General features: G+C 39.1%; 1 protein-coding gene across 1 annotated transcript; it reads left to right on the plus strand.

The window, feature by feature from the left end:
• The first annotated feature begins 48791 nt into the window (after window positions 1-48791).
• On the plus strand, window positions 48792-57822 carry ADAMTS1 (ADAM metallopeptidase with thrombospondin type 1 motif 1). The gene is made up of 9 exons (XM_072740892.1): window positions 48792-49925; window positions 51508-51854; window positions 52221-52353; window positions 52749-52916; window positions 53352-53638; window positions 53868-54054; window positions 54145-54320; window positions 55228-55403; window positions 55781-57822. The coding sequence occupies exons 1-9, from the start codon at window positions 49259-49261 to the stop codon at window positions 56478-56480; spliced, it is 2841 nt and encodes a 946-aa protein (XP_072596993.1). The 5' UTR covers window positions 48792-49258; the 3' UTR covers window positions 56481-57822.
• Window positions 57823-72089: the final 14267 nt, after the last annotated feature.

A 72089-nucleotide genomic window follows, 5' to 3' on the forward strand; every position in this document is an offset into this window, starting at 1 on the left:
AGAGACTGGATAGTAAAAGATGAATGAATTTGAAGTGGGAATGCAAACTAAGTGCTAAGGAGAAAAAAATTGCAAATGAATAAACAGAACCTCAGTTATCTGTGGAACAGTTTAACTGCCAGGAAGAAAAAGGATGTTAAAAGGCAAATTAAAAGAATAAGAAAGAATGGTCAACTTTTCTCCATAAAGCTGCAGTAATCAAGGCAGGGTTTTATTTCCAAATGTACAAATGTATCACTCAAGGGAATACAATAAAAATCTCAGAAATAGTTCCACACATACAATAAAAATCTCAGAAATAGTTCCACACATACATGATCATTTGATTTTAAACGTATGTGCTAAATATAATGGGTAAAGGAGTTTGTTCAACAAATGGTGTTGGAACAACTGGATATCTATGTAGTGAAAAGGAATGTCAACACTTAATACCATAGAGACTGTTTCCTCAAAATGGATCATCAACGTAAAGGTAAAATCTAAAGCTACAAACCTTTCAAAAGGAAACATAAGGAAAAGCCTTTAAGAAGTTGAAGGTGTTTTAAGATAGAAACAAATTGTTGTGTGCCTATGCAATGGACTCAGCAACAGAAAGCAGTGAATTTACATGAAGCACACAACATAGTTGAATGTCAAAAAATATTCCCTTAAGTTTCAGAAGGTACATACTATATATTGGGGACTGGTGCATGACACATGGATGCACAACCTACATTTGTCCATTCAGGAAAATCCACTGGTCTTCAAATTTGGAGCTTATCAGATAGGGAAACAGAGATGGTAGGGAATCTTTTCTTTAAAAAAAAATGATTTTATTTATTTATTCATGAGAGACACAGAGACATAGGCAGAGAGAGAGGCAGGCTCCATGCAGGGAGCCCGATGCAGCACCCAATCCCAGGACCCCAGGACCACGCCCTGGGCCGAAGCCAGACACTAAAACGCTGAGCCATCCAGAGAGATCCCCCTAAGGAACCCTTTCTAATGCTGGTTGCAGTCACATCTATTTTCCAAAGAACCAGTAGCTGTGGTGCCTATGGTGGTATCCAGAGATCAGACCTGGAAGGGGAGGTTGTATAAGCTGAGACACCACTAAGCTTGTCTGTGCAGTTATGGCTGTCTCCCAGCTTCCTTTGCTCATGACAATTTCCTGAGCCTCATTCTTAGCCTTTCTGGCAATTCTGTGAGCTACTCAACAACCATTCAATATTCTTTTTTTCTTGAAGTGATCCCTGTTAGTTTTTGTTGTTTGCTACCATGAACTCTGATTTATACAAATGTGTAAAATACCATGCGTAAAGTGATGATTTGAAATTTTATTTCCTTAGCTTTGATTCCATCTGTAGACACAAAAACACCCCCTTGAAATCTCTCTTGGATACAAACTGAACATCTATAAAACAGAAACAGAATTCTCGATTTCCTCCTCCCCATGAAGCAGTGACTGGCCAAAGTATAGTATTTTCTTTCTATGGTACATCAATTAGCAGCAACCAAACAGGTCCATTTTCTTTTAATTATCATAGCTATCGAATTATAGAGATGTCATACAATCTAGTGCATCCTTTTCCACTCATTTCCCACTCCAGTTCGCCATGAGTAAAAATATCAACAGAATCTAACCAGCAGGCCACAGATTACTATCACTCTTTGACTTTATCACAAACAGAAACATCTGCCATTGCGTGATCCAATTCTTGACTCTCATTCTGAGTCAGCTTCCCAGAACCACTTCCAGTACCTAGGATTACCAGCATAAGGTTGGATTCCCTAAAGCCAAATACCTTAGTATAAGGGTATTTGAGGAAGTGATGCATTTCAAATATGTCTAGCTTATAAGTAAAAGAGTAAGAACGTGGGGCCGAAAGAGGAAGCAGGACAAAAAACAATGGGGTAGCAGCAAATCCCCACAGACTGTAACTTAAGTTCAATAATTCAAAACCATCCTGCACTCCATGGAGGTCTTACCTCAGATTGTCCTCTTTGGGGGACAGAGTATGTATATTCCCTTATACATCAGCCTTTGGCTAAGACCTGTTTCTAAGGAAAACAAAAGCCTCAGGCACTTCCCCGCTCGCTCTGTGCTTGCAGGCAAGGTGGGTTCCAGCAGCCCAGTGCAAAACCTGAAAGTGATTGTGCCTCTCCCATGAGTCTGTGGGTCACAGAAGGTCACAAGCCAAGTCGTCCTGTACAGTGCTGTATCAGTACCTAGCATGGTGTAAAACAGCAACCATATCTTTGCCTCCAGCCTGGCACTGACTGGTCTGGGCCCTAGGAGTTGGGGTGTGAAATTGGGAAGATACTACTTAAGGAGCAGTATTCTGAGGAAAGCCATGGGAAGCCATTTAGATCAGGATTAACAAGTGCATCTGGAATGTGACAAGGAGAGAAAGCACAGGTTTAAGGCCAAGTTCAGAAATCTGCAGGAACCAGCATATCAGCAGGACTGAAGCAGACAGAATTAAGAGATCCTGAAGGCATTAGCAGACCCAACATATAAGCAAAAAATATATATATAAACAAACAAAAAAAAAAGCGTTTTTAATGCCATGCTCATGGCTATTGGCATGCTAGCCTGGAGAATTGAGGGGGCCAAAGAAGAAAGACACTGTGGAATACCAAGTGACTTTGTTTATCTGATAACAGTGCTCAGAAAAGACAAGATACTCTCCACAGGCCTGGGAAATCACATAGAAGAATCAGAGTCATTTCTCTTTAAAATAGCTATTAGATCAACTAATAAAAAACAGATACAGAGCTATCATCTTTTGGGGAAAAACAGGGAGAGATTATGCATTTAAGTAATTTAGACATCTTTGAGCCACTACTGAATACGAGGCAAAACTGGGCTTCCAATAGAAACAATCCAAACCACAAAGTAATTTTAATTTTTTGGTAGTTGCATTAACAGAAAAGTATAAAATAATGAGTAATATTGTTGATAGTAATATGCTGTATTTAATTCAATATATCATAAAGTGATCGTCCTCACATACAGGCAATATAAAAATATTAGTGAGATATTTTATATTCAACTTTTAAATTCAAAGATATTAAAATCCAATTAAATTGAGAATTCAGTTCTTCTCACTAGTTATGTTCCAAGTGTTCAATGATCACATGCAGCTAAAGGCTACTATATTAGACAAAGTGGTCCTAGAACCAAATATAATGACAATGTGAGACTGTCTGAAAAACACTAAATTTCATAATTATCTTTATCTATTGCTTACATCAATAAAACTCTTACTCCTCTCTCAGGAGGGCAGATTTTTAGAAAATGCACCTATTGAAAGCTTCTTAGGGGCAGATTATCAGTGAGGCTACTGCAAAAGCCAAAACAATCATCACTTACTGAAGAGCATTGTGAGTTAAGCTGCTTTTATTTAGAATGTGGGGCTCTCTGAAATGATCCATGACTTTAACTTGACCTTGCCACTCAGTTTCCAGATGTGTTGTATATTGATCATGTGCTTACCATGATCAACCCATGAGAAGAATGTAGAGAGTTCTAAGTAGTTCTGATGTATCACTGAAAATTTTAGTGTAAACTTAAACTCCACATAAATATTATTGGTATTATCTTACCCAAATCAAGACACAGCAACATAGGAAACGTAAATTAAAAAATATGGCCAAATTTTAAAATTTATCTTATTTTGTTTTCAAATATTTATTTATTTATATGAGGTGAGGAAAGGGCAGAGGGAAAGAATCAGACTCCCCATTGAGTGGCGAGCCCAATGCAAGGCTCTCTTAGGACTCAAGAGAGCATGACCTGAGCTGAAACCAAGATTTGGACTCTCAACTGACTGAGCTGCCCAAGTGCCCCTAAAAAATCTATTATAATAACTTATTATGATTTCTTCCCCCACTTCCCCTCTCACTCCTCCTTTCACCCCAGGGATATGGGGGAAAGAATCATGCAAAGCCAACTTACTGCATACTGGAACACAGCTGGATCGGAAAACTTTGTAGATGGGAATTTATTTTTATATTGTAAAATCAAGGACACCTCCTATCCATGAAAAATGATCAGGAAATACAATCATAAATGCAATGCAGTTTTGTAGACATTTCTCAGAGAATACAATTCTTTATCTCAATAGACAGCTCAAAATGGCTTCAGGTTGAGTAACTTCCATTTCAAACCTCTCTTGAGATAATCTCCCAAATGAATGGACAGTCTCACAATTTTGTTGCCAATAGTAGTCTAAATTAATTTAGTATAAGGAATTTCTCCAAATAATCACACATGTTTCATCGCTGTCAATAAATGATGACCTGAAAGGAGGGTGGAGATCACTAAGGAAACTCTGGGAAGAATTTGACCAAGATTTACTGGGTTTTCATCAGCAACCTGCGCCTCCATATTCCACATCAGAAGCCATCTTTATTGCCACTTATGGGACAATATCTCAACATTCTCATCAATCATACTCTCCCTCCCAGATTGAAAAGGAGCTCACAAGACAAATAAGGATCTATCTTGGATTCCACTTGATCTCTACCTACCTTCATAACTCACCTGTATTATAAAAAAGTAGACTGTGCTAGACAAAGAAGCTGGTGCAAAGTAGTTTAACCCTCCTCTAACCATATTCCACATGAATTGGGTTGGAAAAGCAGTATTACAATAATCAATCAAGTGTTCCTCTTAGGATAGTTTGGTGGTATCGAGATCATTAACTGATCTTCATCAGAGCTGTCAGTTTTTTATTAGTGAAACATATATAAAATTCATTGAATACATATTTACATGAACATATAACATGCATATATGTATATATCATATATCATCATACATATATGTATGCACACAGAAACACTGTGGCACACACACTCATTTAACTCTCTCCAGAGTAATCAAATGTAAAAGCAACTGATAAGGTGAAATTTCCAGGATTTTCTGCATCAACTATCATGTATAGGTGTAGTTCTACAAAAGGCCACTTGTTTGTAACTTATGGATGGTAGCTGATTCCATAGTTGAGAGCTGACATTCAGATCCAAGCAATCTGGATCACATCCTTGACCATAAGAACAAAAATACTCATTTTTGGAATTTAAGGGGCTACCTTGTCCAACTCACAAATCAATGTTTAATGTGTTCACTATCATCCCTGGCAGTGTATTAATAATTCACTAATTTTAGCAGTAAAGATAGGAAAACATTTCTGAGGCAGAAGGGGTATGTCAGGTTTTGTTTGTTTGTTTCCCTGTGTGACAAATTAAAATAATTTAATTATTCCTTAGGCAGTTCTGCTCTCTGATTTCCAAATTTTGAAGAATTACACCTTCCCCTCTGCTGCTTAATAATCATCTTTTTTATTATGATTTAAAGAAAAGAAAAAAATCACATCCATGAGAAGTAAAATAAAAAATGTAGGGCAGCCCAGGTGGCTCAGCGGTTTAGCGCTGCCTTCAGCCCAGAGTGTGAACCTGGGGTCCCAGGGTCAAGTCCCACATCGGGGTCCCTGCATGGAGCCTACTTCTCTCTCTGCCTATGTCTCTGCCTCTCTCTCTGTGTGTGTCTCTTATGAATAAATAAATAAAATCTTTTTTAAAAATGTAAATAAATAAACTACCATTCCTTATATATTTTCTAAGACCTCTCTGTAGCTTGAGGGAAAACAAAACAAAAACAAAACAAAACAAAAAGTACTAGAGTGAGTTATAACATTAACTATGTAGACTTACTAAGCCCGTCTATATAACATGTCTAATATGGCCACATTGCTCTCAGAAAATGCTAATTAGGTTTTCAAAAGTACTTTTCACACATTATGACTCATGTGTCATCTCCATTTTACCCTATAAAGGAATCTGCAGAAAGAGAACAATGGTTGTTATCTAAAAGAATATATTAGAAATGAAAGAAAATACAAACATCATCGAAATTGTGGTTTCAAATACAGACCAACTTGAAATCCTTCCATAGTTTTCAGGACCAACCATAAAAGCAGATCTAGCAACAAAAGAGATGGGGTTAGGCATTTCATAGTGACCTCGAAGCAAAACTTCCAATGGGACTATGGCCACGCTTCCCACTTTTACATAAACAACCTTCATGGTGGTTCGACGGCAGCCCCAGGACTATCTGGTATACCCAACAAAGCCATAGTTGGCACAGGTAGCTCCCTAGCTCTGGAGTGAGATTAGAGATGGAAGAAGTATCAACATCCCCCAAGGCCAGTGGAAGCAAATTTAAACTCTCTCTTACCACCAAACAACCACAGCCGCGTCTTAAAAGCCACCATCAGGATGATGGTTTGGGCCCCACACCCCTGAAGTGGCTTCTTCCATATCTGAGTCCTGTAATTAGTGGCGGGTGTTTCCTCCAGACACTCAAGAGTTAGAGATTTGGTTTGAATGTTGTTCTTAAGTTTATCCAAATCAGGCTGGATTTTTCTTCTGCGGGAGTCCCTCCCTTCCCTCCCGTGTTTTCTTTCCCACCCCACCCCCTACCTATTCAATTTTCTCCTGAATGGTCCATGTATTTCCTTCGAAGTCTAGAATTTTCTATTGTGTCTCATGATTTTAGTGCTTCTATTTTATTTTTCTAAATGTTCTTTTTAATTTTCACAGGCTAAAGAGCAGTTTAAATTTGTTGTCAAAGAGCGTGGCCACATTGAAAAAGCTCCAAGCTCCTTTTAGCCAGAAGAATTACTCATGCCCATACGTCACGAGCTTCATTTTTGTTTTTGAAATTTGTTTCAAAACTGAAAACAATAAAGGTGAGGATCAGCGTTGTCATTATTTGCCTGGCTAACCATCCTCTCTTCTGAAGAACACCATAGTTTCCAAATGTTAGAGGAATTACCCTCTTCTCCTTGTGGGACATAATTAGGAACCCAAATCTCTTGTAGGTAAGCAATGGAGATGTTCCTCAAGGTGGGCAAAAATTCAGAGCCCTCTGGAATTGGAATCTTGAGCACAGGGACAAAGGGCCTGAATGTCGTTGTGGTTCAACTGTTTCCACGGGGGTTTCCTGACTAGATCCTTCATGTTAGAAAACACTTCCTGGGGTTCTTGCTGGGTTCTCTGCATCTGCTTTTCTTCCTGCCTATTGCACATTAGAGCCAGTTTCTACTGCCTGTGACCAATGAATCTCAAGTGGTATTCAGTTAAGACCTGTCACTCATTCTTACATGGATAACACATATACTGGATTCATTGAATTATGGCCACACTTGGTGTACTCAGGACTGTTCTTAGTGCTGGAAAAATCACAAGAGAAAAGGAAGACACTGACTTACTCTCAGATGGTTTGCTGTATAGTTAAGATTATTCTCCAGGCACAAGTTACCATTCACAGGCACACACAGACCTCAGGGGAATGTGTTCATTATCCCAGCAATGACTTTTCTTGTCACCCACTTAGTTTCACAAGCCTAAACCTGTAATTCATCCTTGACTTCTCCCTCCTCCTCACTCTACACATCTAATTAGTCACCATTCATTCAGTGAGAAAATATTTATTAGCAAACTATGTTGATTGTGCTGATTTTATGTCTCCTACTTCTTTCCATGGGCAAAGCCTCTGCTTTAATTCAACACCTCATTTCCCACGTGACTAACTTCAACTTGGTGGCTCCTCTGCCTCTGTCTTTGTTCCTTACAGTCCCTTCTTTTCTGAAAAGACAGTGTTTTCTTCCTAAAGTGCAAATTTTATGTTGCTCTCCTGAGGCTTGCCATCTTAGGAAAAGCTCCTGGTATTCACAGCCCTTCCAGGCACTTGAAAATTCTCCTGGAACAAAAGGAATTGTAACTAAACAAACAATTGAAAAGGAAGGTTATCATGACGTGGCTCTACTTCTCTTTCCAGTTTCATCCTTCATCACTCCCTGCTGCAAGCATATTGAGCTACTTACAAGTCCTTCCAGAACAATCAACTCATCTCCTGGCTTGGGCACCAGCTACTCCTCTCTCTACCTGGAATGCCCTTCCTGCCCTTCCTGCCCTCATGTCACCTAACTGACTCCCACTCTCCCCCTTCCGGGCCCAGGAGAGCTATGCCTCCTTCATTGCCACATTTGTCACTCTGTGCACACCTCCCACATACTGTATGTCTCTATAAGATCGTATACACACTGGTGCTCTATATTATAATGTTCTATTCCAGCATGTGTCTTTCTTTCTAGAAGGCAGATTCTATTCTTTGAGTTTGGAAACACTGTCTGATTCATCTTTGTATTCTATGTGCTTAAACACCTAACACATGAAAGCATTTAATAAATGTTTCTTGACTGACTAGATACACATCAAATATTTTCAGAAATGCCTGGAGAACCTTTTTTATGAACCCAAATAAAAGACCTAGAGAGTATACATTTTCAGCATTATATTTATAAACACTAGGAAATATCCTAATGCCTAGATGTTGTAGTTTCAAGATTCTCTGAAAATGCCAACCCTGAATTATAACAAATGTATTACCTCAACAAACAAGCTTTCAAGATTTATGTGAAGTTCGCATTGACTTCAGTGCTCCATAAACTCTCACAAACACATCTTAAAAACTATGGATTTTCATAAAGCTCTGGTTTTTGTGGGAGAACACTTTATATAGTGATGCATCGAGAATACTTGGAAGCACAGGCCAGTCCAGCAGATTGGTTTTATAGAAGAAAACAGATGAATTAAGCCAACCTTTTACAGTCAAAGAGGAAATATGCAACTTTTTTTGGCAATACTCTCTGATTAAATGAGTTAAGACAAAAAGAATGGAAAGTGAACAGGAGACAAGAAACAAGAAGGCTGCTATCATGATAGATACTCTGGTAGGATGAAGTCAAAGAAGTTGCAAAACATAAACATGGTTTCAGAAGCATTTGTAGCAACAACAAAAAAGGCAACATGCATATGGTAGCACATGGCTATGCTGGTCACAAAAGATACTGGATGTGGTCCTTTAAGAGCTGTCCTCCTCCTTCTACCATGAACAGGTCCAGTCATCAGCCTTTTGCCCCTCCTTCAGGAAGATGATCCTCTCTTCCTATAATTACTAGCTCAGGCCATTAATCATCACCACTAAGCATTAATCCCAAATATGTACTCCTGTTCTGGCTTCTAATTCAGTTCTTATGTACAACTGTCCTTTATACACCACTGTCCCATGGGCTTGCCCTTATCACAAATAAAATGCATTCAGTCATTTTGTACCTAATGTCAGAGCCTCTTTCCATCATCTACTTCTGCAGATACTGTCAATCTTCCAATATCATGTCATTTGCAACTCCTTTTTCATCCTTTGTATCAGAACTCTCTCTCCCTGTGTGCATGCATGTGTGTGTGTGTCTGTGTCTGTCTGTCTGTCTGTCTGTCTCTGTCTGCCATCGAGTGCTCCAGAAAATCAGTTAATGTAGTTGTAAAATATCCTTCACATGCCAAATTTTTCTGACACTAGCTAATTCAGTGGAACATCATCTTATCTACATACTGTGAGCCTCATTGCCTACATCATGTCCCTGAACCCCTGCCTACTGCTTTATCTTGCCACTTCTGCTCCTCATCTTTCTCAAAGACATTCTATGGATTCCCAGACTGTCTTTTCACTCTAGAATCATCATACCTGCGGAAATTCATTTTGTGTCATGTTAGAATGTAAGCTCTTTCTTCTATCTAAGCCAATTATCCTGTATGATAAACATTTCCTTTCCCACCTTTGGTCAGATCCCCTACTCAATATGCCCTCATGTCTCTCTCAACTTATCCCAAATTCTTTTCTTTTCCTTTTAAAGATTTTATTTATTTATTTGAGATAGAGAGCAAGTGAGAGAGAGAGAGAGATAGAGAGAATGAGCAGGGGGGAGGGGGGAAGGAGAGGGAGAAGCAGGCTCCCCACTGAGCAGAGAGCCCAATGTGGAGCTTGATCCCAGGACCATGGTATCATGGCCCGAGCTGAAGTCAGATGCTTAACTGACTTGAGCCACCCGGGTGCCCCTTATCTCAAATTCTACCTGTCTTCTAAAAGCTTGCTCTAATGTCATGAAGATTTGCACAATTCCACAACTAAATCCCTTCTGATAATATAATAGTACCTCTAGTGACACATGCAAAAGAAACTTGAATTCTTTCTATACACAAAAGCTCTGGATAACTGTATTAGTCAAGATAGGCTCGTTTATACTGTACTAACAAACAATCCCTGAATTTCAGTGACTTAACAGAAGTTTCTCGCTTATACTGTATGTCCCATGAGAGTCATTGGAGAGCTCTACTGAGTGATCATTCAGGTATCCCAGCAAATAGAGACTCTAATATTTGGGATTGTGTTATCCTCAGTTGCCATGGCAGGGAAAGAAAGAAACTAGAGAATGATGCAGAGGATTTTCTTTGCCTCTGATCAGAAGTGACATAATTCATTTCAGCTCACATGGTCTCACCAAACCACAAGTGGGCCATGAATGTAGAGGAAGAACAGAATACTCAGTGAGCTTTGCTATTTCATCACAATAAATTTGTATTCATAATCTCAGCTGAGCTCATGTAGAAAGAGAAGGTCTCAACTCAAGCATTGCCACATTTCACATTGGAACATTACTATCTGCAGGAAAATAATTGAAGACTATGACTATCTCTTCTGGCAGACCCCTTATGTCTCCTGCTGTCAGAGACTAAACAGAAAGCAGCACAGATAAGAGTATAATCTTAAAATCTTAAGCCCAACAGCCCAGGCTCATTAGCAGCTTCCTACTCAAAGCAGCTCCCGCAGAGGACTGCTGTTTACTGATGTTGAGCTAAGCTGACCAACAAAGACGGTCTTGAACATATCTGATATGATACAGCCAAATTACCTTGAGCTTACAGAAAAATATGAAAGATGGGAGCTAGCAATTGTTTTGTTTCACTGTTTCACTGCTTCAAGTGTCTATGTGGTCTCCATAACTAGAGACAATTCTGAAACAGCAATTGCTTAAGATAAATTTTCCCTTGTGCTTCAGCACTCTATTATCAAGAAATACTCAGGACTGTTATATAGTGGACAGGAGCTGCTTCATTAGAAAGACCATGTGAGGAGGGGCAGGAAAGTTTCTTCAGTCCTAGTCTCTCCTTCTGTGTGGAGAGTGTTCCATGGCTGACATACCTTCAGTTCCCCTTACCTTCCCACTCCTCCCCATATAGCTTATCTAACTGGGCAGTTTGGAAAGAGAACCCAGGCTAGTAAAACCAGCATCTTCTCTTTTTCTTTTGTGAAACAGCTGCCCATATGTTCTACGTTACTTCTCTATGGGCCAGCTGTATTTTTGTAGGTAGTGCTCAGTCAAGCACTCCCATGACAAGGTAAGACTATATATAACTCTATATAGTTCCATATATGGAAGCCTACATCCTCCCAGATGCAAAACACATTCTCCAATTTCAGTTTCAACTGTAATAATGGTGATATTTTGGTTCTCCATATGGTGGCTCATTTATTGTATTTCTTAATCGATAAAATATTTGAGTGGGAAGTAAGGTACAATTTATTATATCCCCCAAATAACCTCTAAAGTTAGCATATTGTTTTATGTTATTTATTTATTTAAATACATTTATCATCAATATTTATCATAGGCTTTTTTCCACTGTTAACATTCTACAATGACTACTTTGGTATTCAGTGATAATAATGCATTTTTGTCAGGTATTAGAATGTGCAGCTATCACTAATTTTTCATAGAAATGTTTAATTGTATTGTCACTTAGTTACATAGAAGCAAAAAAAGAAGTAAATAATAAAAATCAGCTTTAACAAAACATTTTTACTGGCATTTTCCGTAACCCATAGATGTAAAAATATATTCATTTAGACTCAGATAAGAGCATCTATTCATTCAAAGTTTACGGTAGAGGCATAACTTCAGAGAAAAATCAAATATGCTTACAAATGCCAATGTTTTCTGGTGACAAAAAAAAAGGCGACTGGTCTTAAAAGCTAAAAGATATTAAACACAGCTACAATTCGAATCAATTTCAAATGCCTCATGTTGGACTGAGATTAGAAATCATTTATTTGATATGTATAGTCTACAAGCTGCTAAGAAGAGAATGCATACACTGAAACATAAAATAAAATTGAAGTTTGTCAGCCATCTCTCTCTTTTTTCTTTTCCCCTCATTAAATTACATTTACTGCAAGGTCACATAATGACTATCTGCTTTTTAGTGCCACCTTTTGGGGGGTCTTGTTATTACATAACATCAAAACTGAAAACCTAAACATTTGTGTGTGTTAAACTCTAGCGTATTATGTTTATACTTTTAATTTTTCTCATTAACTGTAAAGTTTATCGATATAAGCAGCTATACAGCCTAATGAATGTCTACACACTTACATTCTGTAACAAGACAGGAATTGAAAAGTCCCCTTAAAATTTTCTGACTCATGATATTCAACCCCTATCTATTCCTGAAAACAAACCCCAGCATTCTCATCCTTATACACTCCTTTCTGAACTATGTCTACTCTTCCCTCTGTAGGAAACTTAAAATTCAGTGGACAAGCATGGCCACTGAGAAGGACTGTGTCATTGACACAACCTGAGAAAACTCTATGGCTTTTCTAACACCTCACAATTTGCAGTCAGTGGAGCTAAAATCAAACCCAAGTCCATCACTATAGTTCTGTGAATTACATTTACTCACTTCAAAGAAAATTTTGGCTCTACCAAACATCTTCTGGTGTTCCTGTCCTGGTGGGTTGGTTTGTATTCAAAGGAAGATGAGAAACCTGCTCTCAAAATTTCACAACAAAAGGACAGAATTTTTCTCTCATATCTGGTATTTTTAAAATCATGGTTCTGAATTTGACCAATAACAAAGATTGCTATGCTCCAACTTGAAGATGGGAAACATCACTGACTGACCCAGCAGCACCTGCCACTGACTCAGAGAATCCTTTCACTAAAGAGTCTATTTGGCATATTGCTCACCCATTCATCTAGACTCTCAGAGTTCTATTCCTATAATGAATTAGATCACTGAAAAATAAGAAACCTAAAAGATATTAACTTAGTTGACATAGAAAATATTTCATAGATTTATAGTATGATCTTCAGCTTTCAGGTCAGTAAAAACATCATCTTTTTAGACATGATTTTAAGTGTGTTATAAAATCATAGTCATTTGCCACTGTAATTTAATGTTCCTTACATAAGTACTTCTTTTACATTTGACTCTTGAAAAAAAAAACTGTTGCAAGTGAATTTGTATCATTTAAATTATTATGACTAGAAAAACAAAATTAGCCTAAATCTCTTTGCTTCCAGGCAAATCAAACTTTCTGCTCAATTATGGTAATTAGATCATCTTCAAGTACTTGATCACATTTACTTTTCCACTCTTTGCTGTTGACCTCTGTTCTCCTTTGTTTTCATTCCAAATTGTTCTACCTTATGCTTATGCTATGTTGACTTTTACAAATTTTCTTAAAGTTTGTTGGATGTAGCTCAAGTGCCAATATGTAAGGTGTTAATTCAGGAATTCCAGCAAGGATGTGTGGTTACCAGACTTAGTATCGTATAGGAGCAATATGGAAGAACCAGCTGCTCATGAGCTTTCCAAGATTTCACGGGTCTTAGCTGAGGTCATCAATAATCAATGCCAGGGGAGGGGTAAAGCAAAAGAAAATGACAGCAAATGCAAGCAAGTACAGGAGAGGTAGGGATGAAACATGCTGTATACCATGTTTGGGTATAGGCAAGAAGAATAGGCAAGAAGTCTTGCAATCGGTTTAAACAGAGCTAAAGATTTTTAAGAGAAAGCTTATGAAGCCCCCTGGGTCTGAAGGAAAAGCTGGGTTGGCAAAAGTTAATTTACCAATAAGAAGTCAGGGTGTCTTACTGGAAGCAACACCGCTGTGGTCAGGTATTTCAGAGTTCAGGACAGTGATCTACAGAAGCAGAGGTAGCATTTGAGAAAAGAGTTCAGTGCTCCCTCCTGGATCTATCCATTCAGAAAAACACTACCTTCATGTGAGAAATGAGGAATAGGAGCAAAGGTACAGTACAAATCAATCAATTGTATAAATGAATGCATTCCATACAGGAAAGAGTACAGAAGTGCATCCTGTTCATTGGTTTTACTAATCTTCGGGACTATTTTCCGTATGTCACATGGTGTGATGAAACACAAATTTGTGTCTAAGTCTTTGTCCTGTGGAGGTGGAGGTTGTCCACCTCGGGTTTGTACATTGACCAAAATCAAAGCCAATCAATGCTGTACTATACATTTCACCAATGGAGAAAAGCTTCGTTTAGGAATCAACATAAATGTCCACAAACAGAAAAAACTCACCTTTTTAGATTCTTATTTGCTTTAAATTCGAGGTAGTATTTAAAAAATTAACTCATTAAACCCCATGCAAATCTCATTGTCATCTCTTTATTTTATTAGTATAGCAAGAAACTATTATTTTTAATAGTAGAGAATAAATACAGCATCTGTGACAAAGTATTTTTTCTGTTTACAAATTCTACAAATCAGTTAATTATTGTTTACTTACATAGAATTCTCACATAGTACTTAAGCACTCAATAGATTTCTCTTTGTGATATTTGAGAATTTCAATATATTGTTTGTTCCTCTTTCACAAATTTCAAGCCTCAGAAATTACTTGATTTTTATCAAGCTCATTCAGACTTGACCTGCTCATTGAACTCTAGGAAATTGCTAATTTAATGCTGCTTTTGTATTTTACATATTTATACGTTAAAACCCTAAAGAAGGTCCACAGTTATCTGTTCTGCCTATTTGGCTCCCAATAGAAGATCTAGTTGATACTTAGAGATCTTTATCTGAAATTTATACCTGTATTCATCTAAAATAAATGTTTTCTAAGGTGAGTTTATATGTTTTATATTGCTCAAATAAGAAATATTTATGTTATATGACTTCTAATTACAAAATTGTATTAAATGTAACCCAATTATCAGAAAACACAGTTTTATTTTTTATTTTTTTAAAGATTTTATTTATTTATTCATGAAAGACACAGAAAGAGAGAGAGAGAGAGAGGCAGAGACACAGGTAGAGGGAGAAGCAGGCTCCATGGAGGGAGCCCGACCTGGGACTCGATCCCTGGTCTCCAGGATCACATCCTGGGCTGAAGGTGGGGCTAAACCGCTGAGCCACCCGGGCTGCCCAGAAACACAGTTTTAAAGCATTAGTTCAAAACTAAAAATAATATTCATTATTGTATACTATATAGGATAAGTTTACATGCTAGAAAACAACTCTAGATAAAGACTACCATTAATATATAAAATCCATAATATTAACTAATACACGTAGAAACTAAATTTATAAGTTCTTTTTCTTAGAGGGAGAGAGGGAGAGGGTGGAGGAAGGGTGGAAAGAGAGAGAGAGAGAGAAAATCTTAAGCAGGCTCCCCTCCCAGTGTGAAGCCTAACCTGGGGCTCCATCTCACATGTCCTGAGCCAACACCAAGAGATAGACACTTAATGGACTGAGCTACCCAGGTCCCCCTAAATTTCTAGGTTCTTATGTAATTTCTCCTTTAAAAAAAACTTCAGAAAATTTGGTATATTAATTAAAAGGAATAAATTTTTTTCTTAAAAATTACATACATTATTTTCAGAAAACTTTATTTTTAATAATTCCAGATTTATAGAAAAGTTGCAAAGAAAAAATACAGGGAAGTCCTATATGCTCTACATTCAGATTTTCCTAATGTCACCTCTTACATAACCACGGTTTACTTGTTAAAATTAATTAATTAACATTGAGACATTGGTTAATTAAGCTACAAACTTCATTCAGATTTTACCAGTTTTTGCAATAATCCTTTTCCATTTCAGGATCCAACCCGGGATACTACACTGTGTTTCACTACATTATTTCTAATAAAAACATGTTTATATTTATTTTGGATAAAGACAATAAATATTATTTGAATTTTTAAAATACTGTAGTATGGGCGGCTGGGTGGCTCAGCTGATTAAGTGTCTGCCTTTGGCTCAGGTCGTGATTCCAGGGTCCTGGGATCAAGCCCATATTGGGCTCCCTCCTCAGCGAGGAGCCTGCTTCTCCCTCTCCCTCTGCAGCTCCTCCTGTTTGCCCGTTCTCTCTCTCTCTCACATATATATATATGAATAAAATCTTTAAAATAAAATAAAATAGGGATCCCTGGGTGGCGCAGCGGTTTGGCGCCTGCCTTTGGCCCAGGGCGCAATCCTGGAGATCCGGGATCGAATCCCACGTCAGGCTCCCGGTGCATGGAGCCTGCTTCTCCCTCTGCCTGTGTCTCTGCCTCTCTCTCACTGTATTCCTATCATAAAAAAAAAAAAAAAAAATTAAAATAAAATAAAATAAAATACTGTAGTATTTAGTATAAATAGAAATACTGTAGTATTGTAGTATAAATAGAAATCTAATACACTTATTGGCCAGAAGGTTTTTTTTTAAACTTAGGAAAAAAATTTAAACTGTATCTCTGATTTTAATTCCTTTAATATCTCTAGTGTGATTATTCTCATTTGTTCTCAATTATTATTAATTTACATGAACCTATTGTAGAAGCATAAAATTATATGAAAATATTTAAATGATAAATTCACATATGCTCTGAAAAAGTGGAATTTATATGTTCACGTGTTTATTATAGTATTATCTGCACAGCATATACAAAGAGGTAGGGGGATGGGGTAACTGGGTGACGGGCATTAAGGAGGGCACTTGATGGAACGAGCAGTGGGTGTTATATGCAACTAATGCATCGCTGAACTCTACCTCTGAAACTAATAATACCCTAAATGTCCATTAACTAAATTATAAAATAAAATAAAATAAAATAAAATAAAATAAAATAAAATAATAAAATAAATAGGTTTCCGTGACCACAAACTATCTGGATTAAAAAAAAAAAGGATAATTTACGTAGAGATGATAGATGACATATCTGAGAAAGTAGAGAGAGAGACTTCAGTCATATCAGCCTTGGGTGTAGCTGAAGAATTGTGAATAGAGACATACCTTATTAAAGACTTTGGAAATTGAATCTGGAACCACTACATATGGATTTGTGACTGATGTCCATAAGGAGCATGGGGGGAATCAAGAGGTCATCAATCCATTATACTCAGGAGTTGTCAGTTATACTGAAAGAGGTTTTCAAGCCAAAAAAATAAGGAAAACTCAGAGAAGACCAGAAGAATCATGCAAATATGGTTAAATGATTAGAGAACACTATTGTTAAGACATGGAATTATTTACTCTAGAGAAAGAAAGCTAAAATCAATCTTCAATTTGAAGCTTGGCTACTACCCAGAGGACGCAAGTACATCCACTGAACCCAGAACAGATGGAATTAATTGTAACAATGGAAAGATGTATGTGAGATAAAGAAAGAAAAACTCTGCCTGATTGCGGAAGTTATTAAACTGTTGAAAGTTCAACAGTGTTTTTGTTCTTAGCAAATAAAATGAAATAGCAATTTGAACAGAACTGCATGTTTATCATGTCCCTGATTTTCTTTAGATTCTCACCACATACGTTTCCATCCGTCAACAATATCCCCATGTCTGGGTGGTTCTAAACTTCATATAAATAGAATGATACTGTATATATTCTGCAATATACCTTTGTTTGTTCAAAATTATATTTATATAATTAACCCACGTTAGGGTTGTGGGTTTGGGGGTTTGGGTTTTTTTTATAAATTTATTTTTTATTGGTGTTCAATTTGCCAACATATATAATAACACCCAGTGCTCATCCCACCAAGTGCCCACCTCAGTGCCCATCACCCAGTCATCCCCACCCCCTGCCCACCTTCCCTTCCACCACCCCTAGTTCGTTTCCCAGAGTTAGGAGTTTTTCATGTTCTGTCTCCCTTTCTGATATTTCCCACTTATTTTTTCTCCTTTCCCCTTTATTCCCTTTCACTATTTTTTATATTCCCCAAATGAATGAGACCATATAATTTTTGTCCTTCTCCGATTGACTTATTTCACTCAGCATAATACCCCCCAGTTCCATCCACGTCAAAGCAAATGGTGGGTATTTGTCATTTCTAATGGCTAAGTAATATCCCATTGTATACATAAACCACATCTTCTTCATCCATTCATCTTTTGATGGACACCGAGAGTCTCTTCAATAAATGGTGCTGGAAAAATTGGACATCTACATGCAGAAGAATGAAACTAGACCACTCTCTTGCACCATACACAAAGATAAACTCAAAATGGATGAAAGATCTTAATGTGAGACAAGATTCCATCAAAATCCAGAGGAGAACACAGGCAACACCCTTTTTGAACTTGGCCACAGTAACTTCTTGCAAGATACATCCATGAAGGCAAGGGAAACAAAAGCAAAAATGAACTATTGGGACTTCATCAACATAAGAAGCTTTTGCACAGCAAAGGATACAGTCAATAAAACTAAAAGACAACCTACAGAATGGGAGAAGATATTTGCAAATGACCTATCAGATAAAGGGCTAGTTTCCAAGATCTATAAAGAACTTATTAAACTCAAAAGCAAAGAAACAAACAATCCAATCATGAAATGGGCAAAAGACATGAACAGAAATCCCACAGAGGAAGACATAGACATGGCCATCAAGCACATGAGGAAATGCTCTGCATCATTGCCATCAGGGAAATACAAATCAAAACCACAATGAGATACCACCTCACACCAGTGAGAATGGGGGAAATTAACAAAGCAGGAAACCACAAATGTTGGAGAGGATGTGGAGAAAGGGGAACCCTCCTGCACTGTTGGTGGGAATGTGAACTGGTGCAGCCACATGGGAAAACTGTGTGGAGGTTCCTCAAAGAGTTAAAAATAGATCTGCCCTATGACCCAGCAATTGCACTGCTGGGGATTTACCCCAAAGATACAGATGCAGTGAAACACCGGGACACCTGCACCCCGATGTTTATAGCAGCAATGTCCACAATAGCCAAAGTGTGAAAGGGGTTTGGGTTTTGATTTTTTGAGAACTATCTTATTTTCTGACACCATAAGGTATTCCAAGCAAATCGTCTATTTCCTTTTCCCCGCCAACTACTTCATAAGGAGCCCTGGTTCTTTCCAAAGAAGAAGGATGTTTAGGAATCCACATCTGGACTCCAGGCACACCTGGGTGGCTCAGCCATTGAGCTTCTGCCTCTAGCTCATGGCATGATCCCGTGTTCCAGGATTGAGCCCCCCATCTTTCTCCACTCAAGGAGCCTATTTCTCTCTCTGCCTGTGTCTCTGCCTCTCTCTGTGTCTCTCATGAATAAATAAAATATTTTAAAAAAAGATTTGGGCTCCAAGTGTGCCTATTTCCACTGGGTTGCCATTGCTTTTAGACCTCCTCAGCACGTAGAATGCAAAGATATGTATATATATATACTAACCAATGTATGTGTACTCATTATATTTATTACTGTATCTATTTATTTGTGTGTTGAAAACATAAGTAAATATTTTGTAGAAAGTGAGATGCAAGTATATATATAGAAAATATTAACCACTAAATATTCAATTATATATCACAAGTTTACACAGATATTCCTAACTCCCATCCAATATCATAGGATTCCCTCTTGCCTTTCCCCCTTTGCCTGTTTGTAAGGTTTTCCTCAGACAATAAGAAAAAAAAATGGCTCCCATTTTCTACAATTTTCTACAATTTATTTATTTATTTTTTATTTATTCAATCATAATGTAAATCATACTACATAAAGTGATTTCATGATTAATAACCCATACCTCTACGAGAAACAAATTTACTCACTATAATGCATTATTTGTGCAATACATTTTTTGTATTTGGCTTTAGATTATCCACTTATTCTTTGTGGTGTACAGTTTTCCTGGTTTAAAAAAATGCAAAAAGTCATGTATTCACTGTTATTGTTGTGATACCAAACCGTTTCATCTCCCCCCCAAATCTTCTCATGCTGACCCTTTGTTGGCAACATCTCCCCTCACTTCTTACCCTAGCAACTATGGATCTGTTTTCCATCCCTATAATTTTGCTTTTTCCATAATAGCATGTAAGCGGAATCAAGCAATATATAGTCTTTGTGCAGTTGGCTTCTTCTACTTAACAAAATATGTATTTAAGATTTATCTATATGGTATAAACCAGTAGCTCTTTCCCTTACATTGCTAAATAAATATTCTATTTTATGATTGTACAACAGTGTGTTTACTCATTCACTGGTTAAAGGACACCTGAGTTGCTTCTAGGTTTGAGCAATTAGGAATAAAATCGCTGTAAACATTTGTGGAAAAGTTTTTCTGTTAATATAGGTTTTATTTGTTGTATGAAAATACTGAGGAAAAAAGATTGTTGAGTCATGTGGTAAGTATATGTTTAATTTTAGAAGAATAGAATAAAGAGTTCAGCGATATTCATTTAAATTATTAACATGATGCTAATGTAATTCGATGGGGGAAAGAATGGTCTTATCAGTATGATGTAGTGGTAGAGTAAGGATGGCCACAAATTTGTAGATACCCCTTCCACTGAGACATGGTCAGTCTCCCTTCCTTTGAATCAGAGCTTTTTTGTGACTTCTCTTCCCAAAAGTGTATAAAGAAATAGACACAATACCAATTTTAGACATAAGTGGGCTAGCAGCTTCCACCTTGTTCTCTTGACACCATGACTTGCTACGTAAGTAGTCCAAAACTCTGAGATCACCAGACAATGAGAATCCCAAGGCACATTGAGAAGCCCTCATTGAGGATGAGCATGTAAGATAGAGAGCAAGAGAGAATGGTCAAGGAGACTGATCACCACACATTTGAGCAAAGAAGCCATTATGGAATTAGATTCATCAGCTCCAGGTGCCCCAGCTGATAGCATAGATCAGAAATAAACCATCTTACCAAGTCCTTCCAGAATTCCTGATCCAAAAAGTTATTATAGGAGAAAAATATAAAAGTTCATTTCATGTACTCAAACATTGATTTGAAATGAATCATGACTAGGTGTAAAAGGCAAAATTATAAAATATCTAGGTAAGACATTGGAGAAAATCTTTCTGACCTAGGATTAGGCAAAATTTCTTAAACAAGATTTTAAGATTTAAATCAAGCACAAAAGCAAAAATTGATAAATGATACATCATTAAAATTAGGGGTGCCTGGGTGGCTCAATCAGATAAGCATCCACCTTCAGCTCAGGTCATGATCTCGCAGTCCCAGGATCAAGCCCCACATCTGGCTTTCTGCTCAGCAGGGAGTCTGCTTCTCCCATTCTCTTTGCTCCTCCCCCATCACTTGTGTGCACCAAGTTCTCACTTGCTCTCTCTCTCTCTCTCAAATAAATAAATAAAATCTTTTTTTAAAAAAATAAAGCTTCTGTTTTTATTTTGGTGTGGTATTTCTGTACCATTTAGAATTTCAAAAAGTTTGCCCACAGGTTGGCACAAGATACTTAGAACACATACATTTTTTCAAAGTTTTCATTGAATATCTTTTTCCAATCTTCATTTTCAATCTCTATATATTTTATGCTTCTTAGTTAAGACATAAAAATTATGGTGGTTCTTTTTATTATTGTTTTAATCTGACAGTCTTTGTCTTTTAACTGAAATATTTAGTATACTTGAATTTAACGTATCTACTCATATAGTTCCTTTGTTTTCTATTTCTTCCATGTTGCTATTCGCTTTTTAATATATGAGCTATATATCCATAGCTCTCTAAGGTATTTCAAAAAACATATTATTTTAATTTTTATCTAGTTTCTGTAGTTAGTATAATGGAAACAATGGTCGGCTTTTACCTTCTGTATCCTATCAGAAGTCCTCCATATTAATTTTTATCAGATAAGATTTCCCTTTGCAGGAATGTGATGTGTCCCTCTCTTCTTTCATTGAAATTTTAGAACCAGTTTGTCAAATCCCCTAATAAACTTTTGAGGTTTTTCTTTAATTGTACTTTATTTGTTGGTCAATTCAAGTGCTAATTGTTTTCTTTTTTTTTTTTAATTGTTTTCTTTAGATATGTTTTTCAATCCATAAATTTATTATATCTCTCCATTTATTTGTCTTCTTTAATGGCTTTCACTAAGGTTTTTATATTCATAGAAGTCTTGTGTATCTCTATTTATTTGGTGGGGGCAGGGGCAGAAACAGAGAGAGAGAGTGACAGGCAGATTGCACTGAGAGTGGAGCACAGAGTTCGATGTGAGGCTCGATCCTAGGACCCTGAGATTATGAACCAAGTGGAACCAAGAGTCCGTAACTTTAACTGATTGAGCCACTCAGGTTCCCAGAGACTTGTGTATCTCTTATGAAATTTATTCCTACATAATCCTACATTTATTCCTACATTTTGTTTCTAATATAATTTAAAAATGGCTTATTTTTATTTTGTTTTCTGTTTATTAGTACATAAATGCAAATTGGTATATATTAATCTAATGTACAAAAACTTGATATACTTTCTTATTAATTCCAATTATATATAAATTATTTTATTAGATTTTCTATAATGACAATCACATAATTTTCATATAATCCTATCTTTTGTTACTCTCCAAAAAGAATGTTTATTAAAAATGGCTAAAGCTGGGATCCCTGGGTGGCGCAGCGGTTTGGCGCCTGCCTTTGGCCCAGGGCGTGATCTTGGAGACCCGGGATCGAATCCCACATCAGGCTCCCGGTGCATGGAGCCTGCTTCTCCCTCCGCCTGTGTCTCTGCCTCTCTCTCTCTCTCTGTGACTATCATAAATAAATAAAAAATTTAAAAAAATAAAAAAAATAAAAAAAATAAAAAATAAAAATGGCTAAAGCAGGTATCCCTGATTAGTTCACATATGTAATATTTCCAACACTTCTCCATTAAGTGTCATTTTTGCTGTAGAATTTTTGTAGAAACCTTTGGTCAAGTCATAAAAGTTCCTTCTATCCTTGATTTCCTAAGAATTTATTTATAGTGAATGGATGCTAAGTTTTACTTACTATTTTTCTATACCTTTTTATACATTTGTCAAATTTTCACCTTCAAATTGTTAGTTGTAGTCAATTGCATTCACTGGTTTTCTTGTATTAAACTTCTATTGTACTTGGTCACCTGGCTGAACAGTATTTACCTTATCTCTTTTACATTGCTCAGGTTCCCTAACATTTGGCTAAACATTTTGGCACCAATGTCACAAAAATCTTCCTCATTCACTCTTTTTGGAGGCATTTGTCTAAAGTAATGCTATTCTTATATAACGAGCCAGAATGTATTCTCTTGTTATACATTCTGGAATCACTAATGTCAACATTTAGGTTGCTGATTGACCCCCCTAGATAAAACTTTCATCTGAGATATGTGCCTTTTTTCAAGTACATATTTTAAGTTTTCCTTAGTAAGAGTGTATCACAGGCAAACTCTTCTAGGTTTTCTTTATCTTAAAATGTCACTATTTTGCTCTCATTCTTGTCACTTTTCTAGTATACTATTCTGCACTGGTAGTTATTTTTTCTCAATATATTAAGTACGTGGTTGCATTTTCTTCAAGCTTTACTGTTGCTGTTAAGAAATCACCTCAGAAGAGGGGTGCCTCGGCGGCCCAGTTGGTTAAGCATCTGCCCTCTGCCTTCATTTGGGGTCATGATCCCAGCTCAGGCTCCTTGCTCAGCAGAGAGTCTGCTGCTGGCTCTCTTTCCCCCGACTCGTGCTCTCTCTCCTTCTCTCTCTTTCTCAAATAAATAAATAAATAAAATATTTTTTTTATAAAAAGAAATCTTCTCAGAATATTTGTCATTACTCTCAATGTTACTGTCTCTCCTGCTGGCTGGGGTTTTAAAACTATATCTTCTATTTTTCTTAAGCTATATTCTTCTGTTTTCCAGCCTATGGACCCTCTTACATTGATGGAAATTTCTCCATTATTTCTCTGCAGTTCACAGTTTTGTTCTTCATCTTCATCTAATATACTAATAAACCTATTTTATTCAAATTTTATGTGCAGTCATTCTTATGAATCCTTACTTATGTTTTGTACCTGATAATTCCAATATCTAATGGTTTTGCAGGTTTGGTTCTGTGATTTGTTCATCTGTTTTGTTTTTTTTTTTTCCCCTGCTGGTTCTCACTCAATATGGCTTGCTTAGTTTGTTTTATTTTGTTTTGCTTTGCATTGTTTTCTGTTTTTACTGTGAGCTCATATTACTGTAGAAATTATTAGAGCCCTGTGTTGAGGTGGGATTTTCTCGGTTTTTTGTTTGTTTGTTTGTTTGTTGTTTTTTGTTTTTATGAAAGGGCTTTTGTCCTGCCAGGTCACAAAGGCACAGCAAACCAGGGACCACTTTACACTGAATACCTGTGTGTTGAGTATTGAGACCACCCAGGAAGTATGAATACTAAAGTCAGTTGGCTGTGGCTACTGTATAGAAGAAAGCTTTTTATTCACCTCTATTCAGTATCAAACTTCAAGACAGATGAATTTTCTTGTCCTCTTTCAACAGGTGGATGTAGGTTGTACGGAGAAGCAATTCCCTGTGAGCATCCCATCTTGTGTGTACCTAGGGTTTATCTTGTTCCCCACTTCCAAACAGTCCCTGAAAACAAATTTCATCCATACAGAAAATTCCTTCAAGAGAAACTGACTTCTGAGTTTTGTTTTCCTCTCTTGATTTGACTTCTAAGAATCCCTTACTTTCTTAACTATTTACAGACACATTTATAAAGATTTTATTTTTAATATTTCCTCCCTTTCTCTTTAGTTGTTTCCAGGAGAAGGGCTCTTAAAGGCAACCTAATTCATAGCAATACCTGAAACAAAAATAAAATCCTGCTCACTTTCAAATACTCTATTGCAAATTGAAATGCCAATTTTCAGTTAATACTCTTGTATTAAAAAGTTCTTGTCTAAACTGAAAGTCACCAGAGGGGAGGTGAGTGGGAGGATGGTTTTAAATAGGTGATGGGGGTTAAGGAATACACATGTGATGAGCACTGGGTGTTGTATGGAAGTGTTGAATCACTATATTGTACAGCTGAAACTAGTATTACCCTGTTTGTTAACTAACTGGAATTTAAATAAAACCTTTTAAAAAAAGAGCAGATCAACCATTCAAAAAATTAAAAAATAAAGATTTCTTGTCTATAACAATTGAACAGTAACTAAACAACTGTTGTTTAAAATTATGAAACATAAAGGAAAACATTTAAAAATCTGTCTCCCAGTAATTCCCTCATCATAAAAAAATTCATTTAAAATATGCCCTTCTTTGCATCCTATCATGGGCAAGCATCATTTATATATTAGTCTTAATAATTTTCGGTTCAGTTGATCTGAAAGAAACATTTGTTGGCTGAGTGTCTATAATTTAAAAAAGAAAAAAAAGTTGCAGGTGGAGATAAGCCAATCCCTGCCCTAAAGGACTTGCCCCTCCAGTGGGAGAATTACATAAGCAAGCAGTTACCAAAATTTGGTAGATATAAAAAGTAATAAAAGAACTACGGATACAGCAACAAAAATAGAAGAAAGGTGCTTGTTATTACCTCAGCCTGTCTCTTTGTGTGTGGGGGAGGAACTGGCACCCTCCAGCATTTTTTCACCATGGAGTCGTCAGAGGAGCATACTGAAAGTAAACAAAATTGCTCCAGCACAGAAGAGGCTAAAGGGTGTTCTGGAATTCAGGAGGGGAAAATAGAATAGAGAAGGGTACAGAGATAGAAGGCAGCATTGTGCATGCAGAAAACAACAAATAGTGTTTACGCTGAGGATTCAGATGGCAAGAAGGCCTGTGAGAGGTGAGGTTGTACACATCACCATGGGTCATGGGAAGGAATGTGAATTTTATCTGCCACATGACTAGGAAGCATTGTTTTAAGCAGCAAGGGAGCAAAGCAAATTTGTAAAATAGATATGTTATTTAGGAAATTTGTGGAGGTTGGAATATGGGAGTTTTTTTCTTCATTCTTTATCGTATTTCTTTATTTTTGGTTTAGCATTTTCTTTTTTTTTAAATTTATTTATTTTTATTTATGATAGTCACAGAGAGAGAGAGAGGCAGAGACACAGGCAGAGGGAGAAGCAGGCTCCATGTATCAGGAGCCCGATGTGGGATTCGATCCTGGGTCTCCAGGATCGCGCCCTGGACCAAAGGCAGGCGCCAAATCGCTGCGCCACCCAGGGATCCCGCATTTTCTACAAATGATTCTTCTTTGTAGATCTGTAACATTTATTTGTTGTTATAATGGAAATATCTCATTTTATCACCAAGAAAATTGATTTGATATACAAACACATCCCATCAGAAGCTATACATATCCTGTCTACCCATACATAGGTACAGATAGATAAATATGTATTTTGATGTGAAAAAGTCTTTTATGCATATTTACATAACTTTTAAAGCATACAATATGTTACAGACACAATACACAATATCTTGTAAACTCTTAATTAACTTGAGAAAGATACCATGAAAGGGGTACCTGGGTGGTTCAGTGGGTTAAGCGTCAAATCTTGATTTCTGCTCAGGTCATGATCTTGGAGTCATGAGGTTGAGCCCCACATTGGGCTCTGCACTCAGTGTGGAGTCTGCTTGAGATTAGCTCTCTCCCTTTCTCACTGCCTTTCCCCTTACTCTCTTTCCTTCTAAATTAAAAAATAAATAAATAAATAAATAAATTAATTAATTAATTAAATAAGTAAAATTTTTAAAAAACAAAAGGTACCATAAAAGTTTGCCAGACCCTACAGAGCCTTGTAGGGGTCCTTGGATGGGAAATTACCAGGGGTAAGAGGAGATTTGGTCTAACTGGCCTAACAAGATTCTTTGCTGAAGGCAGGCCAGGGTGATCAGACTCCACCTGGGGGATGGTGAGGAATGAAGGATCTGATCAGATATGGAGGGCAATCAGATACAGAGGATGGGGGATTCTAGCTAAACTGACTTAGCAGGATTCCTGCTAAAATTGGACGTTGCAGAGACAGACATGGAAGCCCAAAAGTCAAGGATTAAAGAAAATTCGACTCAAGGATTTAAAGAGTTTGGTCAAAGAAAGAACCTTTGTCACATGTTTTATATATTACCTCAACTATGATCAATCTAAGATTTTTCTAACACTTTTTGACACATGACAATTTTTTAAAAGATTTTATTTATTTATTTGAGAAAGAGAGCACGCACGCCCATGAGATCATAAGCAGGAGGAGAGACAGACGGAGGGGAAGAGGCAGATTTCCCATGAGCAGAGAGCCCGGCATGAGGCTCGATCCCAGGACCCTGAGATCATGGCTTGAGTAAAGGCAGATGCTTAACCAACTGACCCCCCACCAGGTACCCTAAGACATGATGACTTTTAAGGTTAATCTATCAATGGTTTCCTTTTAATAATTTATATGCTGTTATGCTTTAAAAACATTTTCCTTTCCCAACAATAAATCAGATATATACTTTCCTCTTTGTTCTTGTTCTCTTATTACTTCAATTTTTAACATTAGTTGTTAAAAATCAACTAAGATGTATTTGGTATGTGGTGTGAGAAAACCAACTTATTTCTCAAAAATTTAGCAAATTTACTGAAGTGCAATAGTAATATAGTCTCTACTAGATCAAAACATCATTTTTGTAATAAACTGATTTTGCAAATCATAAGTTGTTCATAGACTTCTATTTTGTGGTATTCATGAACTAGTTGTTTGAACAAGAGTAGCTTTATGACGTTGTACAAACTTTCAAGTGAAAAGTCTTTGAAAGTCTGTACATTCTCCTTTATTGTTTTTATCAAAGATTACTTGCTCTTCTTATCTATTAATTCTTGCATAAGAAATTCAAAATGGGGGCCCGGGTGGCTCAGCTGTTTAGCGTCGCCTTCGGCCCAGGGCCTGATCCTAGAGACCCAGGATCGAATCCCACATCAGGTTCCCTGCCTGAAGCCTGCTTCTCCCTCTGCCTGTGTCTCTGCCTCTCTCTCTGTGTGACTCGCATAAATAGATAGTAAAAATATTAAAAAAAAAAGAAATAAATAAATTCAAAATGATTTTGTCATATTACAAAAAAAAAGATCATTTAACTTCTTCCAAGTGTCAAAATTTTATTACATTTTTTGTCCACATGGTTAAACAGTAAAAGAGAGGGGCATCTGGGTGGCTCAGTCTGTGAAACATCTGCTTCAGCTCAGGTCAGGATCTCAGCTCAGCAATGACTCTGCTTCTCCCTCTTCCTCTCTCTCTCCCAGCCCCCAACTCATGCTCTCTCTTGTGCCCTCTCTCTCTCTCAAATAAATAAATAAAATATTTAAAATAAATAAATAGAATGAAAAATGAAAGGGAACAAAAGGCTATAGAGTGAAATGTGTCTCCCATATACTCTCAAAAGCTGAATTCTCATCTGCAGAGACAATCAGTATTAATTACTGTATATCTTTAAGATATATTTCATGCATATACATGAAAATTCTAATTTATTTACTTTTCTAGTGATGTGGGAAACAAAGACAAAAGAAAAATTAGATTTCTGGGGCACCTGGGTGGCTCAGGCAGTTAAGAATCTGCCTTCAGCTCAGGTCATGATCTTGGGGTACTGGGATGGAGTCCTTCATAGGCTCTCTGTTCAATAGGGTGTCTAATCTGCTTCTCCCTCTCCCTCTGCTCTCCCCCCAGCTCCCTGGCCATGCTCTCTCTCTCCCTCTCTCAAATAAATAAAATCTTAAAGAAAAATTAAATTTCCTTACCACTTACAGCCCACTGACAAGTCCTTGAAACAGGAAGAGTGACATTCCTCTAGTTGCTCAGCTGCCTCAATATTAATACTTTACTAAGGGTAAAAGGCAGGATCCTAATTATAGGATCCTGGGGGTTAGGCTAAGTTTCCTTTGGAAACTTCATTTATCTATACCCCCCAAGATACTTGTTGGCAGTCATCCTTGAAGTATCTGAAGGGTCTCATGACTAAGGTTTATTAGACAGTATAAATGACCTTTCCCCAACCATATCTAGCACTTTCAAGGCCCTGGAAACCTTGCTTCCAAAATTCCTTAGAGACTTATGCTCTCCCTAACCCCCTCCCAACTTGAAAATGTATAATGGGCCCCTCCTCATGACCCTTCTTTCTGCCCACAGGTTCTGTCCCCAGTGCTTTAATAAAACCACCTTTTTGCACCAAAGACATCTCAAGAATTCTTTTTTGGCTGTTGGCTTTGAATCCCAATATTTTTCCTACATCATTAGCATCCAGATTATTTTCCTGCTTCTTAAAAATAGTACGGATTTTTAGGTTGAAAAATTTATTTCCTTTTTTAGTACAATAAACATTGTCTTCTGGGTTGCATAATTGCTGATAAGAATTCTGCTGTAACTTTTATTCTCATTGCTCTGTATGTAACATTTCTTTTTCATTGTGTGCCTGCAAGATTTTCTCTGTTTTTTTGGCAGTTTAATAACCATGTATCTAGGAATTTATTCGTATTCTTATTATTTATCACTCTGGGGGTTTTCTGTGTTTCCTACATCCATTATTTTTTGTCTTTCATCAATTTTGGGAAATTCTTCACCGTTTTTTCTTCAAAGATGTCTTCTGCTTTATTCTCCCTCTTTTCTCTAGCTGCAAGTCCCCGTACTTGTACGTTAACAATTCGAATATTGTCCCACAGATCTTAGATGTAGTGGGTTTTTTTTTTTTTTGTTATTTTAAAATATTTTCTTCCTACTTAAGTATGAATAATTTTTATTGGCCTACTTTCAATTTTATAGACTCTTTCCTCAGCTATGTCCAGTTTCTGATAAGTCCATTAAAGGGATTCTTTATATCTGATGGTGTGTTTTTATTCTCATATTTTACTATTGCTTTTTTAAAAAGTTTCCATCTCTCTTTTGACATGACACATACACTCATGCATTCTGCCTACATTTAGTTATAGCTATTTTAAAGTCCTAGATACTTTAAATGATTGTGTCATTCTGGGTCTGGGTCTGTTGACTACTTTACCTCTTGATCTTTTTCCCCTTGCTTTTTTGGGGTGTATTTTCATTTTTTGTTGAATGATGGTCATTGTGCGTAGAAGAGTAGAAACCAAGATAATTAGAATTTATTCTCAGAAATAGGTACACCCTCTCTTGGTTCAGTCATTATATTGGGGATGGTGAGAGTCAAGCTACCTAGTAGTTGAACTGAATTAGCTTCTGTTACCTTCAGTATACCATAGACTTCTACCTTGTGCTCAGGATAGTGTGTAGGGTACCAAAGAGTTTTTATGATGCTGTGTCTTCCATAGACACAGATATGACATTATTTGACCAAATCATTTTGCGTCTCTCAAAGGTTATTTTAAATTTGTTATTTTCCTGTTTTTTTTTTTTTTTTTGTCATGTTCTTGTCTAGGCTGTTGGTTTACGGTTGTAAAGGAGGATTTTCTTACTTTATATCTTTAATACTTGCTTCTATATGTATGAATATAATGACCATGCTAAATTATGTTATATAGTAGTTTTTAGTTGATTTTCCTTTATATTTACTTTTCTGCTTTTATTACATTAATACACTGCAATAACCTGCTATAAGGGGTAGATGAGCAAAACCAACTTATTTTTCATCAACCAGGAAAATGCTTCCTTCATCGATATTCTCCAAACCCTTTGACACATAATAATGATAAACTCCAGAGACATGCCTATCTCTTGGCATCAAATTCCACTGACACGTATAATAGGCAACCGTTTGTTCCCTGCCTCCATTACTGAACCTGTAAATGTGTTTGGTGGTGATGGCTGGATGACCAAGCACACCGCCACATTGCACGGTGGTTGCCAGAGCCGAAACTTTCCTTCTTGGCGCCCCATTTTCTCAGTTTTAAGTAAAACATCAAACTGTTGAATGTGAAATATGCTACTCTGCATTCCCAATTTTTCTTGTGATTTATTCCTCATGCCTACTATCATTGGCTGGTTCTTACAGAGAAGTGTTAGATGATATTGGTAATAGTGGAATTCTTACGTTGCTACTTCTATTGTTTGCTCACTTGAAAAGATGTTAACATTTGGATAGGAATGACAGAATAAATATTTTTAAAGTATCCAACTTTCTTATTTTATTAAAAGCCTTTATGATTGATGGATATTATATTTATTAAATGCTTTTTCCCTGCATCTAAGGAGTTCAGAACATAAAATTTTCCCTTAGATGTATTAATAATAAACTGTTAATAATTCACAATAATGAATTTTCTTTGCTTTTCTGGGCTAAAACACACTTGTTTATGATCTTGTTCATAATCTAAGTAAAAGTGATCTAAATATTATTTGTGTGTGAAAACTTTGTGATGCTTAAATATTAATTATATGGGTTTTCTTTCTCCCGGTTATACGTTTTAGGTGAATAAAAATGAATTAGGTTTTATTTTTAGTTTTTCTTCTTTTTTTTAATTTACAATTCAACTAACCAGCATATATTAGACTCTTGCCTCAGCTATGTTCAGTTTGCTGATAAGCCCAACAAAGGGATTTTTTCAAAGATTTTATGTATTTATTCATTAGAGAGAGAGAGAGAGAGGCAGAGACACAGGAGGCAGAAGCAGGCTCCATGCAGGGAGCCCGACATGGGACTCGATTCCAGGTCTCCAGGATCATGCCCTGGGCCGAAGGCAGGCGCTAAACCGCTGAGTCACCCAGGGATCCCAAAGGGATTTTTTATATCTGATGATGTGTTTATAATTTTATAGAGAATAAAAACACACCAACTACACATCATTACTTTCAGATATAGAGTTCAATAGTTCATCAGTTGCATATAACGCCCAGCGCTCATCATATCAAGTGATGTGATAATCCCAATCACCCAGTTACCCCATCCCTCCACCCACTTCCCCTCCAGTAACCCTCAGTTTGTTTCCTAGAGTTAAGAGCATCTCATGGTTTGTCTCCCTCTCTGATTTGGTTTTATCCTTTTTTCATAGGAGTTTTGTTTTGTTTAGATTCCACATATAAGTGAGATCACACAGTCTCTGTCTTTCACTGTCTGACTTATTCACTTAGCATAATGCCCTCAAGTACCATTTATATTGAAAATGACAGAATTTCTTTTTTATAGACTAATAGTATCCCACTGTGTGTGTGTGTGTGTGTGTGTGTGTGTGTGTTCCTTTTCTTTGTGGATTCATGCATTGATGGACTCTTAGGCTGTTTCCATGTCTTGGCTTTTGTAAATAGTGTTACAACGCAGCTATTTCTTCAACACAGTGATTTTGTGTGTGTGTGTGTGTGTGTGTGTGTGTGTGTGTGTGTGTATTTCAGATATATAGCCGAGAGTGGAATCGCTGGATCATAATGAAGTTCTATTTTTAATTTTTTGAGGAAGTTCCATGCTGTTTTCCATAGTGGATGTACCAATTTACATTCTTCCCCACAGTGCATAAGCATTCCCTTTTCTCCACATTCTTCCTGGCATTTGTTATCTCTTGTCTTTCTAATGCTAGCCATTCCAATAGTCATGAGGTGATGCCTCATTATGAATATGAATTACATTTCCCAAATAAGTGGTGTTGGGCACCTAACTGTGTACTTGTTGGCCATTTAGAAAAATGTCCCTTCAGATTCCCAGCCCATTTTTTAATTAGGCTATTTAAGGTTTTGTTATTGAGTGGGATAAGGGTTTTTAAGATATTTTGGATATTAACTCCTATCAGATATAGCTTGCAAATATCTTTTCCCATTCCTTAGACTGCATAGATTTTTAGTTTGATGTATTCCCAATTGCTTTTTTTTTTTTTTAATTTTTTTGCTTGTGCTTTAAGTGTCATATTCAAACAGTCATTGCCAATATCCATGTCAAGGAGCTTACCCTGTGTTTTCTTCTAGGAATTTTATGACTTCAGGTTTTGCATTTAAGTCTTTAATACACTTAAGTTAATTTTTGTGAGTAGTGTCTGACAGGCATCCAGTTTCATTCTTTTACACATGACTATCCGATTTTCCCAGCACCTATTGAGGAGGTCATCTCTTCTCCTTTGAACATCTTAACTCTTTTGTCAGATGTTGGTTGGCTAATTTTATGAGTTTTTTATAAAAAGAATTTAGTGTATTTGCTTCTGTTTCAATGGCTATGGGATAGCTTGGATGATCTGGTTTTAAGGGTTTGTTGTTTTGTGGGTCCTTTTTAATCACAGTTGTTCATTTCTTTTGTAGTAAACAACATTAGATTTTTCTATTTCTTCTCTAGTCACCTTTGGTAACTTATATTTTCTATGATTTTGTCAGATTTCCATGTATTTTCCATAAATTTTAGAAAACTTGATTAGCTTTTAATTTTTGTACTTATGATTATTTCCCACTCTTATTATTTGTTATTTTATGTGCACTCCTTTCTCCTTAGGTTAGTTAATGATACATCTATTTTATCATTTTCTTTTCAGTGAACCAGCTTTTGTGTTTATTAGTTTTATTTTATTTTATTATTTAAATTTATTTATCTTTATTTTTATTTATTAGTTTTAAATGTTTTCCTTTTTTCCTATTAATCTCTTCTAAAATGTACTCTTGCATCACTGTCTTTTGGGTTATTTTGTTCTTTTCAAAAAAAAATTATCGAGCAGCCCAGGTGGCTCAGTTGTTTAGCACCGCCTTCAGCCCAGGGCCTGATCCTGGAGACCTGGGATCTAGTCCCAAGTTGGGCTCCCTGCATGGAGCCTGCCTCTCCCTCTGCCTCTCTCTCCTCTCTGTGTATTCTCATGAATAAATGAATAAAATCTTTTAAAAAAAAGTACTCACAGATTTTCAATCACTCATGGAAATTCTGCTAACATAGTCTTTTCATCATCAATATGTTCTAGATATCCTATAATTGCACTTTGTGTATCCTCTCTGACACCAACATTGTTTATATTTCTTTCCATTTTCATAGGTATATGTTTGAAGATTTACATTATGTGCCACTTCAGAAATTTGACTGGAATTATAACTAACATATTTGGAAAGTATTTTTGTGATTATAATATTGAATTATTCTATCCTAGACTGCTGCTTTTTAACTTGGTATTAATGTTTTAGTTTATATCCCTAAATAAAAGCTTATAGGTATTTATTTATTTATTTGTGATTTTATATTTGTATAAAATGATTTATATTTTTATTATGATTATTATATTTTAAGCTGCTTATTTTTTGTTACTATTGAGAATAATTTTTCCATTATATTTTATGCTTGAGAGTTACATAAAAATTCTTGATGATTTTGTAATCATTGTATTATTCTAAATCTTTTCATGGAACTATCTTGATAATTATAGTATTTTTCACTTTGTTCTCTTGAGTTTTCTAAGTACTATATCATATTGTGACTGTCACAGTGGAGCAGAGATATAATTTACAGAAAATTATTCACACTTCCAGCATAGGATACAATTTATTTTAACATAAGAAAATGTCATGACTTATTATACACAGGCAAGTTTCTGTAATGTGGCCAGCAGCGGATGATACAATGTAATTTGGTAAGAGTATCCTACAAGTCCTTTGAGAAGTTCCTCTGGCTATTCTCATTGACAATCAGCGGGTGCCAGGGTACCAAATGAACTCTTCTGCCTCCTCTCAACTGTTAGAGACTGACTGTGTTATTTGTATGCCTGCTTATCAGATGCAACTTCTGTTAAAAGCCCCAGAACATTCCTACCAAGATGTTAGAGGAATTTAAGATTAATTTTCCAGAGTAAATTATCCAGACATACTACATAAATGGAAAACCTAGACTTAAGATTATATGAAGTCTTTTCCAGAACATTTAAGTAAAATATACATCATATGGTATTTCTATTTTAATTTTTTTGAGGAACCTCCATACTGGTCTTCACAGTGGCTGCAGCAATTTACATTCCCACCAACACTGCATGAGGGTTCCTTTTCCCCCACATCTTTATCAATACTTGTTATTTCTTGTCTTTTTTATTTTAGCACTCTGACAGATAAAAGATGAACCCCACTGTGGTTTTGATTGGCATTTCCCTGATGACGAGTGATGTTGAGCACCTTTTCACATGTCTATTGGCCATTTATGGCTTTTTTGGAAAAATGCCCATTCCATCTGCCCATTTTTAAATCTGATTATTTGCTTTTTTGGTGTTGACTTTATACTCTTTTAAAATGCATTTTGGATATCCTCCTCTTATCAGATATATCATTTACAAATATCTTCTCCCATTCAGTACTGTTGTACATCTAAAACTAATGTTATATTGTGTGTCTGCTGTACTCAAATTTAAAAAAAGTGTTTATATAAAAAGATAAAACATATTTTCTCCTCTCTTCCACATTCTTCTTCTAATATTTTCTTTTTTAAGGCATTTGCTAAAATTTTCATAACAATGTTGAACAATAATGCTAAGAAGTATCTTTGTCTTTATTTTGATGGGAATAATTCTAGAACTTTTCAAATAAATTTGATATACACTGTGCAGTTATTCTTTATCATACTAGGAGAGCTTTATTTTGCTTCTAGAGAGTAAGAGGATTTAATTTTATTTCAATTCAAGAATGGTTGATTGAAATTTCAAAATAATTTTAAATACTTATGAAGATTATTTTATGATTTTGATTTATTAATACAGTTAGTTATATTAGTAGATACCTATAATAAACTATTCTTTTACTTCCCAGAATAAAAATAGTTATTATTTTAAATATTTTTCTCAACTAAGATATAAACTAATGAATCAGCTTAGCTTAGTACCTTGTATTAAAAAAGATCATGAAAGGCAGTGGTTAATAATTCTAATATGGCTTCCCAGAGTAATAATTTGCTGCTTTATTTTTGGTCATTCATTTCAAGGTCACCTTGGTTCTACCTTTTTATCTGTCTAGATGGTTTAGGTTATAAGGCTATATATCTCCAAATCTTAGAAACTGAAAACAAGGAGTTATTTCTTATTTATACCAAATGTCGATTACAGTTGACTGCCCCACCGTCATATCACTTTTCCAGGACCCAGGTTGACAGAGCAGCCATTTATTCAATGTAACCACTATCATTATGGAAGAGAAAGAAAGAGAACATGGCAAATCATTCAGTGGCTCTGAGAGTTTTCAACTGCAAAAAACACTCTGCTCTCATATCATTGGCCAAAGCAAGTCACTCTGCTCACAATATATTAAAGGAAGTCACACAGACACACCTAACTTTGAGTGGGTAGGGAAATACAATATTAACATGTGCTTAGAAAGAACCAGAAATATTTGATGGACAATACCAATGACTACATAAGCTCTGTCATAGCTACAGGACATTGAGCAGGTCAGTTAATCTCTAAGCTTCTGATAATAATAGAATATACCTCATAGGGGTATTTTGAAGACAAAAAAGCTAATATATAGAAAGTCTTTAATGTAGTGCCTGGCAATCAAAAAGTTGTCAATACCATTTGAGTTATCGTCTATCACCACCACCATCATCACTATCATCATCATCATCATATATCCAAGTCAATTTTATTCAAGCATTTAAAAATATTTTACATGGGTTTATCTTGGATTATCCCATATTTTGAAAATTTATGTCTGACTCCATCAGTCAGAAAAACCTATCTTTGACTATGATTATTTTCTTAATTCTTTTTGAATACTGGTGACCATTTTGTGCCTATACATGAATGTCTACTTCAGCACCTACCAGAGAATGAATGAGAAAAAAGGAGTCATGTTGAGTAAGTGTTTCACTTAAATGGCACTTTCAATTCGAGTTAAGGGTTTGTTTTGTTTTATTTTGTTTTATAATGTCCAGTCATTCTTTATACCTAATAATAAATAACATTTTACTATTTTAGTTTTATAGGCATCCATAATCTTAAAAAAAAAACAAAAAACAAAGAAACATTGATAATATTCCTAAATTATACTAAAGAAAAGTTTGTAGAAATGCAGAAAGAGTTTAACAGTACAGGCCATTTATTAGACTTTCAAAATTAGATTTTAGCATAATTTTCTGTCTCATTTCCCAATGCTGTTAAATGGATTTAAACTTAATTTCTCAATAACTAATCCCTTTCATCTGTGAATATCTGCGAGCTATCATACCAGCTCTACACTGTTTCCAAAAAGAATAATTAATAAGGTTAATTTAGAAGAAAAAAATAAAAAAATAAAAAATAAGGAGAATTTAGTAGAACATAGAAACTAAGCCATACAGAACAAAATATGCTAAGACAAATGACAAAAAATTAAATTGAAAAATTATTTCTAAAGTATATGATCCTCTTCATAAGAAGAGGATTTTTCCATATTCTTACCTTTTTAGAAAAGGAACAGAAAAGGTGGTACTATTCACATACGATGTATTTTTACAAAGTTTCAAAAAGATAAAAAGAAGAAAATCAGATTGAAGAACTCCTCTTTTGTGAAACCTTCACTGCTGCCCCCTGCCTGCCCTTGGATGAGCTTGATATCTCCAACTTTCTGCCATCTCTTCCACCTTATTTGTATCCCCTGTGTAGCCCTCAGTATACTGGAGAGCAACTATCTAAATATATTTGTATAAGATTCTCAAGTGCAATTATTTAAATAATTCTGTATAAGACTGTGAAATTTCAGGGTGCAGGGTAAAAATCATTAAGACCCAGTACTGCAACTGACACACAAGTAGATATGTAATAAACATCAAAAATGAAAAAGGAGAGAAAGATGGGAAAGAGGGAAAGAGAGAGGTTTGACAAACCCACAGAGGAAAACTTGATACAATTGTTAAAAAGACATCTGAATTGAAAATAAACCTTCTTCTCCTCTTTTTTTTTTTTTTTTTTAAAGCATGGGTTTTATGCCTACAGTGAATGACTTGAAGCTTTCAACAGCCAACTGAAGCAACTAATATTCCTGGAAATAGTAAGATGGCTGTAGATGTTGTAACAGAATCAAATATCAAATGTAAAGAGGGAAAGAAAAAACAGCAATATAAAAATCCTAAATCTTAGGAAAGAAATGACTAAAGAGTCATACAATCTATTTAAGGGAGGTTTTCACATTGTGCACTATTTTTTTTTGTTGTTCATTCATTTTTGATGAGCAAAGTAAACAACATCTCTGATTTGACATATTGCTGATGGGGAAAAAAAAACCTAACTTTTTTTCTACTTTTCTGATTTCATGATATGACTTTTTTACTGCCCCTAAAATCATCAAGTCTATCCTTAAACTTTAAGTAAGAATTGCTTTACCTCACAGCACCTGGGCTCAAGACAAGAAATGGGTAACAGACAGTCTCAGGGTTCTGTCAAAAGCCATATCCAAAGATCCCAGCTACTCGGAAATGACATCTGGATTAGAAGGCTAATTCATTAACTTCTTTAAGACTATATGGTTTTGTTTTATACTTTCGGCTTATTTCATGTAATGTCACTAATCTCCTTTTGCTTTAATTTCTAACTTTGCCAAAATAGGAACAAATGCTCAACTCGCGCCTTCTCCCTAGCTGTAGCATTTCTCAGCATCACCCAGCATGTATTCTTGACCTACAGTTGCTGCACAGGTGCTCTAACCAGGGCGCTGTGCCTAACAGGTGTGTTTCTGCAGCTCTCTTGCAACGTTCTTTTGGGTTTCATCTGCTTCCTTTCATTTGATCTCTAATTTCGAATCAGAAGTATATATAGCTTGTGCAGTTGCCTTGAGTTTGAATGAACGTCAGTTGCTGAGCAAGTCTGAGCAAGTGTCACATTCTTCTTTTAGGTAGAAAAGTTGATTTATCCTAATGTAAAATGTGTATATAGATAGATGATAGATAGATCGAAAGATAGATAGATAGATAGATAGATAGATAGATAGATAGATAGATAGATACAGATATATATCTCCTTTTTTAGTTGAAACCTTCTCATGTAAATTTAGGAAGGGCTTTTTGGCAAAGTTGTAATACATGTGAGATACATAGATGAGTCTCTGTGCCTAAGTATTCAGTATATATTAGAGATGAGGATGGCATTGATGAAGCCTAGAAAACATTGCATTTACCTACTCAGAGGCCAGTGTACTTACTTAAGAGCTATAAAGTCATAAAACTAAACTCTTTATTTTATATCTCTTGCCCCAAGAATACAATATGGTAATCTGGAATCTATTTCTTCTTCCTGATATATTAATATATATACATACATACTTATATTTCTACTTAGTAACGCACATATACATATATATGACTTTTCAATTAAGTCATAGAATATACAAAACGTAACATTGAATCCTTTGGAAACGAAATAACTTTATGCCACCATATTCTCCATTTCTTTTATATAGGTTTAATTATGTACGATAAAATAGTCTTATTCAATGTTTTAATTCATTGTTTCCTGACACTGGTGACAATAATGCTATTAGTCACAGTGGCTTCATAGAAAAAGAAAAACGTGTGTCTGATTTTCTGATATAAACAACATTCTAATTACGCAAAGATTTTATTGAGGAATAAGTACTTCATCAAGGACATAGCCTATAATAAATTGCTTACACAGCAGACTTATACCATTAAAACAAATATATATCCATTTGCTGACATTCATCAAGGTGGTCTGCACAAAGAAATGTAAAATCAGATCCAGAAAGCTGGCACAATATGGGGCTGTGCATCAGAGGAGAGGAGCATTTCTAAGCCAGAGTGACTCGGATGGAAAGATCTCTACCATCCCCAGAACCTCAACTCTGACTGCAGCCATCAACTCCAAGGTAGCCTTATGTGGGAAGAGAGGGGACCTCACTTATTGAAGCAACACCTGCCTACCTAGCAACTGGTGTCATAACCACCGTGCTTATAGCAGTAAGGGCAATGAAAGAAAGAGGACTCAGAACCTCTTTCAGGAGGAAGCTGCTACCTGCAGAATGTGAACATTTCAAGTGTTTTGTTAGGTATCTTAAATAAATGAAGAGGAAGCTGTGTTTCTGTAGGAACCAGCCATTCCTCATAGCCCTTGGGAAAAAAAAAAAAAGCACATTCAAAGTGCTCAAATTATCTTAAAGGTTATAGGATATTTGAGCTGACGCTGTCCAACCTGAACATTTCATAGATTTAGAAACTAAGTTCCAGAGAGTCTGTGATTAAGGTAATTGAACAGGTGGGTTGCACATCTGAAATGAGTTGCCCTGACTCCTTACCCTTTCTTGTATACTCCCACCACCCTTAAAAGTTTTAACTAGAGTTGTATACATATTGTGCTTGATTGCATTAAAGGTTAAAAGCACAGACTACCTGACTCTATCAAGTATTAGCTGTGTGAGCTTGGCCGAATTTCTTAACTTCTCTGTACCTCAATTACCTCATCTGTGAAACAGATAACACTAACAATGAAACTGCATGTAAGGATTAATTAGCTTAAATATGTAAAGTATACATGACACACAGTGAACATTAAAGAAATACCACACGCTATTGTCACGAGAACATGAATTCACATATACTTTCGCTCACAATTGGCTCTTTTCCCCTGCCTAGTTTTCTTGAGTGTACCAGAATTCTTCACTGAGGAGCGGCATGAAAAAGAAGGCACAGCTTAGCAGGCAGCGACTGCTCAGAAAACAGGAAATTGGAAATGGAACAGGAGTTAGCCATGGGTGCCTGTGTGGCTCAGTAGGCTAAGGGTCCGACTCTTGACTTCAGCTCAGGTCATGATCTCGGGGTGGTGTGATGAAGCCCCTATGTGGGGGTCCATGCTGGATGTAGAGCCTGCTTAAGATTCTCTCTCCCTCTCCCTCCCCTTCTCCCCTCTAAAAAAGAAAAAAGAGTAGGAGTTCCCCCTCTACCACACACACACCCTCGGTGTTCTCCTAGCCCACTCTCTCTAGATCAGAGGGGCAAACAGAAAGACCCTTAGAATCATTGCTACTAGCCTAGCCTAGAAATCTCAGTCACCAGACAAGAACCATCCCCACTGACATTAATCCTAGTGGACAACCACCACCAATTCTCATAGAGCAGGTGGGGCTACTCTGTCTTTGGCCATCACTTCTAGACGCCCAGAATTTCTTGCTAGCTAAGTGCGTATACTCCAACAGGCATATCATTAACCTTAAAATAATACAATTCTGCGTTTCCATGGTGGAATTTTGGTGCACGGTGGAAAAATTTTCACAACAGTACAATAGACTCTTCTATAATGTCATATGTGTAGCCAAATAGTCTTATAATTGTCTTAACCAAATATAATTTGATAGTATTGCTATTACTAATGCAGTGCTTTTGACTAACGTTTTCTTCCACTCTTAGACTTCAGAAAAGATTTGGAGACCATAATTTGTTTGGCCAATATTTCTTCAAAAAATTTCTCCAGGAAATAAGAGGCTGGGAGTGCAGGAGTTGGGGCAGACATTAAGGAGTGCAAACATCTTTCAGAGAAGCACTGTCCTTGCCCCTGCTGAAAACTTTAGGGTCTCTTGGCAATGGGAGGCTGCTGCCATCCCAAAGAGTTGATATCCGCCTCTGGCAATCTAGAGGGCCCAGGAGAATGTGGAGGTTCAAGATTCTCAGGCTAATCCACCCAAATGCCTCCAACTCGTGTATTAGGGTCTGATGTTTTCCTATTAGGACCCTGACTTTGGCATAAGGCAGTTGCCTTAAGATGATGCATTTTTAGATTTTCAGCACCATCTGCTCTCTGGCTACAGGAGATAAAGATGACTTTCACAACATGCCTTGAAATTAAGAATAAAAAAAAAAAAAAACACCTCTCTTCTTAAAAATGTTTTCAAGGCTTGTAAAGCAGGGATGAACAGACTTTCTCGTATGGGGCCAGATAATGACTATTTTGGACCTGTGGGCCACGTGGCCCCTTTTGCACTTGTTCAATGCCATCTTGTTGGACAAAAGCAATCAACGATTGTGACTTTGTTCCAGTAAAACTTTATTTACAAAAATAGTTGGCCAGCCCAGAGGCTGTACTTTGCCGACCCGGGCTCTGAAGCAACTATCAAAAGCCATCTTACCACACACTCTTTCTAGTTACTCTTTTCCTCATCCCGTTTCAGTACACTGCTGTCCCCTCATCCCACCGTGAGAATCTCTGCCATTACAATGTCACTGCCTGCTGCAGGCCGTGCCACGCCACTTACCAGCAGCAAAGGAGGTTTATCACTGTCTGAACAGTGGGCAGTCCCATCAAAAGCATCTGCTGATACTCATCGTTTGACACTCAGTTGAGTGCAGAAAGCAGCCTCAGAGAAGGGCTTGGGGGTCTGTAGTTCTTGAGGAGGACAGAGGGCAAGGAGCAGAGAAGCTGTCTTAGGAAGCAGGAGAGGGAGACAAGCATAAATAAGATGGAGAAGGGATGAAGCCAATTCGAGGGTGCATTAGGGACAACTGGAACTTGGTTCTATCAGGATTCTTTGAAGAGACATGTATACAGTGGTTCTCTATACCATCCCCAAGGAGAAGAGGACTACAGAGAGTAAGATGGAGTCACTCCTGTCAAGCAGTGGTCTAGGTCAAGCAGCGACTCACGCAGCAAAGGCCGATATAGCTAAGATCAGATATTGCTGAGGCCAGCACTGGGGGATAACACAGTTCAGAACTGATAACCAGCAGAAACAGAGGAGGGAGGTCTGCAAAGGCCCCAGACTGATTAAATCCCTTTAAAAAGGGAGGATTTTTTTTTTTTTTCAGCAAACATCAGACTCTCCAGACACTGACTCCTCTACGTCTGACCACTTCAAAAAGGCATCTGCTGCCAAAGGCTCCCCCAGACTGACCTCCAAACAGAACAGAGATCCTCCACTGCTTGAACATAACAAGCCGTAAGTGCCATGAGCTGCCCCAGGACAGACGGAGGCTTCACCTCAGCTGTGCACCCACAGACTGACTTTGCATTTGGTTCATTAACTTCCTATCCCGTTCTTTCTTGTTGCATGACTTGTTTTGTGCTTTGATTTGTGCGATGTGTCAGGATTTAAACACATGGTAAAATGTTCTTGAGTTTGGGATCCTGAAACTGCTTTATAATTATGTTAACCTTGCTTTATGGCTGCACAAAGCTGACATTGTGGAAAGACATAACTCATGTGTGTGCCTTCATAGTGTGCTCACAAGGACCCATTTGCCATTGGCTCCTATTCTGGTCAAGGGCTACTGCCTGGCTATTAATTCGGATGAGTTCCCCAGTTGCATTGCAGGACCATGAGTCTGCAGCTCTGATGGGCTCCAGGTGAGAAACATTCAAGACATACGGTGCAGCTGAGAAATACTGCCAGGTTACACCCGCCCAAAATCGTTTAGTACAGCAATGGCTAGAGTTGAGGGCTCAGAATGAGAGCCAGGAGAATGTGAGGTAGACAGCAATCCTTGGACTTTGAAGATACTCAAATACCAGTAATTCTGAATTACTCATTCTATTTGCCCTAGTGAACTGCCAAAAAATCACAGGACTTCATAATTCAGTCATTGGTTATCAATAAAACACAAAGGAGCGTTGTAAAGTCATAAATCTTTTTATAGGAAGGAAGCTTAGAAATCATCAAATTTGCTCTTTGGAAACTCAAAAATCACCTCCAAAATATTTGGACAATTGATTGCCAGCCTCTGCTTAAATAACTGGGGGGCGGAGGGAGAGGAGGGAAAATGAAGGGGGAGGACCAATAAAAGCTTCTATCTCAAACAGCTAATCAATAAATGATAAGCTGGGTAGGAATAAAATTCTTAAACTGGCCTAAAATAGATGTTTTCTATCACTATTTTCAGTGTCATGTGCCTCCCACTGACTTAAATTGTCTACTTCTAATTCCAGGATTTGTTAAACTGGAGATTATGTTAATACTGGTTTTAAGCAAAAAAAAAAGTCCTCATAATACAATTTTAAATTCATGTGACATTTGGAAGTCACTTGTATTTGGGGTAGTCCAACAGTTGCATGAAGTACTGAGGCTTAAGAGTGATCTTAAATTTTATCATTTGTCGCCACCTGGTGGTAGAACGTTTTCTCATTTTCTTAGACTTTTGCACTTGAAGTTCTTTTTTGTTGCCAAGGAAAACCTCTCCACCAAGAAAATGAGTTAAGTTTAGCAAGTATGAAACTTTAGCCTTGATAGTCAAGTATTAATGTATACTAATCATACTTAGGCACTTAATAGTATCATTTGTTTAATGAATGAATGAATTTTTTGTCTTAGCAAATTGCAATGTCTATGATCTTTTCATTTGAATTGCAAAAAGCCCTCAACTGTGATGAATGAATGTGATCCACAGTATCACCTTATCAGAGGTAGTTTCCTTTTTTTTAAGCTTAATTGATTTTTGATTTAAGCTAATGGAGCTAAATGATTAAGAAGTAGTGGCTAAAGCATTTTATTATTGTTTTAAAGATATAAATACATTTAGAGTTACAATACTTAAATGTATATTTTCCACAGCACTGAAAGGTAAGAGAAAATGGTGTGAAAATGTATCAAATAAGATTGCAAAGATAATAAAAACGCTCAAGTTCCAGCCTTCAACTATTGGAGAGAAAAAAAAAAAAAAAAACAGCTGAGCATCATTTGTTGTAGGACGTCGCCACCCCGTGGACCAAAAGAGAAGTGAAGCTTTTAAGGTGGAAATTTTTTTATTCCCAGAAAATGCCTACTTAGAATTTAAATAAAATTTAATCATTGGAAACAAGAGCAGTGACGGATCTGACAACACAATTACCTACCAAAGCAAATTAGTTGGTTAAAATTCCAAAAGGCATTTGATGAAAAATTATGAGCCAGAGTTATTTCTAAGTCCCCAATTTGGCTACATCTTATGGCAAGTCATTTAACCTTTCTGAGGCTCAATTCCACATCTGCCAAACAAGGGGAGTGGATTACACAGATCCTACTCTTCTCAGTTCTTGCAAATGCACGACTTTGAGACCATAGCTATTTTAAATCCAAATGCAATTTACAGCACTTTTTCTGTTTTCATTATTTGTATTTCTGGGTATGTAACTGGCCTAAAATAGATGTTTTCTATCTATTCTCTCATTTATGATCAAATAAAATATCCATTTGTCCAGTATTACATTAGACCATATGTTTCCCCCAAAAGCACTAATGCTAAACAGCTTTCCTCTTCTAGTTGGTAAATCCTCTGGTTTGAAAATATGAATAACATTGCATGTTTATGAAATCTGTACAGTAATTGTTTCTGTAGACACTGTTTACACTAAAACAATGCTCACAGCTCATGTATTTTACCAGATGCCGTCATTCCATGGCTACTTGCATACTTAATTTGGTATAGACTTCTTGAGAATCATGGAATAGAGTCTTACGTCTGTAGTATATGAATAAATGAAACACATACAAACCTGTAAAGCATAAATACAAATGAATACTTGTTTACTTCTTGTACTTTAGAATACATGAAACTTTTTCTTTTCTCCGTTAATAGAGGACACGAATGCTTTTAAAAGGTCAAACTGTTAATTGTAAAAATATTTTTAGGTCAAATATTTTAACTTTTATTAGGTCATCTCTACAAGTAATAAAAACTGGTCAACGTCTCTAAATTAGGACACAACAAGGTTTATGTTTCTAAAAGCACGTATGTATTCCATAAAAAGAAAACCAGAAATACGGTAGGGGCGAATTCAGCATGCGAGCTTCAGGTGCATGTCCAAATCAAGAAGCAAGTATTTTATGAGTGAGAGGACAAAACTTACAAGGATCACACGTCACATGTCGCTTTTACTAGGGCCATGTACAAACTTGATTCCTTTGCTCTTGTTTCTATGCTAAAGTATTTCTGTCAATTCACAATTTTGTTTATAAATACACTTATACATACATATTTACACACCCACAAACGCCTCAACAGAGTGCCAGTCTTTAAAAACAAAACAAAAATAAGTAGATTAAATGTTCTTCTGAGCATGGATGGAGTTTTTCAAGCTTAGTAATTGGCAACTTCTACATCCATGCCTCTGTTGAAGCGATTAAAAAAGAATCATTTCCCAGAACTACAGGTGCACAACAGATTGGAGTCATTATGCAAAAGAACAGAAATCTGGAGAGAAACCCAGTGAATAAAAAAGCCATGTTCCTGGCCATTCTTTTGCCGTTAGCTCTCTGTTTTTTCAGCTCTATTTGTATATACAACATGAAATCTGCAAAAATTATAATGGATTTGATGTAAACCATTCAAGATTAGAAATGTATGCCTTGAATTAAACAAACTTCCAATAAGAACCCCACCGAAGGCAGAAAGAGACCAAAGGCCCAACTTGTTCCAATATATTTTAAAAGCTAAATATTATGTCGGGGAGTTCAAAGTTGGGAATGCATTACATGATTTTTTTTTTTTCTTCAACACTACACATTTTCTGCTGGTTTTCTGCATTTTCCATCCTGTCCCAGTTCAAGGGAATCACATTGAACCTTATTGATCTGGTAAGGCTTTCTGCCCCTGGGCCACCTCAAGTATCTGAAATCTTCATCTCCAAACCAGCCTGATCACCGCCTTCTGGTCACCATCTATTGTTTCTGGAACCCTCCTCTAAGCAAGGGGTTTGAAAACTTACTGACGGTTTTGCTGATGGAATCATGTTTTCGTGATCCCACAGTCAACATCTTATAAGTGTAAAATGACTTTTCCCTCAAATGCTCTCCCAAGTATCTCACCTTTCTTCTAGGTAGAATGAAAGAACAAATAAACTGAAATCACTAAAAGGTAGCACATTTAAAAACTACTGTAACAGAGGACAGAAATGTAGAAATGAAGAGGAGGAGGAGGAGGAGGGGTGGAAGGAGGAGGAGGAAAAAGAAGGAGAAGGAGAAGAGGAGGAAGAAGAAAGTCTAGAAACCAAAAGGGGGGAGGAACAGGGATGTTTGAATGGGAAATGACACTTGGTAGCAGAGTGGAGGGAATCTGAATCACTCAGTTTCAGGATGAACGGAAACTTAGGCTAGACACCCTAGAAATGAATGAGGCCGCTCCTGAGTGTAGGTCAAAACGAAATTTGAAGGAGAAATGAAATGGAGCTAGTGGGCTGGGAAGGGAGGCTGGGGGCAAGGCGGCAGGCAGAAGCAGTGTCCAAATGTCAGACGGTGTGAAAGTGGCGTAATGAGACAAACTGGTCATTGACATACTTTAAGCTGCTATTAAGACGGACTTAATTCTCGGGGTGACCATTCAGCCTTTAACTCTGACGCTGACCTTAGCAAGGAAACTTGCATTCAAGTGTGCCCGCATTCCTCAGCCGGTGGGGCCAGGAGTCCCTGCCCTAGCAAGAGTAAAGCGCCTGTGCTGCTGCTCTGTGCAATTCTTTCTCCTTGGATCTTCCCTAAAGGGTGGCGAGCCAGGCTTTTGTGTTTGCTTTTCGTCGTGTTGTGTTGTGTTTTCTGTTTATCTGTTTGTTTGTCCCCAGCAGGCAATAGCTTGCTCTGAGAGGAGAGGAAGTTGCAAAGTATTCTGAAAGCAAAAGTTGGAAGGGGGGCGGGCGGGAGGACTGGAGGGGCGCCTCTGGCTGGGGCAGAATGAAGTTGGGAAGGTCTGGGTGGAGAGTGACCAAAAGGCGGACACAAAACTTGGTGAAAATTGAGGTGCTGGGGCGGCGAGACAGGCCCCCAGGCAAGGATGTGGGAGCCCGTGCGAGAGGGGCACAGGTCTGCCCCGAGATCCAGGCGGCGCGTTCTCACCATTGTCCCCCGCTTTTCCGCCTGTGGAAGCCTTATGCAACATTTCCTTCCTCTGTGTCATTGAGCCCCTCCCTCCCTCCCTCTTCTTCGATGGAAGAGCTGTTCAGCTTTTACTTAGGGACCTAAGGAGGTGGAGAGGCTCAGCTCTGCACGATTTCATAACACAGATGCAGATTTTTCCCTTCCTGGTGGGAAGAGGAGGGAGGGGTCAAGGAAGGGAGCCAACCTCCCAATTTCCCCCACTGCACACTTTCTAGCCTCTGCGATCCCGCTAGTTCCTGGGTGGAAAAGTGGGGTTCCTTGACGTTCCTGCCAGCCTGGCCTACGTTCTGCGGCAGCTATTAGGGAGAAGTAGGCGGACCGGGCGGGAGTTGATTATTTCTGGAATGAAGAAGAGAAAGTGCAAGTGCCCCCCCCCCCCCCCCCCCCGTAGGCTCTAAGGAATTGAACGCGTTCCAGATCACCTATTCCGGAAGTATGAGCCTGGTCCCCAAAGACAAGTCTCTAAGTCAGGGGGATGGGAGGGGTCGAGGGAAAGGTCAATGTGAACGCATTTTAAAACCTAGAGCCTGGGCAGTGTCCCCCCGCCCCCCCCCCCCCAGACCCAGACATGCTTTCTAGGGAGGCACTGACCCAAACTCTCCCTGAGAAATACAGGGACGACGGGAGGGCAAGCTGCACTAACCGGCCGTGGCAGGCTGGGGAGATGGAGAGGTGGGGTGGGGTATTTTTCTAGAAAGGGCAGTCCTGGCTTATCTCACAAACTGGGGAGTCAGGGGCTGCAGGACAGGGGTGACAAGGGGAGGAGGCACGGCGACAGCCCCCGGGCAGGGAAATCTTGGAGAGGGGGCTCGGCTCTCCAACACCCTCCCCCACCCCCCACCCCCCCACGCCCACCCCCCTCCACGTCCCCCTGGGAACTGCAGCCCAGCGCGCGAACTGCGCTCCCGCACGGGGGCGGCGAGAAGGGAGGGTGGTCCGGGAAGCCCGCGGAGGGGAGGGCGCGCCAAGGGAGTAGCTTCTCCCCGCAGCAGCCCCAGACACTCCAAGTGCCGGCCGCAGCGCCCCTCCTGCGTCTGCCGCCCCCAGATGGACAAGCCCGGGGCGCCCCGCCAGCGCGTAGGCCGTCCCCTCCCCTCCCCCGCCCGGGCCCGCGGCGCTGAGCGCGGTTTAGCACCGCGGAGTTTAGGGGGCGGTGTCTGGGTGGAAAGGCGGCCCGGAGGGAGGAAGAAGGGGGGTGGGGGGAGGGGGGTGGGGACTCGCTGGAGACTATAAAAGGGCGGCCCGGGCTGCCCGCTTCTTGCACTCGCTGGAGAGCGGCTCCACGCCAGGGGCCGCTGCAGAGCCAGGGCGCACGCTAGGGCCGAGAGGACCGGGTCTTGCGCAAAGCCAGCAGCCCCGTGGCCAAAGCGGAGACCGACGAGGGGCTCCAGGCGCCGATCCTCGCGTTGCCCGTTGCCCCCTCCTGCCCCGCGCGGCAGCCTCCCCGCCGGCCCCGCGCCCCGCGCCGCCTCCAGCTCTGCGCTCCAAGGAAAACTTCCCCGCGCGCCCGCAGGAGCGCGGCGCCTGTCCCGGTGCCCGCGGGAGGCCCGGCCGCGGCCGGCTCTGCGCGCGCTTTCACAGAACCCCAGTAACTGTAGCAACCCGGGGCGCGGCCGGCGGGGCTCCTGCACGCTCCCGACCCGGACAATAGCCCCCTCGCTCCGTGCACGGCGGCGCGCGGTGCCTCGAAGGCGCACGGGAGGCGGCGACATGGGGCGCGCGGCGGCGGCGGCGGCGGCGGCGGGCGCGCGGCGGCCTCGGGGCTCCCAGGCTGCGCCCGCGCCGCTCCTGCTCGCGGCGGCTGCGGCGCTGCTGCTCCTGCCGGGGGCGCGCGGGCGCCCCGCCGAGGAGGACGAGGAGCTGGTGCTGCCCGCCGTGGAGCGCGCGCCCGGGCGGCCGACCGCGCACCTCCGCTTGGACGCCTTCGGCCGCCAGCTGCACCTGGAGCTGCAGCCCGACCGCGGCTTCCTGGCGCCCGGCTTCACGCTGCAGACGCTGGGGCGCAGGCCCGGGCCCGACGCGCTGCGCCCCGAGCCAGCCGGCGACCTGGGGCGCTGCTTCTTCTCCGGCACGGTGAACGGCGACCCGGCCTCCGCCGCCGCGCTCAGCCTGTGCGAGGGCGTGCGCGGCGCCTTCTACCTGCAGGGCGAGGAGTACTTCATCCAGCCCGCGCCCGCGCCCGCGCCCGCCGCCGCCGGGGAGGAGCCGCCCCACTTCCATCTCCTGCGGCGCAGGCGGCGCGGCGGCGGCGGCGCCAAGTGCGGGGTCACGGACGAGGACGCTCAGCCCGCCGGGGGCGCGGGGGCGGCGGGCGAGGACGCCGGGGAGCAGGGGCCGCCGCGGGACCCCGCGCCGCAGCGGGCGCGCCAGCCCACAGGTACGGCCCCGCGGGCGTCGCTGCCCCGGTCTCGCCACCCACCCCCACCCCCACCCCCACCCCCACCCGCGTCCTCTGCGCGGCGCGTGTGGACGAGGACCCCGGGCTCGCGGGCTCCAGCGCGTGTCTGCGGACTGGGCGGAGGCCCGGGCTGAACCGACCCGGTCCGGCCGAATAATGAATGATGGGGAGGGGGGGGCAGGCGGGCCAGCGAGTCTCCGTGCTGACCCAGGCGCAGCGTCGGGCAGGGAAGGGGGACGTTGGGGACCCAGCCCCTTGCGCCCGGCCCCGGCGTGAGCGTGCGCGACTTCTTTCCGTCCCTTGCTTCCTTTCTAACGACCGTGCAAGTGCTCTGAGGTCGGGCTTGCAACTTTGCCGCGCTGCGTTTTGCAACTGCTGCCCGTGCGCGCACCCTGCGCCCCGGGGAGGGCGGGGGAGCGCCCCCCCCGGCCCCCGAGGATGCCGACCCCGGGGCCCCAGCGCCGAACCTGCTTGGGAGGTCCCCGCCCGGCTGGCCCCGCCCCTCCGCGCCTCCGCCCCTCCGCGCCTCCCAGCCTGCGCTCCCTCTCGCGGCCAACCCGGGCTCTCCGGCCCTGCCTGCTGCGCGCTAGTCCCGGCCCGGGGTCCTGCTGCGCCTGCCCGGCTCTTGCAGGGGTGCGCGGGGCTCGCTGTCCTCAGCCCCTCACTCCTATCACTTTGGTGCTTTTTTTTTTTTCTCCCTTGACTCTCTCGCGTGTCTCGTTTTCAACTTTTCCTCTCCCCCCCCCCCCTCCCGTACATCTGCTCCTTGAAGCAGTTACATGATCAGCGTCCCCGTGTAGGACTTCCCCAGGGGGGTGGTTTTTCAGTCCAGAGTCAAAGGGCCCTTTTTTGAGTAAGCAAACGTGGTCTCCGCGGCTGGAGGCGGGAACTTACTTCCCTGGGGCGGTGGGAGCAGGGCAATAGCCTGCCGGGCAGAGTGTGTGGTCCTTGTGCCCGGATTTGGCAAGAGCAGAGCACCCCGAGGGACCCCTGGAATGAGAGCAGAGCAGGCTGAGATTCCTTCAAGCCCGGCCCCTTGGCAGAGGTCCCAGCCCTGCCCTGGGCCTTCCACGTGGAGTCGGATGATCTCATTCAAGGATTTTAGTCCTGGCCTGTGAAAGAGTGACTCAGGGGCTCTGCTCTGCCTGCTGCCCTGGCTCCAGATTTTTACTACGGCTGGGTAGGCTGATGTGCGTCCTGCCTTGTTCAGGCTCTAGGATTTCTAAGAGGACAAAAGAAATCCTGTTCACAAAAAAAAAAAAAAAAAAAAAAAAAAAAAAACCACATATGCAACAACAACCACCGCAAAAATCCCTGAACCCTCAGTGGCCCACGTGTCCTTTTTTATTTACAATAAAGGAGAGAGAAATAATAAAGGAGAAGACTTTTAAGAGTCGCATTTTCAGTGAGAAGAGATGCAAATATTTTTGTGACTATTGTTCCACGTGTATTTTTGTCTTATTTGCTTTGACTGGTTAGGCTTTCCTTATATACTCTGGGAAGGTAACTATTCCTGGCAAGAAAGGCCCCTGAGCAAATGATCTCTTCTGTCTCTTTACAGGAACTGCAAGCGTAAGAAAGAAGCGATTTGTGTCCAGCCACCGCTATGTGGAAACTATGCTTGTGGCCGACCAGTCAATGGCAGAGTTCCACGGGAGCGGTCTGAAGCATTACCTCCTCACCTTGTTCTCGGTGGCCGCCAGGCTCTACAAACACCCCAGCATTCGGAATTCGGTGAGCCTGGTGGTAGTGAAGATCCTGGTCATCTATGAGGAACAGAAGGGGCCAGAAGTCACTTCCAACGCTGCCCTCACTCTGCGGAACTTCTGCAACTGGCAGAAACAACACAACCCGCCCAGTGACCGGGATGGAGAGCACTATGACACGGCGATTCTCTTCACCAGACAGGTGAGAGGGAGCCCTTGCCAATAGGACTGTCTCTCCCTCTTGGGAGTCACCTTTGGCGCAAGCAAACGGGTATAAGGCATTTCACCAGTGCTCTTGCGCTTACATTTTTCTTTTTTTAATTGGACAAGCGTGGTCCCTTTGGCTTATGTCTTCCTTGATTTTAATATCTCCAGTCTCACAGCCCTATTTGAATAGCATTAGAGACATCTTAAAGTCACCCAAAGTAATCCCAAAGGGACAGCCAAGCAACAGCGAATGCAAATGCCCCAGAACAAATGTGGCAATACATTGTGGCCGAAAAGTTAGGTCCCAAGGTTCCGTGCTCTCGGCCCCTATGAGTAAAGGACCCACCTTTGTTCCTTTTAGGACCTGTGTGGGGCCCAGACATGTGACACTCTTGGGATGGCTGACGTTGGAACTATATGTGACCCCAGCCGAAGCTGCTCAGTCATAGAGGACGATGGCTTGCAAGCTGCCTTCACTACAGCTCACGAACTAGGTGAGTCCATTTCAGAGGAGACCTTAAGTCCGCTTCGTGACTTCAAACCGACAAACTGTATGTTAATTTCAGGGGGGAGAGTTGAGGTTATGTTGCTATTTTAGGTTCCAGAGCTTTCTAGAAACTGCAGGAAATATTTTTTCCACTATTCTAAATGTGCCAGCCTTCTAAGAATTCAAAATAACATCGCAGCAGCTGTGGACATTTGGAAATTTACATATTGGTTTGCATCTTATTAAAAAAAATAGGCACATTGTGTCCAAACTAGATCGTTCCTCAAATACATTTCTTCTTCTAGAACTATCCCTTTGAAACAAATAAATCCCAGTTGGGGAACAGAGGGAAAGTGCTGCAAATGACCTATGTTTTGATGTGGGTTTTGGATTGCTTCTCAGGCCACGTGTTTAACATGCCACATGATGATGCAAAGCAGTGTACCAGCATTAATGGTGTCGACCAGAATTCCCACATGATGGCATCAATGCTTTCCAACTTGAACCACAGCCAGCCTTGGTCTCCCTGCAGCGCCTACATGATTACTTCATTTCTGGATAATGGTCACGGTGAGATGCTTGAGCTACTCTTCCTAGATGTTATCCGGCCTTCCACACGTAAAGTTCCAGTTAAACCAACTTTCTCTTTTATGTTCCTTTTATTTCTCCTCCTTCCAAATTACTTCCATTGTCAAGAGCATACATTTTTAGATCTTAATTCCCAAGAACAGATCATTTTCCTGGCTGAGTAGCTCCTATAATGTACATTAATTGGAGTTTTTTAGCGAAACAATAATTTCCCATCATTGTTAATGCAGAAATACCCCTTTGAGGACAGTATCTTACAAGTCCTGTAAATCTCTCTGGCATTTGCCCCAGAAACTCTAGTTTTCAAATCCCTCTGCTATTATATTATGTCTTATGATAAATATCTTCTGAAGCTGATCTACGTTTTGAGTGTTTTCATTCACTGTTTTTTAATTCTAGTTGCCATTTCCTTCACAGGGGAATGTTTGATGGACAAGCCCCAGAGCCCTATCCAGCTCCCCACAGATCTCCCCGGAACCCTGTATGATGCCAACCGGCAGTGCCAATTTACATTTGGGGAGGAGTCCAAACACTGTCTGGATGCAGCCAGCACCTGCACGACCCTCTGGTGCACGGGCACTTCTGGCGGATTGCTGGTGTGCCAAACCAAACACTTCCCTTGGGCAGACGGTACCAGCTGTGGAGAAGGAAGATGGTGTATCAACGGCAAGTGTGTGAACAAGACAGACAAGATGCACTTTCATGTGAGTCTTGCTATCGTCACATGTGCATACTCCTTTAAAATTCAAAATTGGGAGGAACAAAGTGATGCTAAGGCATCTGATGCCACAGTAAACACCCCGTCTGGGGCTTTGATGGGGGACACAAGAGAGATTATTTTTGCAAATGATTCTCGATCTCTTATTTTTCTCATTTGTTTCCCAAAAAGACCTCTGCAGGGAGTTCTAATGCTGATCTCGTCTCCCCCTTTAGACTCCTGTGCATGGAAGCTGGGGGCCATGGGGACCCTGGGGAGACTGCTCAAGAACCTGTGGTGGTGGAGTTCAGTACACAATGAGAGAATGTGACAACCCAGTCCCCAAAAACGGAGGGAAATACTGTGAAGGCAAGCGCGTGCGCTACAGGTCATGTAACATTGAGGACTGTCCAGATAACAATGGTGAGTAGAAATAGGGCGGAAACCTTGTGGCCACAAGCCAGCAGGTAAGGGTTGAAAACTGATGATGTCATTATATCCTTTTCTTTCCAGGGAAAACCTTTAGAGAGGAGCAGTGTGAGGCGCACAATGAGTTTTCTAAAGTTTCCTTTGGGAGCGGGCCCGCGGTGGAGTGGACTCCCAAGTATGCTGGAGTGTCACCCAAGGACAGGTGCAAGCTTATCTGTCAAGCCAAAGGCATTGGCTTTTTCTTCGTTTTGCAGCCCAAGGTACTTTCATTCATACTTTTGCCTAAGAAACAAGGGGCTTGAATTGTGACTTTCACACACAACCTGTGATACAGCTTCGCTGATTAATATATTACCGTGTTCCATTTCAAGTCAGATCTCCTTGTCTCCTAGATACATTGGCAGCTGCCCCCTTTGAGTGTGGTGGTGTTTTCAGTGTGAATAAAGCTTGAATCCAGCACTCAGGATTCTTATCATTGCTTGTTCTTAAAAAGAATTGCTTTGTATCTGATATACAAAGAAAAGCCCTTTACGGCTACATAAATTTGTGTGGCAGCCAGCCAGTGGTTTTGGAAAATAGCTTAGGCACGATCTGCAGTACTTACTGGTGATGACCAGTGGCATGTGCAAATAGACTTCTTAAAATGAAGTCTGAGCGTTGATCACTCTTGTGTTTGAGAACATGTGTTGAACTAGTAGAAGCATTAATTTGCTATTTTGCTGAGGGGATAGACCTGGTTCTGAGTTTAAAAAAAAGAGAAAGAGAGACTGAATTTTGGTTGAGATTATCGTGTACCCTTATTATCACTGTTGGCTATGAAGATACTTCCCAGGTGCAGATTCAACATATAGCTTATTTACTTACTTTCTCAGTGTCTGTGATTGCTGGGTATTATTCTCGGCACTGAGCATACCACAGTAAACAAGTTGACAAGCTCTGCTCCCATTGACTTCCCCTAGAAGTGAGATAGGTCAATAAATAATCAAAAAAAATTATAGTTTTTTCAGATGTCCCTACTGTAGGGAACACGCCACTCAGAAGGGTAGTACGTGGCATGCGCAGAAAGCAGAGATGTTACGTTAACGAGGAAAACTTTCCTAACTATCAGAGCATCACTTCTTTCCCATGTTGGCGTGTGACACCAGACACATGTTCTTCCTTTCTCAGGTGGTTGATGGTACCCCGTGTAGCCCGGATTCCACCTCTGTCTGTGTGCAAGGACAGTGCGTAAAAGCTGGTTGCGATCGAATCATAGACTCCAAAAAGAAGTTTGATAAGTGTGGTATCTGTGGAGGAAACGGATCTACGTGCAAGAAAACATCAGGATCAGTTACTAGTGCAAAGTGAGTCTTAGAAAAATGTCAGACTGCCAAAGATCTTACTAACCACACGTGTAACTGTATGGGTCTGGTAAAAATGACCTGCTGAATGAGGAGCACGGTTTCAAGCTACGTGAGAGAATGAGCCAGGGACTGAGAGATTCTTTTTTTTTTTTTAAAGATTTTATTTATTTATTCATGAGGCACAGAGAGAGGGGGGGGGGCGGGGAGAGAATGAGATCGAGGCAGAGGGAGAAGCAGGCTCCATGCAGGGACCCCGATGTGGGACTTGATCCCGGGTCTCCAGGATCACGTCCTGGGCCGAAGGCAGGCGCTAAACCACTGAGCCACCCAGGGATCCCCAACTGAGAGATTCTTACATCTGTTTTTCTTGCCTGCAGACCTGGATATCACGATATCGTCACAATTCCAGCCGGAGCCACAAACATCGAGGTGAAACAACGGAATCACAGGGGATCCAGAAATAACGGAAGCTACCTTGCCATCAAAGCTGCTGATGGCACATACATCCTGAACGGAGACTTCACTCTGTCCACTTTGGAGCAAGACATTACCTACAAAGGTACTGTCCTGAGGTACAGCGGCTCCTCCGCGGCGTTGGAGAGAATCCGCAGCTTCAGCCCTCTCAAGGAGCCCATAACCATCCAGGTCCTCACGGTGGGCAACGCCCTGCGCCCCAAGATTAAATACACCTATTTCGTGAAGAAGAAGAAGGAATCTTTCAACGCCATCCCCACCTTCTCCGAGTGGGTCATCGAAGAGTGGGGCGAGTGCTCCAAGTCCTGCGGCCTGGGCTTGCAGAGGAGGCTGGTGGAGTGCCGAGACCTCAACGGGCAGCCGGCCTCCGAGTGTGCGAAGGAGGTGAAGCCGGCCAGCACCAGACCCTGCGCCGACCTGCCTTGCCCCCGCTGGCAGCTGGGGGACTGGTCACCCTGTTCCAAGACCTGCGGGAAGGGTTACAAAAAGAGAACCTTGCAGTGTCTGTCCCACGACGGGGGGGTGTTGTCTCACGAGAGCTGTGATCCTTTGAAGAAACCTAAGCATTACATAGATTTTTGTACGATGGCAGGATGCAGTTAAGCAGCGTCAGTGTGGAGGGAAGGACGAGTGTGGAAGGGCTGATGCATTGCAATCATGAAGGCTGGAGGGGTCCAGTGCACCTTGCCGGTGGTCAACAGGGAGTGTGTCAGGAAGCTGGGAGCGTAGAGGTAGGTAGAAAAGAAGTTAGGTCGTCAGAATATCCTGCCAGTTACGAATCGGATAGGGTAGTTAATGAGGGTTATTAATCTCTGAGCAATGATATAGCATGATAAAGCCCCAGGGCATTATTATTATTATTATTCTTTGCGTTACATCTATGATGAGTTTAAAAAGAAAATAGAAACCATTGTCACAATGAGTTTAAGGAGCACGCAATCCCTGTTTTTTGTGGTACCAATTCATTACTTTGTATCAGGCGTGTTGGGGAATGAAAAGCAGAAGAAAGAGTTTTTTTTGTTTTGTTTTGTTTTGTTTTGTTTTTTTAGTTTCAGACAGGGCTTACTTTACCTCAGTAACAATGGAGGGAGAAAGGGGTACAAATAGCATCTTGACCCAGCACAGATTACGGCTGCTACAATTTCAGAGAAGTTTCCATCATCTTGTCCACACAGAGGTAAGAATTCAGGACTTTCCACCTCGAGAGAAATGCGTAACGACATCACATGACTCCAGTGAACTCCTCTTTGCTTTCTTGCGCCATGGTTGTGTCCTTATTCATGATTTCATTTTGACAAAGAGATGGTTGCACCTGTTTGTAAAAAATGCAGTAAGTCTACAAAAGGGTAAAAAAGCAGCAATAAATCATATGCTCGTGAAAGCCAGAGGAGGCAGGATGGGGCTCAGTACCCCCTACTTTCTCTCCTCCTGATGTAAGCCTCCTTTAGGAATATGGATGTGAAACAGCAGTTCGTGTCTCAAGAAAGACCGGGTGATCACACAAAAAGGATGTAATGCCAATCTAAGAATGGGGTGTATAGGATGGGATCCCCAGTGTTCGGGGACACGAAGATCACTCGTCTCACAGTGGGGAGGCTACTGAGGGGTAGCAGGTCCATCCCCAGCAGCTGGTCCAACAGTCATATCCTGGTGAATGTCTGTTCAGCTCTTCTACTATGAAAGAGAATATGACTTTTTTTTTTTCCGTATGTATATAGTAAAATATGTTACTATAAATTCTACGTACTTTATAAGTATTTGTTTGTGTATTCCTTCCAAGAAGGACTATAGTTTGTAATAAATCCCTATAATAACATATTTATTTTTATACATTTCTTTCTAATGATAAAACTTTTAAGTTATATCGCTTTTGTAAAAGGGCATATAAAGATAGAGTATTTATACAATATATGTTACTAGAAATAATAAAAGAACACTTTTTGAATTTGTGTGTCTCTTTTTTTAAATGGGAGTTAATGCCTGGGAAGGATATCAGACACAAATATTGAATTGGAAGGCTGAGTAATTTTCTTAAATTTTGTAGGAATAAGATTTCATTCTAATGAAATGTATTTTATGTATCCTTAGTGTATGTGATTGCTACCCTAAAAAAAGAAGTCTATTATATCTTCGGTGATAGGTAGATTTTGTTATTAATGCAATAACGTACGCCACTGGTTGGCAAATGTGTTCTGTGAAGAGCCAGATACTAAATATTTTCAGTTTTGTGGCCAGATCATCTCTGTCACAATGACTTACCTGTGCTGTGGTAGCATGAAAATAGCCACAGACAATACATAAATGAATGGGCATGGTGGTGTTCTAATAAAACTTTATTTACAAAAACTGGGCCAAATCTGTTCTGTGGGCAGTTTGCCAACCTCGGCTATATAACATAAGTGAGAAAAGGTGCGATTCTGGACGCATTTTGAATTTGTGTCTCTTCAATTATGTCATGTGAGTGAGATTTGTGAAAGCGGTTAAGCTACTGAGTAGAAAATGATTCCTTATAAATTACATTTGGGATAGACCTTGGCATGGTGAGCCAAGCCGTCCAGACATTCCACTTGCTCTTCAGGAACCCATGAGGTGTTTTGGAGAAACCCTGGTTCCAGGCCGCTCTGGGTGGCCTTGCGTAAATCACTGTAATTTAAATACTAAATGGTACATCAATGATTTTAAAAGTTGAGACCGCTTCCAAAGTAACTACATTTGTCTCAGGAAATAGCTTATTTACTAGAAGACTTGGATTATGTGGTTAACCACAGACAACCCCAATGTTACATTTTCATCCGTTTTTTTTTTCACCCTCCTTCGTTTTCTCGAGTAGTTCTATATAACATGTTAATTTGAGATTCAGATGATCATTTCCAATTTGCCTTCAGAATTGCCCAAAGCGTTCTTCCCCTGAACAGTCGAAGAAAACATTCTCAGGAGCCAGGTGCATGGGTCAGAAAGTGGAGTGGGTGTGGGGAAAAGCCGTGTTTCTTTCTTTCTTTCTTTTTCCCACCTACTGGCCACTGAACTGAAAGGTGACAGTCAAGTAAGCCTCCTTACCCTGGGAGCTAGTCCTGGTCCTATAGAACTCAGTTAAACGTAGAATTTGGCCATGCAATTCAGCGAACTAGACTAACATGCTTTTTGTACCAACTACCATCAGTATTTACTTTTCTAGATTACTGTGTACAAATCCCCATAGCAAATGACATTGAGAATGCACACAAGACATTCCCTTACTCTCAGTTACTATATAAGCTATTTGATAAAATAAGATAAATATGCCCAAAATAATAAGCCATTTGCAGATCTTGTCTAATTCACCAATGAGGGGTTTTTTTCCTTCTTTTTAAAAGGCTTACACTAAAAAGATAAAAATAAAATAAGGTTTACACTGATTGGATGTGTTAAGCAGGAGGCTGAAATTCAGAGCATAAAGATAAAAGCAGCCAAAAGACTTTCCACCATCCTCTTTATTCTCAATCCAAGGTAATACCAAACAATTTTCTAAATTGTCGTATTATTTTTTTCAGCCCTCTGTTGGTAAGATTTTCTTTTTATCAATAAACTGAGCGGTTAAAATACTCCATTTGGGCAGCAAAGAAAGTTTAGGTCAAAAAACATCTAGTTCTGTGAGCTTTGCCTGGGCATCTGCTTCAAAGGAGGAAAAGTTGTGTTCACTCATGTTGCAGGTATCAGTGATGAGTGGGCATAATGTTGAGTACTAAACCAGACACCTAATTTTCAAAGCATTTCATGGGCATTCTTTCTCCAGCATTTCAATAACCACCATGTAAGCACAACTTCTGGACCAGAGCTTTCCCTTAAAAACTGGCAAAAATTGTTTCCAGCTTTTGCCCTTTAATTTGTCTTCTGGAAGAGGCCACTTCAGCTCACGATGTGACTAAGAAGCAATAGACAACAGCACCATTTGCTAATCTCATTGGTTTTCCAAAAGGAAGAAAACAAAAATTGTTAATGTAAGGGTGGGTGGTACTGGACTTACCAAGAAAACTGGCCAAAGCTACCTCATTATAGACGTGTGGCCATATACATACTTCTGTGACATGAATGAGCTTGTATGACATTGGCAGAAATGGAAACAGGAAAACATGGACGATACTTTGGTTCCTCAACAAGTCTTCCCAGCTAATAAATGTTTTGTACCTTCTCATAAGAGGAACAGAACAGAAAATATACTAAGTCATAAACATGGCAAGTCACAGAGGAATCCAGAACTACATACAATGCACACTCACCCTACTTGTCTCCATTTGATCTGTCTTGGAATTTCCTAATGCAGTCTTTGTTTAGTTTGCTCTTGGCTCCATAACTTAGAAGGCTGAACCCTTCCTTACAGCTGCCTCCTATTAATCATATTGCCCTTATTTAAGGGTAAGTTTCTAGAGTTTCTATACAATTGTTTCTAATTTAGCATATTTTGTTAGCTATGGTTATTTCTTAGTCTCTAGGATTACTATCATTTTATATTCTGCTCTTAAGAGAAGGCATAAAACATTTACTTGCTGAGGTGGGAAGGAGATAGAGTGCAATTTTATGTCAACTAATCCAGGAAACCTTTCTCAGTAAGAAGATATGTGGGAGGAAACCCGAGGGATGTGAAAGGACAATTCTCTAAGAGATGAGATTACACCATGGAGAGGTGGTCACCACAGGTGAGAATGAGCTCAGCTTCTTGGAGGGAAGAGCAAGAGGCCATTGTGACTAGAACAATGAACAAAGGGGAGGGAGAAGGGGTCAGTGGAAGGCAGATATGTGATAAAAAGAGGTCAAATTCTGTAAAGACTTTGATATTTGCAGATGGATATAGATAGCAAAAAATCTCACTGTGGATGAGTCCAAGGGTTTTTTTTTCTGTTTTATATTTTTGGGGAGGAGAGGTAATGGGTGTTCTGTGCAACACGGATCTGTATTATATTCTAAAGATAAACAAAAAAACTTTTAGTTAAGTGTTGAAGCTAGTTTTAAATATACAGCTAAGTCTAAATAATTGTTGAAATATGGTTTCAAAATTAACTGAAAATATAAAAACAATAGTTAAAACAGATGGTATATAATGTAGAATATGTTAATAATAATAACTCACGGAGATCCCTGGGTGGCTCAGTGGTTTAGCGCCTGCCTTCAGCCCAGGGCGTGATCCTGGAGTCCGGGGATCAAGTCCCACATCGGGATCCCTGCTTCTCCCTCTGCCTCTCTCTCTCTGTGTCTCTCATGAATAAATAAATAAAATCTTTAAAATAATAATAATAATAATAATAACTCACATCTAAAACCATATGTTATTTTGACCAAATCATAACAGCTGGATAGAATTTCATATATGAGAGTTATAAAAGGAAGTCATTTTATGTTTGAATTTTATAATTAGACAAATACAGATGAATAATATTTCCTGAAAAGAAATTTCCAAAAATGTCTCTGTGGAAAGAGGATGTAAATAAAACATAACACATAAAGAAAAGAATGGAAAACAAAATAATGAGGAGATTTAATAATATTCCAATCACTAGCCATTCATCAATTTTTGGAAATTGACTAACATGATTCTAAAGTTCATCTGAAGAAATAAACTTGATGAAAACAAAGAGAAACACAACTGAAAAAACAAAGTGTAATATAAGATACTTATTAGACTTGACTTGAACATGCTCCATATATTTTAATAGAATTGTATAGGGATAGGTGATAAATAACCTTGTGAGCATGGCATAACTTACAGATTTGTAGAATCACTATTTTATACACCTGAAACTAATTTAACATTGTATGTCAACCATCCTTCAAAAAAATTATTACAGCATAAAACTATAGTTAAAAAAACGTGGTACTTGTGGAATTATTGACAAGCATATCCATGGGCAAGAAAGATAGCTCAGAAATAAACCTCAGTAACCATAACCACAAGACAGCATTAGTATCTGATGAAGTCAGCAACAGAAATCTGAGAGCAAAAAAGAATCATTCCAAATGTAGCCTTAAAAAAAATAGAAAACAAAGAAAGAAAGAAAAAAGGAGAACAAAAAACCCAACCACACTCATAGAGAGAATACACTGGTGATTACCAGAGGGGAGAGGGATGGGAGGATGGGTGAAATAGGTGAGGGGGAAAATAAGTAGAAATTCACGTGAGAAAAAAAAAGTTTACACTCTTCTTTCAGAGCATTCATCAACTTAAATTCCATATATATAAAAAAGTTAAAACATTTAGATGCAACCAATATAGAGAAATATTTATCTGATATCTCAACATAGAAATAATGAGAGACATTACACAGCCAAGACACACACACACACACACACACACACACACACACACACACACACACTGGTTGATGTGATTGGCTTAAAAACTTTAAATTGTGTTTCAGAAGAATCCTTGAAAAAAATGTAAGTGTATTTTCATTAGACAACCAAGCTTGCATAGAAGCTTTCCCACATGCCATTAGTTTCTCCCCATGATTCCAAATGGCCCCCCAATTAAGAGCTAATCATGCTTTAGATATCAAAGTAAATGTGACTTTTCCAGGGAAACCCTCCTAGAACCCTTAGGCTGGATGACACTATATAAAAGCACCCTGCACTTTCCTTTCTTGTCACTTTTCACAAAAATCCTCTACTTTTCTAGCTCTGGGTCTGCTTTGCTCACTCTTTTTTCCCCATTCTTAGAATTTTGCCTGTGTGATATTTTTATTCATTGAGTAACGCTTAAAAATAGTCAAACTACTGGACACCAAATTTCTACTCCTAGGAAACTATGCTAAATATTTAAAAAATCACAAAGATTTATATAGGAATGTTACATAAATCAGAGATCAAAGTAGTCTGCTGAGGACTATTTATGACATACAAAACATAAATAACAGATAGTAATAATGATAGTCAACATCCCTGAAAGTTAACTATGTGTTTTACATAAGTTAATTCTGTTAATAACCCCCTAAAACTCTGATGTAGATATTATTACTATTTCTATCTTATAGATAAGGAAACAAGCAAAGAGAGATTGAACTACTTGATTAAGATAGAACAGTTAGCAGGCAACTGAGCAGGATTCCAATGGAGGCAGCCAACCTTAAGATCCTGTAACCTCTCCTCTTTTAAGCATTAAATCATATTAGGGGTGCCCGGGTGGCTCAGTCAGTTAGGTGGCCAACTTTTGATTTGGGCTCAGGTCATGATCTCAGGGTCCTAGAATAAAGCCCCACATCAGGCTTGTGCTCAGTGTGGAGTCGGCTTGAGGGTTCTCTCTCTCACTCTTCCTCTGCCCCTCCCCCCAATTCATGCCTTCTCTCTCTCCCCCCCCTAAAATGAATAAATAAATCTTTAAAAAAATATTATTGCTACCAAGCTGTATATACAAACACACACACACACACTCACTCACACTTAAGAATGCATATACACAAAAATAACATATCTGGCTTTCTTTATTTTCTTCTTTGTACTTTTAGGTATTTTCCAAATTTTCTAACATAACACAACTGTATCTTTTTATAATCAGAAAAGAAAGCTATTTTCAAAGGGTGGGAAAACCCTAAGTAGAGTGGTCTTCATGTGTGAGTTCATTCTAGCCAGTAATTTAGAGACACTGTAAATGTTATATGTTTTTGGTTTTTGGGCCCCCAAAAAGAATCCTTTAAAAGTTGAAACATGTTTGCAATACCATAACATAAATAAAAGTCAGTTTTGTTGATAAGTATATGGTGATGGCCTCAGTATGGAGGCAAAAATCAAGGTAGATAAATTGGTCAACTTATTCCTGATTTCATATTATAATTTCAATATATACATTACTTTCCAAAGAGATGTATACTATATATCACTGAAAATTATTTAAAATTAGATTTCAGATTCAAGTGTGATTGGGTTTTCCACCATTTTATATTTTTCTACCTCTTTGTCCCTATTTGTCAGTGAAGAGGATGAATGAGCAGTAAATCTCCAAGAATTTAGAATTACTGACACTTTAATTTAAAGAAAAATGTGTACCTCACATCCAGAAGAGATCAAGGAGAATCAAACTCATAAATTCCTATCAGGCATAAAATCCACATGGCTCGTGTATTTATGTGTGTGCGTTTCATTGTGTTAGGAAGAAGTGCTTTACTTCCAAAGCAATGCAGGGTGCAAAAGTAGCCAAATGTTAGCATTAAGGAAAAAGCTGGGCTCAAGATCCACATTGACATTCTCAATTATTCTAGATTATCTATGAAACAGAATTCACCAAAAGCTAAGAGCAAAGGAATAAACTACAATTTTCCATATAGACATATGCATAAAAAATAAAGCCAAGACGTGACAACGATATCCCTCTGTATTTACAAAAATTTGTGAAAATAACTTTCACATTGCTTAAATTGTCCTTTTCAGTTGTCCTCATTTTCCTTATGGGAACTGTCAGAGGGGCAGAGAATTTTTTTTTCCTTTTAGCCATAAACAAAAAGGATATCCAAGAAGTGCTGACAGTAACATATTAAGAAGGAATAATGGCCTTTTAATTCAGTGGTGTTTATTACCTTGACCAACACATCAGTGGAAAGGTCCTATCATCTCATAACTGGTGAGATATTTTCAAATTGTCTCTCGTTTCAAAAACTAAAGCTAGATCCTGAAGTAAAATGAAATGTCTAGAATTTTCTTTAAAATTCTCAAGCAGAAACAGAAAGGACAGGGATAGATGAAACAACATTAGCGAAGTGATAATTGTTAATGCCAAGTGATGGATAGAGACTCATCATACTTTGTTCTCTACTTTTGTGTAATTAATTTTTTTCTAGGAGAAAAAGTAAAAAAAAAATAAGAAGAAGAAAGGAAAAATCTAAAAACTTAGGACAAGTCATACTTTTAGTTCAATTTACAAATCAAATCAGGCTTGAAGTAATTTAGGATAAAACATATACTGGTCTCATTTTCTACTCTTCCACATGCTTTGGGGGGAGAATAAATGTATTTAAAGTACACACCCTTAAAAACACAGAAACTCTCCAAAACAGCTTGGTGTAGAGGGCAAGAGGAAATCCCGTGGTAGCTGAGAGAAAGAAGGGAAAGAAAGGAGGGAGAAAGACATCCTTTTGACTTGCAGCACTGCAAAATATAGAGCTATTCAGTGAGTTCTCTGTTCTAATAAGCTGAGAACTTATCACTCTTCTCCTGAGACCTGATTTACATATTATCAGAGTCTGTAAAAAAACAGTTCCCTTTTATATATTATAGGTTTGCATCAAGAGAAAGAACAGCCAGTAAAGAGGATGAAAATGGAAAGTCCCTTTTGTTTCTAAACATATAGGAAAGGCAAGCTGAGTGCAGGGAAGGGAATTAATATGAAGAGACTCAGAGGGATTCATTCTCCTTTGGGAAGCTGAGGGAGGCCAGGCCTAAGCATCATGCTGGGCACAGACAGAGGACACATTTGGCAACCTTGCAGTTGCAGATGAGGGATCTCAGCTGAAAGATTTAAGAAATGGGCAAGGATCAAAGATCTCTGATTTCTAGCTGAAGCTCTTCACCAGATGTATTAAATTAGTTGTCTGCTGAATTTCTTTCTTGTTTTCTTCTTTAAAGTGGCTGTACCAGGTCCGTGCTACATCTTGCATAAAGCAGGGAAGGGCACCAAATAAAGAACACAAAAGCCGAGTAGCCGCCTGCAATGAGGGGCATTATTATACTGTCCTGGGTTTTCACTTATTTCAAGTTGGTTTACTCAGTTATGAATGTTCCAGAACCTTTCACCTTCAAAATTTTCACCAAAGTTGTTAACTAGAGTAGAAGCAACAGGCTTGGCTTCCGTCCTCTCTCTTCTCAGAGCATGCCAGAGGTAATGAATAAAATGGGACTCACTCCAAAGGATACTGGAGAGGAAAGGGAAGAAGAGCAGGAGCATATACCATCCATCGGCAGATCAATTCTGAATAAATGGAAGTTGGCTGAAGGCCTTCATCTCAAGCAGTAAGGTCACAGAATCTCAAATGCTAGATCTTCAAGTCTATGGGCAGGGTCCTCTCCTCTTAAAGATCCAAAGAGATGACACCTAGTTATTAAACTACAAGATATTCTGGAATGTTCCCCAAAATACTGGGATAATTTCTTTTAGAAGTTGAACAACAGTTAACCCTGTGTTTTTCTATTTAAAATACTCTTTTTTAAAGATTGATTTATTTATTCATGAGAGACACACAGAGAGAGGGGCAGAGATATAGGCAGAGGGACAAGCAGGCTCTTTGCAGGGAGCCCAATGCGGGACTCAATCCTGGGATCACGCCCTGAGCTGAAGGCAGATAGATGCTCAACCACTGAGCCACCTAGGCATCCCTCTATTTAAAATACTCTTACACTAATACTGACATTCTAATACCATACCTTGTTAGTATCCCCTACGTAGGTAGTAGTGATACTAGAATGTTCTTATATAGACCTTGAGCATGACCTAAGATTGGAGCTCCACAATTAAGAAACAATTGTGCAAGATTGCTAAAGAAATTTGGTTTCAGTCTAGGCTCTCTCTCTTCTTTTCTTAAAGCAAAGGCCGTTGGTTTTTCTACCAAAAGTCATAATAGCATTGCATTTTATTTTCTTTCACAGCTATGTGCCTGTATGAGACATTTAAAAGATCAAAATGTAAACAAAGTTGAACACCTGGAAAAGCTTTGATCCCATACAGTAGTAAGCATGTTTAAAAACCTCACTTTGGACCATGCTAAAAATTGCAGGCACAGTTGAAACACATGAATAGTCAGTTATTAGCATGACTGGAACAAGGCAGAAGGTATAATTTTACAAAAAAAAAAAAAAAAGGCACTACTGAGAGTCCAAAATCAGAGAACTGAGCATTATTTTTCTAAGGGATTTTGCCATCCACAATTGTGGAACTTTAGAGGGGAAAAGCACCATACCATTAAGTCTTTCTAACATATCTGACTTAAGTTATCAATAACCACCAAAAAAGATACAATCTAAAATGTGAAGTTTTGTTAATTACAATACAGAGCATCAGTAACAATAAAGTTGCTTGTCTGCAGATTGCTAGATGTCATACTTATTTTATTTAGAACCCAAAGGAGATAGGAAACTAACACTGCCAAAATAAATGCTTACTTTTAAGTAATATTTTGGCAGAGAGTGCTGAAAAATCAAATTGTCGACCCCAAAGGTTTAATGGAGCAAGAAGAGTCATTCCATTTAATGACCTGTGTTAAAGAAAAACATCACTTGTTAAGAAGGGCTGTATTTTCCTAAAATATAATTACACATGTTTCAAGAAGTATATGCTCAAGACACACAAGAAGAAGAAGAAGAAGAAGAAGAAGAAGAAGAAGAAGAAAAGGAAGAAGAAAAAAAACAAAAAAAGGAAGAAAGAAAGAAAGAAAGAAAGAAAGAAAGAAAGAAAGAAAGAAGAAAGAAAAAGAAAGAAAGAAAGAAAGAAAGAAAGAAAGAAAGAAAGAGAAATTTAACATTTTCTTCAGAAAATTATAATAAAGAGGATAAATCTGTAGGGTGGGCCATTAGATCGTCATCTCACTGACATAACAAATATGGGTAAGAATCAATAAGTATCACAGAGCCTTTATTTTGTACAAAGCACTTTCCTAGGAACTGAGGAGCCCACAAAAAAAAAAAAGTGAGTGAGAAAGATAAGAGGATAGAAGAGAGAGAGGAAAGGGGAAAGACAATCTTGCTTTCAGTCTTACAATATAGTTGGATAAATAAAAGTATACAAATGAAAAGCTAATCAACAATACAAGGAAGTAGTCTGATGAGTTGTATGCGTAATGTGAGCTCAGAGGTTCAGAAGGGAGAAATCACTGCAGGTCAAAGGGTCAAGAAGAATTTCAGGGAAGCAGTGGAGATGTAAACATGACACTTCACACCGAATGGAATTGAAAAATAAGCAGGCTGCGATGTCTTAGTTCAGGCTCTTTATAAAGCACACAGACTAGGCGGCTTATAACCACCAGGAGTTCATTTTCCACAGTTCTGGAAGCTAGAAATCTGAGATCGGGGTGCCAGAATGGTTCAATGCTGGTGAAAGCTCTCTTCCAGGTTGCAGACTGCCAACCTCTTGCTGTATCCTCAAATGGCACAAAGAAAGCAAGAGTCCTGTCTAGGATCTCTTTCATACAGGCACTAACCCCATTCTTGAGGATACCACCTTTATGACCTAATCAAGCCTCCACCTCTTAATATCACCTTGAGGTCTGGATTTCAACTTAGGAATTCTGTGAAGATACAAACATTCAGTCCATTGCAGACATGAGCTAGATATTTGGAGAGGACTGTGAATCTCTCCAGCATGGACCCAAGAATAAAAGCTATGCATAAGAGAGCCAGAAAGATGTTTTCCCCCTTGCTGGCGTCATTCCAATTCGCTCCCCTAGATAGGCCAACTTAATTTGCTGAAAAGTTACCTAGAGGAAATATTAAATACTTGGATATTGTAATTAAAAAAAAATAAACAGAAGTTACAGAAGCAAGTAATGTGCCCTTTGAAGATAAATATGCCAAAATTCACATATCTGAATTAACGACTCCCTCCCCCCAGATTCATCCATTTGGGCTGTAAGTCTTGAAGCCAAGAGCAGCCAGTCAGGGAAGCAACCTGTTTCATTGCCTCCCAGTCCTGTTTCATTTTTGACCAAAAATGGCATCACCCAGCTTAGATACCCACCTTAGTCATCATACTTGGCTGCAAAGACCCTAGTTGCATCCAAAATAAAATCCTCCTCCAAAGTGCAATTTGCCACCACAGGGGATATTCAAAGAATGAGCTGTAGGCTCCAAAGGCAATTCCAATGGATCCATTCCAAAAATATTGAAGCCATGGCAGCATTACCAGGAAAGGTGTATGTACTTCCCAAATAACATCCTTAAAAGGGCCAGAGTGTTTTTGGATGTGGGTTTTGGTGTGCCCATTGTAATTAATTCTATCCTGATATTAGAATTCAACTCACAAAGTTGCACACAGAGGCAGACATCACGCAGGCAATTTCCTTCAAACCCTCCACTCCCTGTTATACTGTCATTTTAATTGTTGGTTAAAAAAGAAATACCAGATTTGGTTTAAATGACCTTATTATTTATTTTTTTTAGCCCAGAATCCTTGAAGGTTTTCACTTTTAACTGTATCGTTTTTCATGTGCTAAGTCCTCCAGCAGGCATGCATTTCCCATAAAAGTGTTCATCCAGATTTTATACTCTTTTGCTATCTCTCTGTGAGTGGATTTTATGTTTCTTGATAATAAAATCACATTTTGTTTAACTGGAGCTCCCCCTCCGGTTGAGTTTCTAGAATTGTACTTCACACCTAGTAGAAACTCGGTAAAAGTTTTACTTATCAACAAACATGGACTTCCCACAAAGAGCAACCATGACTTCACACATTCACCAGTTACTATGGATGAAGTGTCTTTGCAGGGGAATCTGCACTCTTGCAACTCTTGAAGCAGACAAATTTCTGCTTGTAAATTTCTTTGGAAGCTCGCAAAAAGACTTAATCTTTTTTGAGTTTCAGGATCCTCTTTTGTAAATAAAGATCTACCTAAAAGATTGGTCTAAATTAAATGGCATCTCAGGTAAAGCTTCTAAAGCTTCTGACACACCAGAGTAATGTTACTACTGTTATAGAGATTAATACCCGGCACACATGGCCCTCAATCCCAGTGTGATATATGGACTCCCCAACTCAGTTACTTTAGAAGGTTTCTCAGTAACAAGAACCAATCTGAATTAAATTAGCCTTCAGAAACTTCTAGAAGCTGACAAGTTTAACAGCTCCAACAAATATATGGACAAACTAGAGTTATCATGCCCTGGTTGGTGGTGCAATAGAACAAGCCATCTGAGTGGTAAATTCTACTCCACAAGATAAATTTATTTTCCCAAGTATTGTGTTAAGAGTAAAAATATTTTTTTAACGATAAAACCAAATCAATTCCCAACTTTATGAATGTCCTTTTGAGAAATTTTATTTTCCTTGTAATTGAGACCAGTTGATGTTGGAAATGGCTACCCTAGATGACCAAAGTCCTGGACTACTTACTTTTACTGTTTAAGAGATGGAAATCAAAATTCCATGTTTCCCCTTTCCTTGGTTCACATTTCAGAATAAATTAAAAAAATGAATGGCATACACTTCTGATCAGTTTACTGATGGAAAGTCAAAGCTCCTAGAAATATCAAATCATAATTATGAGAAAGGTCAAGCTTGTGAGTGTTTAAGTTCATGAGAAATGACCCAAACTATATTTATCATTTATTGTGATCTTTTTGTCACATAAAGAAACACTTGTCATCTCTATTCAGATATAAAGGGTATCGTGACTTCTTTAAAAAAAAGATGTTCTTAAATGACGAACATTACCATGAGAGGAATTGTACAACAAAAGTTTAAACACTGAGAAAAGGTACTAAGACTTGTTTTTATTTACAGTGGATTCTAATAAGTAATGTTATTCTCATGGTGATTGCTCTTTTTTAGCAATATTTGTTATCAGAGAATCCACAATAGTAGTATCTTAACTTTCCTGGAAAAAAAAAGTAATAGAAACTGAGACCTCTAGTGGGACAAAGTGGGAATGTTCCATTGTCCCTTGTTTTAACCTCACACAGCAACAGATGCTCCCCTGAAATATGAAGGGGTTTCAATAGCTTTTAAAACCTATCTTTTTACCTCTTGAATGGCTAGAAACATTTTATTATATCTTTAAATAGTTAAGAGTGAAAGTTAATATATATATATATATATATATATATATATATATATATATATATATAAAGTTCAAAAAACCAGTTGTGGGACACCTGCGTGGCTCAGTCAATTAAGTGTCTGACTCTTGGTTTCCACTCAGGTAATGATCTCAAGGTCATGAAATTGAGCTTTGCATCAGGCTCTGTGCTCAGCACGCACTCTGCTGGAGATGCTCTCTCTCCCTCTCCCCCCATGCACACTCAATAACTAACTAAATAAATAAAATATTTTTTAAAAAGATCAAAGCAGTTGTTACGATTGTAAATGCTTCTGGGAATTTAACATACAGGCTGAAAACTAAAACATCGTTTGGATGGAAAGCTCTTTTATTCCCTAGTGAAATGACTCACTGCGATTTTGTGCTTTGGGAATGAAATGCACACTGGGAGTCTGGAATCCTGTCGCAATGATGATGCAGAGACTAAAAATACTTGACATTTCTACACTGTTTGACATAGTGTTACATGAAAGCAGTGTTGCAGTGCTGTGCCACTACCCTAAGCCCAAACCAAATGATAAAAACTGCAGTGTACCTCCTGAAATATAAGACCAACTTGAGAAGGAGAAATGGCAAAAGGGAGGTTATACAAAATATTAATAATGGGACTGTGAACAGAACCTAAATGTCTGCACAGATTTAAACAGCTGTACACGAGTTTGCTGAAAAAGCAGTTTAAATCATATGTTTTCCATGTACTTTAATTTATGGTTTTATTTATTTGTAATTATAAAACAAAAACCAGATTGAGTCTGAAAAGAATATCCCTGAGGTATCATTTATAGATAACTCTGGTTGGAGATTGTCCAAGAGGAATGAGACTATTCAGCTTAGTAAACACTGTGTTCAAATGAAACAGCTCTGAATTTGGTAGAGGAAAAATGCTCAAAAGATAAGGTTTTGACATTACCATTAAAATGTCAGTAATTCAAAGTGAAAAATATTGTTCCCAAACTCATACATAAACATAATGTCAAAAACACTTGCCCAACGCACATACACTTACTACAAAACCAAGGTAAAGTTTAAAAATGCACAGGATTGATCTTATACAGAGTAGGATCGTGGCATGTTTTATTTAATTATTTTTTTAAATACTTACTAATTATCTCTCTGTATAGACAAGGATAAGGCAGATAAAAGAATGGATTTCTCCATGCTTGCACTCTCCTTTGGGAAGTCAACATCAGATAAAGCTACTAAACAACAACCACGTGTAGGATATATGCTTTGCTATCAACAGTTAAGTTACAGATAAAATGGGCAATAGAGTGAGCAGAGAGTACTATAGATTTGGGTGCTTGGAAAAGATTTTGTGGAAGAAAAGCAATATGAACTATTCCTTAAACAATGGATAGGATTGGGATGGGTGAAGAAAGGCATTATGATTGGAACTGAAGCAAAATCTTAGAGGTAGAAATGAGCTTAGGACAGGAGTTTCTTTTAGTGAAAT

The sequence above is a fragment of the Vulpes vulpes genome, chromosome 15 (genome assembly GCF_048418805.1).
Source record: "Vulpes vulpes isolate BD-2025 chromosome 15, VulVul3, whole genome shotgun sequence".
Classification (NCBI taxonomy): domain Eukaryota; kingdom Metazoa; phylum Chordata; class Mammalia; order Carnivora; family Canidae; genus Vulpes; species Vulpes vulpes.

Bases quoted from the DNA above. Each gene is read 5' to 3' on its own strand.
- ADAMTS1 (XM_072740892.1), top strand. From the start codon at position 49,259: ATGGGGCGCGCGGCGGCGGCGGCGGCGGCGGCGGGCGCGCGGCGGCCT. The intron at 51,855-52,220 runs GTGAGAGGGAGC...TGTTCCTTTTAG, and splicing joins CGATTCTCTTCACCAGACAG to GACCTGTGTGGGGCCCAGAC. The intron at 54,055-54,144 runs GTGAGTAGAAAT...TTTTCTTTCCAG, and splicing joins GGACTGTCCAGATAACAATG to GGAAAACCTTTAGAGAGGAG.